The sequence below is a fragment of the Brassica napus genome, chromosome C6 (genome assembly GCF_020379485.1).
Source record: "Brassica napus cultivar Da-Ae chromosome C6, Da-Ae, whole genome shotgun sequence".
Lineage (NCBI taxonomy): Eukaryota > Viridiplantae > Streptophyta > Magnoliopsida > Brassicales > Brassicaceae > Brassica > Brassica napus.
In genome coordinates this window covers 37,107,660-37,179,748 of record NC_063449.1, presented here as the reverse complement: position 1 = coordinate 37,179,748, position 72,089 = coordinate 37,107,660, and the positions used below count along the sequence as shown (strand labels likewise).

At 32.8% G+C, this 72,089-nt stretch overlaps 3 protein-coding genes, 1 long non-coding RNA gene and 1 other non-coding gene across 6 annotated transcripts; 3 read left to right on the top strand and 2 right to left on the bottom strand.

The window, feature by feature from the left end:
* The first annotated feature begins 20,250 nt into the window (after positions 1 to 20,250).
* On the top strand, positions 20,251 to 22,165 carry LOC106387091 (transcription factor bHLH30-like). The gene is made up of 2 exons (XM_013826900.3): positions 20,251 to 20,995; positions 21,524 to 22,165. The coding sequence occupies exons 1-2, from the start codon at positions 20,414 to 20,416 to the stop codon at positions 22,004 to 22,006; spliced, it is 1,065 nt and encodes a 354-aa protein (XP_013682354.1). The 5' UTR covers positions 20,251 to 20,413; the 3' UTR covers positions 22,007 to 22,165.
* A 9,362-nt stretch (positions 22,166 to 31,527) lies between these two features.
* Positions 31,528 to 32,751, top strand: LOC111206795. 2 transcript variants are annotated; one of them, XR_002659088.2, is made up of 2 exons: positions 31,528 to 31,781; positions 32,359 to 32,751. It is a non-coding gene; the product is annotated as an uncharacterized LOC111206795 (long non-coding RNA). The 2 variants fall into 2 exon arrangements; XR_002659089.2 differs by having other exon boundaries at positions 31,528 to 31,813.
* A 20,756-nt stretch (positions 32,752 to 53,507) lies between these two features.
* On the top strand, positions 53,508 to 53,614 carry LOC125589386. The gene has a single exon (XR_007325579.1). It is a non-coding gene; the product is annotated as a small nucleolar RNA R71 (small nucleolar RNA).
* Positions 53,615 to 61,318: 7,704 nt separating this feature from the next.
* Positions 61,319 to 62,812, bottom strand: LOC106357093 (peroxidase 11-like). The gene is made up of 4 exons (XM_013796779.3): positions 62,594 to 62,812; positions 62,187 to 62,378; positions 61,921 to 62,086; positions 61,319 to 61,800 (listed from the first exon to the last, which is right to left on the bottom strand). Exons 1-4 carry the CDS (start codon positions 62,810 to 62,812, stop codon positions 61,370 to 61,372), a joined length of 1,008 nt encoding a protein of 335 aa, XP_013652233.2. The 3' UTR covers positions 61,319 to 61,369.
* Positions 62,813 to 68,243: 5,431 nt separating this feature from the next.
* LOC125588615 (glutathione S-transferase T3-like) lies at positions 68,244 to 71,788 on the bottom strand. The gene is made up of 2 exons (XM_048760134.1): positions 71,305 to 71,788; positions 68,244 to 71,064 (listed from the first exon to the last, which is right to left on the bottom strand). The coding sequence occupies exon 2, from the start codon at positions 70,508 to 70,510 to the stop codon at positions 69,887 to 69,889; it is 624 nt and encodes a 207-aa protein (XP_048616091.1). The 5' UTR covers positions 70,511 to 71,064; positions 71,305 to 71,788; the 3' UTR covers positions 68,244 to 69,886.
* Between the last annotated feature and the right edge of the window lie 301 nt (positions 71,789 to 72,089).

The following is a 72,089-nucleotide window of genomic DNA, read 5'->3' as shown; positions in this document are numbered from 1 at the left end:
ATATTTTTTAAAAAAAATATAAATCTTCTAATCTATTAAAACAGGAGTACAAATTTGAATCTTATATTTTAAAATAGAAGTCATGACTTCTTTCATGTGTGATTTTTAGAAATTTCATTAAATGTAATTTACTAAAATTAATAATATATAGAATCTTTGAACTACTTTAATCATAATATCTTTTGATATCTTTTTTTTTAAATATAAATCTTCTAATCTATTAAAACAAGAGTACAAATTTGAATTAACCCTGACTTTTCTTAAATATTTACAAGCTAATGCCACTGTAATTAAATTTAACTAAAAATTCTTGAAAAATATTTGAAATATCATACACGATTTTCCTAATTAATTAAAAACCAGAATTTCCTAAAACTAAAACACGACACTAACTAAACCTTACTTCCCCTATTAATGCTCATATCTCACAATATATACTTAAAAGACAAACATCAAAACAAATTAATACATGCTTCAAACCGTAAGTTGATATTACTTATAACTAATATATGCCTATAATATTCTCAACTATTGATGTTATTATTAATATACAACTATATATATGCATAATATAATCAATATATAAATATGAACATTCTCATTTTGGTATTGATATTAGACATCTATCAAAAAAATAATAGCATGTTTTGATATAGTCATACTAATTAGAAAAAAATCACTAAAAAGTGTGGGAAATAGATATTAAATATATTTTTGAAACTGTAGATTTTTTTTTATAGATATTGTAATTTTTTTTATAGATATTACATATATATATTTTGAAACTGTAGAAAAATTTATATAGATATTGTACTTTCAAAAGATTTGATTCCACACTAGATAATATTTGACGGAAAATATGAGAAAATTGTAAAGTTAATGATTATCAATTATTATAATAATATTATATATTCTGCCACGTAAAATTAATTTGAAATTAATACTTATCAATTATTCTGAAAATTATATATTCTATATTACTTTATTGACCATACATACACATATGACCCAGATATAAATATAACATAATACACATTATATATTAAGTGTATTCAAATAAAATTTAAAAATGAGTTACAGAGACCAATCAATATATTAAATTTACATTTTTATTTGTTCCCAAGAAAAAGAAATCAAATTCGAATTTTATAAATTAGGTGTTTCATAAGTAAAAAATATCATACCGCCAAAAAAATTTAATATTGAGAAATAGTTATATAAAAATTTATAATATTATTGAAAATTGATTCAATATAGTAAATAAAAATCAGAGATAATATAAAATACATCATGAAATACATCTATATTTCTTTTCATACAAATTTAAAATAGTAATAATGATTCATAAACTAAAATATAATATAAAATTTATTGAGTATAAAATAAAATATTTACAAAAGAATCAAATTCCGCGCTTTAAGCGCAGCTCAAAATCTAGTATATATTAAAATAGAAGTCATGACTTCTTTCATGTGTGATTTTTTTAATTTGGATCATTATTTAGAAATTTCATTAAATGTACTTTACTAAAATTAATAATATATAGAATCTTTGAACTACTTTAATCATAATATCTTTTGATAACTTTTTATTTTAAATATAAATAAATTTATTTAAAAAATTCAAACAAATCTGTTTTAAAAGATTTTCACAAGATCTTCATTTTCAAAAATTTTATTTAAATTTTGAAATATTATTATACATTAATATATTCAACTATCATTTTTAAAATGAAAAATAAAAAATTATATCATATTTTTATCTATTGTATAATCATAATCAATAATATTAAAAAAACAATTATTATACTGAGCTAAATATAATAAAATTGTATTAAATTTATAAAATGTATTTTCATAAGCATAAAATATTTATGTTAAAAATAAATATATAATAAGTTGGTAAGACGAGTTAGCATTAGCAAACTATATAATACACCTACAAAAATTAACATGTATTTCATTAAAACTAATAATATAAAAAAATTGTAACTACTTTATTCATGATATCTTTTCATTTTAAATATAAATAAATATATATTTGTTTATTATGGTTTAAAAATTCTAATTAATCTGTTTAAAAATATTTTAGCGATATCCTAATTTTCAAAAATTTATGTAAATATTTTTACTAATTTTGTAATTAGCAATGAACTATTATTATGCATTAATATATATTAAGTTTTTGTTTATACAATGAAAAATTAAAATTCTATCATATTTTTATCTATTTTATCATCATAATCATCAAGTTATAATACAATTATTATACTGAACTAAATATGATAAAACTATATTAAATTGATAAATTTTATTTTCGCAAATATAAACTATTTATGTTAAAAATATATATACTATTTATGACATAACAGCTTAAAATTTGCAAACTATATAATCTATGTCTAAATATTAACATATCTTAGATGTATATATAATAATATATTATATAAATTAATAAGCATACAAAATATTGGTAAAACAAATTCAGGTTTGAATAACAGGCCAAAATTTAGCATAAACTAAATACAAAATAATTTTTAAATATGTTTTCTCATGAATATATTAATTGTTTAATAATTAAATGTAAATATAATAAAATAAATATTTAATAAGAAGTGACATATAAATACTGTTTTGAAAAATTGATTAATTATAAGAAGTAAATTATAAAGTTATTGTATATAAATAGTTGTATAAACAGTCAAGTATATGATTAACATTAATAATATAGACCACTAATGATCTACAACAAATATGAATATATATATAAAAATGAAAACAAACACTCCTGCGGTTGCGCGAATCAAGATCTAGTGTTAATATTATTAGAAATGATTAGTCTATTGAATTTTCTAATAAGTAATATATGCGATACTATTTGGACAACCTAAATAGAAGTGATTTTGATCCCAAAAACAAATAAAAATAGAAGTAATTATATCACTTACGTTGTTTTAGTGGAATCGTTCCCTGATATCATTTAGCAAATGGAAACCACTAGTCTGTTATAATTTTCATTTTCTTTTCTCAAAAGAAAAAAAACTTAATTTTCTTGATAAAGTATGTTAATATTATTACTATTTAATTAAAACTACATATAATGCCTGAATATTTTAGTGTGTGATACACATGTATTAGACTAAACTAAATGGTTTATTCATGCTATTTTATAAAAATGACAAATGGTATTTTATATGTGTTAGAAATAATTAAAAAAAAATCCATGATCTGTTATAGAGTATTATTAATGTGCTTATAAATGGTATATACACACATGAGACCTACGGAAACGTGATCATAGGGCAAACGTGACGCAATATTCCTTAGTGAAAATCGTGAATTACTGGTGATTGATGTGCAAATTGTGTGATGGTGCAATCTGTCATTTTTTTTTTATCAAAGGTGCAATCTGTCATTTGAATATGTTATTTCATTCTAATTTCCCTAGAATATATTATATAAGATGAAGAAGAAAAAGTGTAAATATATGGGCATATAGACTTTTTTTCCCCAAAAAGACTAATATATTGAGAATGTACGCAAGAAGAAAAGAAGTAGGGGACCAGTAGACCCATGCGTGTGACCAGAAACTGACCCTTTGTTCTTTATTTTTCTTAGTGGAAGAAAACTAAATGATGCACCAAAAATTAGTAAAGTGAATGAGTCAACCTTTATAAATTTAAATAGAACACCATTTTGATGTAATTCATTACACAAAAGGAATATAATTTTAAGTGTTGAACTAGAGAAATTTTGTGCGAAAACAATAAAATAATGTTTTAGTTTTGAGTAGGTGGGCCTTAGAGGCTCCCACGATGAATCAATAGTTCGATCAGACATCTGAAATTCTTGGGATTCTTGTGACTCCATCATTTCATTTCATATAGTTGATATATATACATCACAACTAAAATCTTTAAATATGGTATATGTAATAGTAATGAAAAAAAAAGTGGAAAACATAAGGATAAAAAAAAGAAGATGAAATTCAAATTTATTGATCAATCAAAAAGATACATTAATTACAAAGAACAAAGAATATGAGTTTTGGTTAAAGAATAGAATTCGCATACCTATAGAGAAAGATTTGTAAAAACAATATATGATCTTCCATCCTTAGCCAAACACTTCAAACCATTTTTTTAGAAGTCCATTGAATTTTTGATCCACCTTATATCCAAAGAGATGCGACAACCTTGTTTATTGTACTTATTATTTGTGCAGTCCTCTGATAATTTATACCCAAAGGATAGTTTATCAACTAGCGATACTGAATTTCACAATTAAGAATATAGCTATAGCGAGTTGAAAATGAAATAACTAACAATAATGTACTGTTTAACATACTTATGGGTATAAGAAATCTAAGAAGAAGAGAATTCACATTGCATATTGAGTTGGAAGCGCTACACTCAGCAATGAAAATGTTGAATCATTCAACTGTCAGTATTTTGGGACGAACTGCAAAGACTTGATAGCAATTCTAGGAGGATCTTAGGCATGTCCGATTTCTTGACAGAGGTTGAAGAGGTACAAAAATTAAAGAATTTTTTTTAAGATTTCAGGATATGCTACATTCCTCAGAAACAAAATGAAACTGTAGATTTATTAGCTAAACCTTCTCACTCTTTTTATAAGACCATTTATTTTGTTGATTGTTATATTCCGGTCTAGTTACCCAGACTGTAACTTCAAAGCGTGAATAATATAATGAAATTTTGACTTCATATAAAACAAAAATATCCATCACTATGCTGCAACATATCTTCTTTTTATGTTCAGAAAACAATATTGTATATCCTATGTCACTATTATTTTTGTTACATTTTCTTTGTTATCATTTACATTTTTAACATGTAGCTTACTAGCAAGAACGTTTTCAATTCTAATTTTAAAGAGACTAAGAAATTCAAAAATGACATATTAACTAAGAAAGTTCTTCTGATAGAGTTTCAAAACTAAAGTAATTTTCTGATAAATTGGAAGCCAAAGGTATGAGAAGAAAGGAAGTTCTAATTTTTAATGTGTCATTAGGTATATATGTAACATAATATAGTGTTATATATAACAACATTTACATTTCTTAAAAAAGATGATATTATGGTATGAACTTGTCGTCTATATAAAAATGGGATATTATTTGTTTATATATAATTCTTAATTCGAATCTATTTATCTATTTTTAAGAGGTATATATCATTTTTACAAAATCAAATATTGATACATGAAAAATAATGCAACAACAACCTAAAAACAGAAATCATTGACAAGAATAATAATTCTATCAAATTCTCGTAGAGTACCTGTATGAGAGGTATATCTATACTATTAAAGCAGGATCCAATTTTCATTTTTACCTTAGTCTGCCATTTCTTTACTAACATTGGATGTTTCATTAAGGGCAATCAAATAATATTAATAATACATCTATATTGGGCCATTTTTCGGATCCAGCCCACTGTCCATATCAGATCTCTCTTGGGCCATTTGGGCCGATTAAGAAATCAGATCCAATTCTCACATTTTTTTCCTTTGGGCCATTGAGTCCAAGTTCAAATAATTTTTTTCAACCATTCTTAATTATTTTTTTTTTCTTTTCTGAATATAATTTAAGCATTCATAAAAAAAATTGATTTTTTCATTGAAAAGTATAAATCTTTATTAAAAGTATATAATTATTTTTATTAAAAATATTAACCACATAATAAAATTAATTTATCAGAGTTATACCAACTTAATTCATTAAAAAAATAAAGTTTAATTTTTTAAATATAAATAGTCATTTAAAATGAAACACGATAAAGAAAGATAAAAAGTTTAAGTCTTTCATAAAATAAAACAAAGATATATGAAATATGACACTAAATATTTGTCAATTGAAAAAAAAGGAAAATAAACTCGCGCTTTGAAAGCGCTTTGAAAGCGCGGGTTTTCAATATATCTATACTATTAAAGCAGGATCCTATTGTCCTTTTTACCTTAACCTGCCTTTTTCTTTACTAACATTGCATGTTTCATTAAGGGCAATCAAGAAATATTAATAACACATCTATATTGGGTCATTTTTTCGGATCCAGCCCACTGTCCACCTCAGATCTCTCTTGGGCCATTTGGGCCGATTAAAAAATCAGATCCAATTCTCACATTTTTTCTCCTTTGGGCCATTGAGTCCAAGTTCAAATAATTTTTTTTCAACTATTCTTAATTTTTTTTTCCTTAATATAATTTAAGCATTCATAAAAAATTAAATTTTTTTCATTGAAAAGTATAAATCTTTATTAAAAGTATATAATTTTTTTATTAAAAATATTAACCACATAATAAAATTAATTTATCAGAGTTATACCAACTTAATTCATTAAAGAAATACAGTTTAATTTTTTAAACACAAATAGTCATTTAAAATGAAACACGATAAAGAAAGATAAAAAGTTTAAGTCTTTTATAAAATAAAACACAAATATATGAAATATGACGTTTACTAAATATTTGTCAATTGAAAAAAAGGAAAATAAACCTGCGCCATTGAGTCCAAGTTCAAATAATTTTTTTTCAACCATTCTTAATTATTTGTTTTCTTTTCTTAATATAATTTAAACATTCATAAAAAAAAAATTGATTTTTTTTCATTAAAAATATAAATCATTATTAAAATTATATAATTTTTTTAAAAAAAATATTAACCACATAATAAAATTAATTTATCAGAGTTATACCAACTTAATTCATTAAAGAAATACAGTTTAATTTTTTAAACATAAATAGTCATTTAAAATGAAACACGATAAAGAAAGATAAAAAGTTTAAGTCTTTTATAAAATAAAACACAAATATATGAAATATGACATTTAATAAATATTTGTCAATTGAAAAAAAAAATAAAAATAAATCCGCACTTTGAAAGCGTGGATCAAAATCTAGTGACACAGTTAAATTTATAACAACAACGTGTTGGATAGCTAATAAAATAAAACGAACAGTCATACTTGATATAATTGACACGATAATACTTGACACACATTATTCTGTCAATGTTAATTCATGCATGTATGTTTGGTTGTGAGTAACATTGAAACTACTGATAATAGGTTCAAATGTTGATGTTGTTATATACATGGTGAATGGAAAATATATACTTAAATATTTTTTTTTTCAATAAATCATATGAAAAAGTGTTGTTTGAACTAAGAGAAAATTAAAATATTCATAAACCATCTTTTCAAGTTTAAGATATACAGAATTTATATTACTCTATAGATAGTCTTTAAACTTTTTTTCTACACGATGATATAGAATAGGAATATACATTTTTATTAAGAAAAAATTATATATTTACTGAGAAATTTATGTAGTTTAATTTATTTTTTCAAAACCTGGCATATGTAATAAAATGATTTATAACCTAATTATGTGACTGAATTATATTGATAAAAATATACATATCAAATGAAATTTAGGGGAAAAAATAAGAAAGAGAAAGATGAAAAATAAAAAATAAACGGTTGTGGTTGATTAAAATAGTTATTATAATATTATATAAAATATATAAATATTCTAGCCATATTTTTATATGGTTATGTATTAAATTATAGTTTCTTATAGTAATGCAATGCAATCACTTAAACATAAACAGATTTTTTGTTACATATTGTTTTTATTTTTAACACTTTTGTTTAACAAGTATAAAACAGATTTTCAGTATAAACAATATCTCTACAAAACTTAAAAACGTTGAGGTAAAACATCTATACTGTTAAAAGGGAAGAATTCTTAAAAAATCTATCTATGAAAGGTTTTTGCATTATCTTTTGGTCTTACTTTTATTTTCTCTAACAATCAAAACAATACATACATGATATACTTTTTGGAATATTGTTGGTTTATTTTCAATATTATATTTTCTGCCATTATCATTTATTTATTCATCTAAAAATTATTAAATGTATTTTGGTATAGTAATCTCAGTGAAATATATGTATCTAATTAATAACACGTAAAATATGCAATATTCAAAGCATATTATTCAATTTATGTTCCTTATAAATCAATTTTTATTAAATCCAAATATTGTAATAACATATCAGCTGGTAGAACCTCTGATAGAATGCTACATGGAGAATATATGCCAATCGAGATTATATATGGCTATCGGGTTTATCAGTTCGACCACGGGTCAAGATCGGATAAAAACACTGCTTACATCTTAATTCGTCTATAAACCACATATGTACCCTCCCCTCCCCACTAAAAGGAGTTAAGCAATTTGTAAAAATAGAATACTTTTTGCACTATTTAAATGTAGATAGACTGTTAGTCTTTAGCATTCGGTTTTGGTTTGAATATTTTGAGTTTAGTTGTTTTGGTTCTCGAAATTTAGGACAGTAATTTACGAAGTTTGGTTTGGTTTGATTTTAGTTGGGCTGTTTTTTTTTTTTTTATTTGGTTCATTAGCAAAGTTGAGAATCGCCTAATATGCAAAAAATAAACTGGGTCCAATTAAGTTATGGTTCGATTCTGGTTTTTCAGATAATTACGAATTTATAGATAAAAATATTGGATAATTTGGGATTGTCAGTTTAAATATTATATAATTTCGGTTGTTCAGATAAAAATATCAGATAATTTGAATAATTTAAAGAAATTTTTTTGGGTAATTCGGTTTATGGAGTAGTATTTTAAAAATATTTGGTTATTTAGAAATTAAATGTAATTTATATTAGAAAGTATAGAATTTGTATTTTAAAAATTCACTTACCTTTACTTATGAAATTTATTTTATTTTTAGTTTCAGAATTTTCAGTTTGGTACAATTTAGTTCGTGGTTCCGAATATATGTGATCAAATCTATACAATATATTATATAGAAATACATTTAAAATAATTTTTTTAATTTCAAAAATAAATCCACGCTTTCCAAACGCTGGTCTAGTACTTTCCAAGCGCAGGTCTATTACTGAGTGTATACACTGTAATACGCCAATACCTAGTAGATTAAGAAAAACGTATTGCTTGATTTTTGATACTCTCCAATAATTAAGGAGTAAAACAAAACAAAATTCACCAAAATGTTTGTATCAAAATGGTAAAAAGAAAGGAGCCTGCGTCAATGAAATGGTGAAAGTAGGAGGCAGAAATGAAAGTTAAGTTAGGTCTCATGATTTGGCCTCTTTTTTACTTTTGTCAACCAGACTTCTTACGAAGACTACGTTTTTGTCTGCACTTTGCCAGTCAACCTCGCTATTTCAGTTTTTAATTCATTAATCATCTTAGCTTCAATAAAACCAATTAAAGAACAAAATTCAACTAAAACTTCTCTTAAAATGACCAATAGAAAACTCAAGTACTCAACTGATCATTAATGACAACCATAGTGAAGAATCCAACAAGATTTTCCTTAATAAACATGTTTGATCCTAGCATAATTCTCAAGACAAAAAGAATACTAGCTCTCTAAGAAAATGCAAACATCATCATGTAAGTCGATTATAAAAAAGTTATCTAATATTTATTCAAACCCTGATTTTAGCTTTCACCATTGCAAATGGTTTGGATATACCTTCAGACTTTAATTTCTACTCACGCCATTTTTTATATAAATAAACGATCTCAAAATTATAATGGTGGAATTTATAATGAGTTTTACTTTTCAATTGGTGCACTTTTAGGTAATATTTCTATCCTTCTTCATTTGAATGGAAAGATAGAATTTTTGTGCTCATTGTGAGGAGTTCCTTTTCTCTATATTCTCAAAGAGCTTACTTTTGTTTTGACGACAATACGAAGAGAGTAAAGAAAACTATCCAAATTGAAAATTCGGTCTAAATGGACAATATGTGACGCTTGACTCCTTGCCTCTTTTTTAAATAATTTGTCGGTAATGGTGTTTGTCGTTCGAGGGTTATGTGAGATTGTGAAAACATTTAAATATTTTATACATCTTTAGAACTCCTCAATGTAGACTATAAAAACTAGCCAATCCATTGATGTCGACACTGTCTTTACCAGTTACATACTGTCTGTTTGGAAAGCTACTTCTATTTGCCTAAAAATAATCATGCACTTCATTTTCCAAATTCGAGCCTCAAAATCTGCATGTAAGGAAGTTAACCTCTTTCGTATATTCTCTGCTCCCAGCAGTCCATCAAAACCATCTAATTTGCTATGCCATCTTTGACATGATATACTATCCGACTTTTTCCAGGAACCATCAATTTTGCACCATCGTCTAGGCCTTACATCTGTAATTTCTAGTTGTGCGCTCAATGTATTTTGTTGATATCTCTCCCTATCCTTTGTTCGATGAGCGTCCTCCTAGAGTAAGGATTATGTCTTCGTTAGACTTAAGATATCACGAAGATCATTATCAATGTTTCCATACTTCTTATTTCTATCTTTTCAGAGAAACCAATATCACCCGTTTGTGAGGTAGGTAGCCGAGAAAATAAGTAATCCATATTTGTGTATATTGATTATTTTGGGAAAATATATGGATTAGAGGGTATATTCAGAAGTGTCATGTTTGTTTTGACGGCGGTCATTAAAAAAAAAAACATAATTGATAGTTTCATCCTTTATTCCACAACGTGCACAAATCCCATCACAATGTATCCTTGTGCCTTAAGGTTATAAGCTATTGACATACATCCTGAAAAATTGCCAAATTAAATGTTTCATTTTTAGTGGACACTTAAGTTTCTAAACAAACAAAATCATCATCTCACCGTCACTTTGTTCCCTCGGCTCTGGTGGCGGAGGCATTGGCGGTCAAGGCTGCTGTGAAGGCAGCCATCTCTTCTCATGTCAGCAGCTTAAATGTCTTCTCTGACTCAAAGGCTCTCATCTTTCTCTTGAAATCTCAGGCCCAAGATATTGTCTTGAAAGGTGTTCTTCATGATATCAGTATCTTGGCTACATCTTTTGAATCTATCTCGTTTAATTTCCTACCGCGTTTAGCAAATGTTGTAGCTGATTCCTTAGCGAAATCAGCGTTGTACTCTCTTCAATCCCATGTATCTGCAACTGCATGAACACATCTGTTCCTTTGGTAATTTAAGTTTGTGTTTGATCAAAAAAAAAAAGATCTGTGGAGGGCCCTAGTGTCCCATATTTAGAGCCATTTCTGTGAATCTCGTGCGACTTGGTATCCTGATTTAGATGTGTTCCTGAGTTTGTAAAATGCGTAAATATGGAATCATTTAGAGATAACGTACTAAATATGTATTTTCCTAGTGATTTCTGCATCTGAATCTTCAATAATGAATCTCGTGCGACTTGGTGTCCTTGTTTTTGTATGTCAATTGATAAATTGATCTACTGTGAGAGTGGGACAGATTTGTAGTTTTGGAATGATGCTGGTCTCGGTCGGTGGACTGGAAGCCAGAGATCGTTCCATATGTAGATCGATTTATCCGTTCTAAACTTTTTGATTAGTCATATAGATATAGAAAAGGCGATACTTCACTATCCATAAAATGGTGAATATGATCGGATAAAGTTTAAAAGAGTTGTTTTCATGAAATATTTACCTTCGAAGATCTTAGTAAACAGAGAATCAAGAATTCACTTTTTGTTCTTTTTATGAGAGCTTACTAATTTATTAATTTCAAATACACTTTTTGTCTTTTTAAGGGAGGTTTTGCTTTCTCGTTCTTTGGTTTCTAAAGAAGGATTTGCCATTCTTCTTACTCACAACTTGTGTTTCTTCATTTTTATTCAATAACTTTGTTCGTGACAAAAAAAAAATATTCAACAACTTTGTAAAATCCCCTTTGATTTTCATCTGTATTTTTGGAATACAAAAATATATTTATAGTCTGGTTGAGATAATTTGTTTCAATAGATAAAGTAAGTATCTGAAAAATTCATTCCACTAGCCAACGATCCCAAAATTTAATTTTAATTTATATATAAATCTTTAAGTTATTTAAATTTATGCAAAATAAAATAATAATGATCTTGTTAACTGCCAATTTATCAAAACTACATGATTTTAGTTGTAATATTTTATATGGTTATTTTGGTTGGTTCATATTTTTATTATTTGCTGACAGAATTAAGTGCTTAGTGTAACAACTTCACAATTAACCAATGGCTCGTTTAGTCTATATACTGTCACACAAAAAATGTACGAAACTTGCAAAAAAAAAAAAAAAAAAAAATGTACGAAACAACACTCTCGTGTTATTTATTCAAAAAAATAGATACTTAACGACGACTGAAATCGTAGTTAATTTGTTGTAAATAGACTTTTACGATGAAATAACCTCGAAAGTCATTTCGTCATTAATCGTTCGTCGTAAAGCATATAAATCGTCGTAAAGTTACGAGGAAACTATTTCATCGTAAAAAGGACGTTTATTATTCGTCGTAAAATACACACAATCTAACGACATCACCTTCCTCATAAAACAAACGCAAGTAGTCGTCGTAAAGTACACGTAAAATTCACTACGAATTTGCATGTGTTTCGTAGTAAATTCGTCGTAAAGTTTTAGGTTGATATAACGAATATTTCCTCGTTAAATAGTTGTAAACTTAGATACGAATTTACTTCGATCCATGTTTTTTCTATATTAAAAAATTAGTATTAAATTAATGAATAAAAATGATTAGAAAATATAAAAAATTTAAATAATAGAAAATTCCAAAAATATTTTATAAATATTTAAGTTTCAAATTTATAATACAAATAAAAGAATAAAAAAATTAGCTAGGGGTTGTGGAACTCTGGGAAGAAGTCGTGATTCCTTCTCTCCATCTGAAAAAAAAATTAGATTATTAATCAAGTAACTTTATAAATTTCTCATCCTATAATCTACAAATTCCATAAACTTATCTACAAATTCCCTACACTAACCACCTAATAAAACCTTAATTATCCTAAACTAGCCATCTAAACTAAAAAAAAAAGAGGAAGTAGAGAGGATACCTTGCTTGGAGATTGAGAGGCAAACACTATGAAATGAACATCGAGTTGGTTCATGTATATATAGGGAATTAAATTTCCTCTTAATATTACGAGTAACCAACCAGATTCCGCGTTTTCATTTTAGATTTCATCATAAAATCCGCGTAATATTATGAGGAATAAACCAGGTCCCGCATTTTTCATTTTACGAACAATAAACCAGGTTCCGTGTTTTCAATTTACGAGGAATTTACGATAAAATCTTTTACGTGGAATAAACCAGGTCTCGCGTTTTCAGTTTACGAGGACTTTACGACGAAATCTTTTACGTGGAATAAACCAGGTCTCACGTTTTCAATTTACGAGGATTTTACAACAAAATCTTTTACTTGGAATAAACCAGGTCCATATTTTTCTATTTACGAGGATTTTACGACGAAACCTTTTTATATTACGAGTATTTTACGACAAAATATATTACGAGTAATCAACCAGATCCCTTGTTTCTCTCTTACGACAAATTAACGACGACTCAATTTGAATCCCTAAAACTCGAAACCCCAAACTCCTCAACTTATAAACTATATACTCTCTAAACCGTAAACCTAAATCCATAAATCCTTTAACATTTTGCCTAACTCCAAAATCAGTTTATAAATTTAATTTTCATTATTAAACAAACAGAACACATGTATTAAGTCTGAAATTCATCATTATGAAACAAATGAATTATATTACGAGTCATCACTAGAAACATCATTATTTTCATCAAACTCGTCTTCAACAGCTTTGTATGTGGTATCGTTAGGAAGATCTTCGTATTCACGATTATGCGGATCAATGAGAAGGATGTCATCAGTTTGTTGGTCAGGTTCCTCGACTTCATTGATGTGTTCTTCTTGCAAAGAGGGTTCTTCTCCACCGATTTTTCGTCCACGAGGTATAACTTTGATAATTGCTAACCAATTGATTCTAGAGTCTTTCAGCCGAGGGTATGGAATGCAGCTAACTTGGTCTTCTTGCAAAGCTAGTATGAAAGGCTCAAATATTTTGTACCTTTGTTAAACCGAATGCCTTTGTTGACGACGGGGTCGAACCAATCACATTTGAAGAGAACGCATTTCAGCTTCAATAACCCTAGGAATTCCACTTCAATTCTCTCCAGCAAGATCCCGTAGAAATATGTTTCTCCTTTCACACATATTCCATAATTACTTGTCGTCCACCGTCTACCATACTCATATCCATGACGTCAAAAAATGATGGAGGAAATATCTTCTCCAAGTTGCACAATAAGATGAGAATGTTCTCATGAAGTTGTGGAAGGACATCCTCTTTTAAAATGTGTGCGATCAGATCCCTGAAAATGCTCCAATGGCTTGTATATTCCAAAAACAATTAAACACTTTAATAGTCATATTATTTTTTTGTGCTTAAATAAAGAAATTAATTCCTAATATATTACATGCAAGTGCTTAATGTACTTTTGTTGGAAGTAGCTCCGCAAATACAAAGGCAAGTAGATATACTAGAGACTTCGTCGTTAAAGAGACGTAAAATATTTCGTCGTAAAACAGAAGGTAATTTTACGGCTACGTTACAACGAAACATAATTTCCTCGTAAAACTACTTCGATTTTACGACGAAATAAATTTCTCGTTACTTTGCGACGAAATTACGTGGAATGGTATACTCCTCGTAAAGTCGTTGTAAAGTAGGCGTAAATTTATGAGTCTTCTTTTTCCTCGTAAAGTTTCCTAGTTACACAAAGGTTTTCTTGTAATGATTGTTGTATATTATAACGTTTTGGCACTTATTTGTAATATAAAGTAAAAACTATATAAATTAATAATGTTGGAACTATGGTAATTTCTAAATTTATAGAGTTATTAATTTACAAAAAAAAATATTTTTCAGATTTCTTTATTTAAAATATATGTTTTTATAAATTAATAAAAATAATTGATTTTAGTGTATATACATTAATTAAAAAAATTGAAATTTGACATTCATATTATTTTTATTATATTATTTGGTGTATACAAAATATGTTTCATGGAATTTAAATGTGGTTTTAGATATAATTTTACTAAATCCCATCAAAGATATTAAGTGTTAAGAAAATAAAGATATATAATTTTAAGAAAATATAAAAATAATTCATTGTTAATATAAAACAAATAATATAATAATTTTTTATACTAATGTAAATGTATATAAATATAAATTATTAATTTATAATTTTAATAGAACAATATATTTATATAGAATTTTCTATATTGTTATTATCTTATCGGTTTGTGACACATTTTGAACCAGTCCACCTTCAGACCGGAAAAAAATATTAGTTTATGGTATTTGTTAATTTATCAAATTTATAGAGTTTCTACTATACAATCAAGCCTCTTGGCTCTACAATTTATACTCCTAGTTATGTTAGCTATGTTAAAGCTTGGTTGCATAGGTGCAGAAAGCCATGTAAGCCTTGGCTTGCATTTACATGTATAGAGAAGAGGAAGAGAGGAGTACGTTCCAAGACAAAATGATGAAAAAGTCTTAAAGGAAGCCATAAAGGATTAGCGTGGGAAATGAAACTCAAGAGAAAGAGCACTGATTTTTTTATATGAACAAAATTGACCCTACTTTCCAACTTTATTTGTCAGTTTTTTTTTCGTAGAATGTGGTTTAAACAGAGTCTCTGATATAAGTGATGTCTCACATTATTTATAGGCTTTGGTCAAAAAATACTAACAGTATATTTAATAAAATTAAAAAGTAATTTTAAAAATTAAGAGCTATTTCTATTTATGTCTCATATTTATTTTGAAATTATAAGCTCTAAATTTAATAGTATATCTAATTTTTTAAAATTTACACCATAGTTTATATATTTATAATCTAAATTTTGTTTTAACTCAGGACTATATGTTGGAAACCACTTCGCCTGCATATGCTATTAGACGCTCTACTAATGTTTAAACCACAGTCGGTCAAACTTTAAACCCTACCAAATTGAAAGAAACATTCAAAGAGATGTGCCAAGCTTTTTGCAATCTTCCTTTCTTTATTTTTAAAGAAATTCATTACAATATAAAAACCGTACAAAAATCTGAAGTTAATGTGAACCGTGTTTTTACCAATGATTGTCTCGGGCATGCCGCATGCGTTACGTTCAAAAGTAGAGAAAAAGTAGAAAAAATTTCTAGAACTTTTCTCATTAATAAAACTGAAAAACTATATATATATATATATTTATAAAAACGCACACGTGCATGTATTTCTGTGTTTCATGCCAATTTGCCAAGAGAAACTCGGTGTTGTATATTAGAGTTTATGTTAACAAATAATATTTTCAGTAAGGAACAAGTTTTAAAAGTCGACAGGACTAAAATATATGTAACCGAAATTTCTTTATTAATACTAGCTTTTTGCAATGAAATGAAAGTGCGAAGAAAAGCAAAAGGGATTTTTGATTGCAAGCTTGAGACTAAGGTAATGATGATACGGCCAGCTTTTCTTGAGTCTTTGGTCGGTCCGACAATCTGTGTGTCTTGTGTTCACTCTGTGTTTGTTTTTGTTTTTATTTATTAACAGTGAAAATTCTGAGCTTAAGTCCATAATTTTTCCTAGATCCGGAATTAAGTTTAAAATATTTCGATTTAGAGAATAACTCTCCGTACCAAAGGTAGTTTGAATCCAGAGCACAGGAAAACCAATCTTTTTGTGTTACCAATATGCCACCACCATCTTATAAGAAAATCTCCAAAAATACACTATATTTTGAAATTTGCGAAACTTTATATTTGAAGTTTAAAATTGTCAGTTTCCAAAATCAAAATTTCAAATTTAACTTCAAAAATATTTGTATTTTATATTATAGTCTTTATATTTATCAAATTAACTTAAATTCATAAAAGTTTTATAAATATCACATATATAAAAATAGGGCAAATCTCCAAAATAGCACATTTCTAAGTTTATATAACAAAAATAGCACTCAAAAAGTAAAATGACCAAAATAGCACCTTTATAAGTTTATCCTTTGAAAATTTTAATTTTTTTTATTTTTCAAAATTTGAAATCTTATCCCCAAAACCTCAATTCTCAACTCTAAACCCTAAACCCTAAACTGTAAACCCTAAACCCTAAACCGTAAACCCTAAACCCTAAACCGTAAACCCTAAACCCTAAACTCTAAACCCTAAACCCTAAACTCTAAACCCTAAACCCTAAAATCTAAACCCTAAACCCTAAAATCTAAACCCTAAACCCTAAACTCTAAACCCTATACCCTAAACCCTAAATCCTAAACCCCACCCTTTAACTGTAAACCATAAGTTTGTGACTTTTGATAAAACATTAAGTGATATTTTTGTGACTTTTGACCTTGAGTGCTAGTTTGGGAACATAAACTTGATTTAGTGCTATTTTTGTCTTTTTCTCATAAAAATATTACAATAATATTAATCAATAAAAGTTACACTAAAATATAAAATTTACATAAAATACATAATTAAATATTAAACTACAAACAAAATACTATATTATTCCATAAAATTGTTTCCTTAAGGCTTCTATATATGATTAACTATTGCATTACAAAGTAAAAATGACATTCTTTATTTTTAATTTGTAGATTACAAGATAAAAATTGTTGAAATCGGATATTTTCATTTCCGCCATTTCAACTATTGCTTCTGCCACTGATCTTGTATCCCTATTGACGAAAAAAACAATCAAGAATAAAAACAACAACAATTATATGTTAAACTAAATCTGTTTGAACAATATTTTGGGTATTTTGAAGGTTGCAAATCAAAATTTTTTTTTTTTTGATGACTCTGGTGTCCGGATGACCCGTAGGACTCCGACTAGCGCCCAAAGACCGTCCGGTGAACCCCCGTAGGAGCCGCCGGAGCCCGCCGAGGATCATCCAGAGGTGCTGGCCAGCCACATGTAATTGGACCAGTGGCCGCGCTCGTGTGAAGTGTCCGTATTGGGCCCGAAGACCCTCAAGAGCAACATCTGCCAGCGGTGGCCCTCGAACCCTTGACCTCCCGAAGAAGGGGCAGAGAGCGAGAAAGTTCAACCACCACTGGACCACTAAAGCGCGGTTATCAAAAATTTTTTTAACTATTAGTATTGTTGTAATATTTAAATTTGTGTACTAATTATGTATCCATGTACTTTTAAAAAACTTTTTTTGATAAGTTTCTTTCGTGATATTATTATTTTCTAAATTTAGTTTTATTTTTTTAAATGTTATTTAATTTTATGTGTAAAACATAAATTTATATAAACAAATTTAAAATAATTACGATATATAAAATTTGTAAAGATTAAAACGATATACGACAAATTATTTAAGAATCATAAATATTATAAATAGTTGTAATGACCAAATTGCAAATAAAAAGATGAAATTTTGAAAATTCTTTTTAGAGAGCAAAATACTTCATCTTTAAAGTTACAAAGTGTTTTTGGAGATATTCTTAGTATCATGTGTGTGTGTTTTTAATTCATTTTTATTTTGTATTTTTCGGTTATAGTAGTATTCATCTAGCTTCCAATACCCTATAAGGGAATGTAAAGTAAAATCTGGACTGAAATAAGACAATATTAGTTTTAATTTTCTTTTTTCTCTGATAGCTACACTCCTTAGTTTAGCTTTCCGTAAGTTGAAAGCAAAGACGACTTGCAGAGTTACTTTCCAAGTTGCACACTGTCCATATACATAATCGAATAAATTATTCCGTTTAGAAAAACCGAGACGTTGTAAATTAAAGCTTTATCCCTGTATCAGGACATATATTTATATGCATCTCTAGGTTTATAGATCCATGTATATAATAAAACCCATAATAAATTAAGTTATGCCATGCGAGAACAAATTTGTGTTCTTATCTTAAGATGAATTTATCATTGGCAGTAGACACTGGTATTTCTAAATATATGATATTCAATATATTTTCATAATTATGTGTATGTGAGGTCTAGTTAACTTGAATCGATCTCGGCTGGAGATTATAAACGCATTCTCATGGTAAATATTTTTTTTCATGATTAACAAAGTGTGTATAATCATAAATAGCTAAAAAGAAAAACTGATTCTTACGAATTCAGGTGCCGAGATAGCATATTTTCTTGCCAAAATCTTTTCAATAATGTACAAGATGATGATCGGTATTAATTCAACTCCCTCGCTCACTCAAATCATGAGTTCCTCTCTCAAACTTTCTCACTCTATTCCACATACATGCGCAATGGCTCTATTCTTGCCTTTTAACATGATCATATACGAAAAAAACATTAAAGTATACGGTATAACCAAATGGCACCTCCACCTGTAGACGTCTCTCGCGGATCTCGGACCTCATAAACCACAAGATTCCTCATGATTCTATTTCAATAGTGAAATAACAAACGCACATCGATTTTTTTTTGTGAGCGAAAGACTCTAAAGTCTAAACTGCTCATAGTATTCAAACCTTCTATTTGGTAGAAGCTTAATGTCTTTTTTGCTTAATTTTAAATTTGGTTTATTGTGTATTTTGTAATAATGCTGTTTAAATTGATAGTAAACCGATTGGTAGTTAATTTTTATAACGGTTTCAATCAATGAAAAAAATGAACTATTGATCGGATCATGCAAAAATATGACTTTGTCTGCTAAATTAGAATTCACAACCAAATGTGTTTTTGTTCCAACCACTGTGTAAGTCCCATACAGGAGATAGGCTAGTTCACAATAATATTTATGATCATAATACCAGACGATGTCGTAGATGAGTGGGTTCCGTAAAATCCAAAAATCCAATAGATTAAAGGATGGAACATATATAATCTTCATTATGTTTTTAGTTATTTTAAAAAAATTAATAGTATGTAAATACATTCATTTCCTCTATTATGTGCTCCGCTCTTAATAGAGCAAGTAATAACTAAGTTTAGTGGTCTAATAAGAAACAATACTCTTAATTAATTCCAGCATATTTGTTAAGTTAAAAATGTATGTAAGTAAGAATGTACTAAGCTTTTAGGTTAACAAGAAAAATATCCAAGATAAAGTTTAAAGCTAGTAGAATTTGAATGATGCTTAGCTTTGGACTTTGGGTTTACGGATTTCACCCTATAAAATGTTTATTGTATTCCATTTAATATAAGTTTATAACTCAATATTTATGTACAAATTAGATATCGACAATGATGTATTAAATTTATGAATAATCTAAAGAATCTTAAACCCATTAACCTTTTTGCTTTTCTAATAATTCCACCACAACACAAACACACAAGTTGCAAACTCGATATATAATTGGAGCACTATAACACAAATGCATATAAGTGTTCCTATATAAATCTGCATATGAAAGCAAGCTTTTTCTCTTTTTAACTCTCTCAACTCCTACCTTCCTTTACCAACCTTTACTTTCTTCACACACACACACACACACATATGTATATATAGAGGGAGAGAGAGACCTTTATGACTTCATAGAAGAGAGTGATGTGCTCAAAGAAAAAAGAAGTAGAAAGTTCAGGAGCCATGAACAACATACAAAATTACCCAAATAACCTCTTCTTTCACCAACTTGTCTCCCATCATCATCACCAAGAACCTTCTCAATCCGAAACTTTCAGAGCCCCGGGTTACAACGTCGAATCCGGATTCACTATCTTCTCACACGACTCCGTTTCCCCAATATGGCCTACTTCGACCCAACCACAGTTCGATCCATTTACTCCTCCTACTCCTCAGGCATCTTTCTACGGAAGATTCTTTAATAGAAGCCGAGCTCATCATCAGGGATTACAGTTTGGATACGATGGTTTTGGTGGAGGCACGTCAGCAACGCATCATCATCAAGAACAGCTTCGGATCTTGTCAGAGGCTTTAGGTCCCGTAGTGCAAGCCGGGTCGGGTCCTTTCGGGTTACAAGGTGAGTTAGAGAAGATGACAGCACAAGAGATCATGGATGCTAAAGCTTTGGCTGCTTCAAAGAGTCATAGTGAGGCTGAGAGAAGACGAAGAGAGAGGATCAACAATCATCTTGCTAAGCTCCGTAGCATATTACCCAACACCACCAAAGTAAGTCGCAATACTTCAAGTTTTCACAAAGATTGCACATTCATGATTCATGACAAACCATTAAAATTTTAAATGGAAACTTTAATATAAAAATAATATCACAAACGATGTAGAGTTGAAATAAACATAGCAGCTGGTGACATGAAAGTTCATGTCACATTTTATCTCTTTGTTTTTTATTTACATTTAGGGTTTTATAAAAATAAATAAGCTATTCAAAGGTTTTCTCTTGAATCATGGATCTTCTGTATATTTGTTGAATTCCCGAGGAGAGAATCAGTGAGAAGCAGTTGAATAATAAAAAGTGTGGGAATATGGAACGTCGATGTCGCTTCTTGATTAACTGATGTAATAAAGAGAAACAAACGGCGCTGCTCATAAAGAATAAAAGCAACCAAAAAACTTATTGCTGGACCAAATCATCACTTCGTCGACCACGTCATTTTCTCCTCGATAATAACAAATTTATGTTATGTTTGTGATGATGTTATGTTTGGGATTACGATGTGTTTATCTTTTGGTATGCAGACTGATAAAGCGTCCTTACTAGCGGAAGTGATTCAACACGTGAAAGAGTTGAAGAGAGAGACTTCAGTGATCTCGGAGACAAACTTGGTTCCAACAGAGAGCGACGAGTTAACGGTGGCTTTTACGGAGGAGGAAGAAACCGAAGATGGCAGACTCGTAATTAAAGCGTCGCTTTGTTGCGAAGACAGGTCCGATTTATTGCCGGACATGATCAAAACGTTGAAATCGATGCGTCTCAAAACGCTCAAGGCCGAGATAACCACCGCAGGAGGACGAGTGAGGAACGTGTTGTTTGTCACCGGAGAAGAGAGCTCAGGAGAGGATATGGAAGATTATTGTGTAGGGATGATAGAGGAAGCTTTGAAGGCGGTGATGGGGAAGTGTAACGTTGAAGAATCATCTTCTTCTGTGAATGCTAAGAGACAGAGAATGAGTAGTCACAACACTATTACCATCGTCGAACAACAACAATATCACCATTAAGGTAATCAAGTTCTAATCAATATTGTACGTCACGTTATACTATGGATGTGTGTGCTTGTGTGTGTGTCTGTATAACGGAGATATTTGTATCCATTAAGGGACTTGGTTTGGTTATAAGTACTTTCTTTTGGTTGTTATATATGTTAATTTGGTTATATTTTTTTTGTTTTTCTCTTATGATTTATCTGTCCGCCAAAAGATGGAGGCATGAGTTTTTGCACCATTTTTCCGTGGGACAACTTTTGGGATTTTTTGTTTGCTTACAAATGTTAAAGTGAAACCAAAAAGAGAGAATGAAGAAGTACAGGAAACGTACCAAAGATGATGTGTGCCATTAATGATTTTAGTCGGGTTCGGTTTGGAGAAAACAAGAAGAGACGAGTTTTTTTTTTTTTTTTTTTTGAATGAATGTTAAATTTTTATTCACCAAAAAAACCTTGTTACATCTTGTGTAAACTTCTTTAAAAACATGAAATACAAAACCTTAAACACTTCTAAACACCATTTTAGCATCTTGTTTGAAACCAAAATTGAAGAGCAGTCTCCATGCCTCTCCCCTTCCTTGTACTCATCAAGCTTAACTTGTTCCTAATCCCCTTTTCGGTAAGCTTTTGTAAGATGAAAATAGATACCATTTTTTCTCCATGACGAATACGGTTTCTCTCCCTCCAAATTGTATAGATTGCAGCCTGGAAAGCATATCTAATGTAGAACATTTCCTTTCTATCCAAGCTTCTACCCGTAACTATCCTCACCAAAGAAGACCAGTTGATGGAGTACGAGCTTAGCAAAATACCTTTAACGAGATACTCCCATAGCTGTGAGGCATAAGAGCATTCGAAAAACAGATGGTTGCGAGTCTCAATAGCAGACTTACACAACACACGCTCAGCATCAACTCCTTGGTTCCATTTCATAATCCTGTCCATTGTGGATAATCTATCCCTCATAGCCAGCCAGGTTATAAAAGCAAATTTGGGAGTTGCCTTGGCTGATGACAAGGGACTAAGGTACAAGTTTGGATTCTGAGCTTTGTACGTTGATGCGCCTTTGACTCTTTTGCCTTGTGTATTTACGTGTCTCTAGTGCAATCTTTTTTTCGTGCAAAAGATTTTACATATATCCATTTCTCGTAAACAACCAGCATTGAGGAGTTAGACCTTAAAGGACCAAAACACAAGAAAACTAACCGCACAGGAGTTTCTCAACTCTAGGATCAAAGGGGTTAATTAGTTACATTAGTACTGGTTTTATTTCAGTATTTAACTGACTGGCCACTTGATCATTTAGGTTTCGGTCCACACGGTTGATGTCTCGAGTTTTAACCTGATTATCTAACTGCAAGTGCACAGTAAAGTACGCAGTAGTAATGCGGGATCGAATCCACAGGGACCGATGATCACACGTAGAGTTGCAGACAAGTTAATAGCTACAGCGAACGAAGATATATTTTTGATGGTTTTTATTTAATTTTCTTAGGTGTCACAAAACATAAACAAGCATGTAAAAAGATGATTTAAATGATTTGAAAACTATTTTAAAACAAACGTTGGGCATTGGGAATTCTCAGAGATTTCTTTTTAATCAAGATACAATTAATGGAAGACACAGGGATATATTAAGAACCGTCTAGAACTCAAACACGATATTAGAATTAACCTACCTCCGTAGCGCTAATTCTCTATGCTATAGAAATCTCTACACTAACTTCCGCTGAGTTTCAATTTCTAAACAAGCATTAAGAACAGGTTCAATATGTTCACAAAGCGCAATAACATCAACTTCCGAGGGTTAAGGACACTTTGCTCATCTAAAGTATTTTCGGAAGTTCAAACAATCACTTTCGGTGCATCAAACAATCTGAAATCATGAACTAAGTGATCAATTCAGTTCAAGCAGTAAGAAATCCATTAGATGAAGAACCAAAACGTAATCCCTTAGTCTACACACGTTTTATGGATCAAAACATCAAGAAATCCCCTATGAGAACCCCTAAACCCAACTAGATGACTACTCACACATAACTAAGCAAGAACAAAACGATTTTGATGAAGAAAACATGATAAGATTGTATTAAAACAGAGTAAAGGTTCAGAAGATCTTCTCCAAATGGTTTTGAGATGAACTCCTTTACAAATCTTCACAAATCACACAAAACAAGTACAAAACTCTCAAATCTCTCTCAAGAACTTGTAAATCTCCTTCTTGTTCGCCCCTGGTCTTTTTCTGAGTCCCAAAGGTCGAGTCCTTTTCCAAATTATTGAGGGGAGTGGGTAAAAAGGAGTGAAAAGCTCGTTTGTGCGTGTGGAGCCCGTAGATCCTTAGATCGGTCGATCCATATATACCAGATCGGTCGATCTAGTGCATGAAAGCATAAGATCGGTCGATCCACATTGACCGGATCGGTCGATCCCACGTCCTGTGCGATCAATACTTCATTCGGTCCATTGTTCGGTCTATCTTGCTTCTGAATAAATCCCGAATGCGTTCTTTTCTTTCAAGCTATCTAGTAACCTGCATATTACACTTAAGAACACCAAAACGCATCAAATAGACCAAAACATTAATTAAAACCGACCATTTAATTGCTCCAAAACGAGTTTAAAACCGTTAAAAACACGGAATATCAACGGTTTATCAATGCAGGAAGGCATGACTTGCCCAACTCCAAAACCAGTCAAAACCCATATACAAAGAACCAAAGAAACATCACAATATTAAAAAAAATGATTTGTATAAATTGCTTCACAAAAAATATAGTACTTAACAAGAAATAGCGATCTCTTATAAGTAGCTTAGTGCATATTTTGAAAACAAGAAAATAAAAATAGAGGTGAGGGATGGTATTTTGGCATATAAACTTTCTTTGAATTGTGAGAAAGACATCTAGTGTTTATTGATTTAACAAAATATAATTATAAAACTAAAATACTGATATTTTTTTTATTTTTTGAGAGACTTGTGTGGTTTCTCATGGACGCTGCTGATGCATGATCGACAGACGATTGTGATTAGTCATGCGATCAGTCATGACGAGGAGATTACGTAATTAACGTCGTATTTGTGTAAGATTGCATCACTATGTGAAGTACGTAAGACCTTATTAATTACTCCCTCTGTTTTTAAAAGATACATATTCTAACTTTTCACATATATCAAGAAAACTCATTAAATATACATTATTTTTTGTGAATAACGATTTTTCATAATTTTTAGCCAATAGAAATTCAATAAACACCATTAATTTTTTTGAAACTTACAATTTTCATAAAATCATACATTGAAAAAGTAAAAAATATATCTTTTTGAAACAATTTTTTTTCCAGAACATACATCTTTTAGGAACGGAGGGAGTATGATGTTTGGTGTACTGTCGTACCCTAACTGTCATTTAATTTGTCGTTGATAAATTTCACATAAGTGACAGCCACATTACTGTCTAGCAATGACTTCTGTTTTGACTGTTTTTTGACATGACTGAATTTTATTTTGTATCTTCATAATTCCTACTATAATTTTTTAAGTTAAGAAGACATGGTGTCTTGGGGGACGGTCTCGGGTGGCTGTTGAGGACAGCATCGATCTGTCCAGGTTACTGCTTATTGCTAATTAGGCCTGTTGCGGTGGAGGGTCTTATGCTTGGTTGTAGTTTTCTTTGTTTTTATTGCGGTTACCGGTGTCTTAGCTGTGTCAATGTTGTGTTTGTAAGTCGCTTTGTTGTGGGTTCTAATTGCCGTTTTCTATAGGTTTTTGGTTTTGGGGCTATTTCGTTTTGCCGCCGGCTTATGTTTGAATTCTAGTATATACTAGTGAATGAATTTCAATTTGGGAAAAACATTATGTAAAACCAGACTTTTGTTTTAGCTTTTGATCCTCTCGTATTTTAAGAAAAAGGATATTGGGAAATCTCAAAGCCCAGCCCAAGCCCAACCGCTAAAATGAAGCTAGAAATTTCCACCGGTTGATGTTATGCACTTGCATATCATATGAAAGCAAAGATATTACGAAGATTGTGAAATTAAATTATTTTCAACGCGATCGAAAAGACGGAGCTAATTGGTTGGGCTGTTACTTTGAAAAATTTAGGGGCAAAATTTGTTTTGGTTTCGCCGTGATTTATAAATGTAGGGCCGGCTCTGTTAATTACTATTTCTACAAAAAAAAAAATTCTTTAGCGAAAAAAGAATTGTGTTGTTAGTGTATGTAGCTGTATATTTGACTCCCAGGTGGGTGGGTGGGGGAGAGAGGCAGCAGTGGGGAAGCAGTGGGAAATCTTGGACAATGTATATTTGACTCCCAGGTGGGTGGGTGGGGGAGAGAGGCAGCAGTGGGGAAGCAGTGGGGAATCTTGGACAATGGGCGCAAGCCTATCCAGCACTTAAATAGATCTTTTATAGAATTTTTTTGTCTAATTATAGTTACTGTGGCTAAAAACTATTAGCTGTACTTTTCTAAAATTAAACATGATTGGATACAATGTGTTGTATCTGTAAAACTTTTTTATGTTATTAAATTATAGGAGTTATCCGAAATAAAAAAAACCTTCTAAAATTAGATTACCAAAAAAAAGAAAGAAAAAACCTTCTAAAATTATTAGTTTATGATCAAAGATCTTTATCGTTGATTTTAATTTATATGATCAAGGATCTTTATCGTTGGGGAGAGGCATCGTTGGGGAAAGGCAGCAGTGGGGAATCTTGGACAATGGGCGCAAGTCTGATCCAGCACTAAAATAGATTTTTTAGAGAAAATTTTTGTCTAATTATAGTTATTGTGGCTAAAAACTATTATCCGTATTTTTCTAAAATGAAACATGATTGGATAAAATGTGTTGTATCTGTAAAACTTTTTTATGTTATTAAAAATAATAATTTATAAGAGTTATCCGAAATAAAAAAAATCTTCTAAAATTAGATTACCAAAAAAAAAAACCTTCTAAAATTATTAGTTTATGATCAAGGATCTTTATCGTTGATTTGAATATACTAAATATTTGACTACATATATACAACTGATTTTTATTCATTAACATGCATCTAATTTATGCATATATTAGATGATTTTTTTATTATTATTCAAGTGGCTTAATAATTACGTACCTCATATATTGATGAAAAAGAAGATGTGCCTTTCTTTTATTTCCATATTTTTTATAATTTAATCATTTCTATTTTTAATTATGAGTTTTTTTTCCAATCCAAATAATAAGGATTAAGACTTTTGTCTAAAACAAATAGAATTTTTTTAATCTTTTTCATGTATCTTGGAAAAATAAAATTACACTTTGATTGGTAAACGTGTATTTTGAAAAGTAAAGCTAAGATTGTTGACAAAAAAAAAGCTACAATATGATTTGCAAGGATTAGTAATTTAATAAAATAAAACTAAAATCTAACCAACCTTCACCGATGTTTATTTTTTCTCTTGTGACGAGGTTTTCTTTGCTGGATGCTGTAGAGTTAGAGTTTTGCCATTTTATCATCAATAGTTTTTTTTCAAACTTTTTTTTTTATCATCAATAGTTTCTGGTAGTATTAGTCAACGATCTCCAACTCTACTTTTCTGTTGGATAATTTATTTTTCCGCTAAAACTGTTGGAAACTTGTAGATCACATATGTAGATCTTATTTTTAAGAAAAAAATAACAGCTTTATTCTGGAAATTACAGAAACCATCATGGAAATGAGAAAAACTCAAGAATGCATCGTACTACAAGATGCAATTTCGTGACTGGATCTATGGCACGACAAACTTGGAAAAATGCTAAATACCCTAAGTTTTAAACCTTCTAGGCTGCTACTTGGACCATTTCCAACCATAACATCAAATTTGGTGTTTAAATTATATCAAATTTGATGTTTAGGTGTCATAATTTTTTTGTTATCTCCAACGATGACATCAAATATTACACCAAAAATAATATTATATATTATTTAATGTCTTCAGTTTTAATAATTTTTATATTTTATTATTTGTAATTGATATATCATTATTTTACCACATTTTATCACGTTTGTTATTTTTTTTGTAATTTTATGTTTATAAATTTACTTACATTTGTATTTTTGGTTTAAGAATATTATACTTTTTTATGTATTTGTATTATATAAAATATCATATTAAAATTACTAATTATTAATTATGAAAAGCATATAACAAAACAATATTTTTATTTTATTTCTTGAGTGTTTATTTCAAATTTAATATGCATTTTAATCATATGCAACTTATATCATTAATTTTTATATTTTATAAAAATACTAATTAAAATTTATATTATTAAAAAATAAAATATAAAAGTTCTATGATATTTTTTTCACTGTATAAAGGATCATTTAGTGATTTCTTACTTAAAAATAAAATAAAAATAATTAGTTATTTAAAAATAATTAAAAAACAAATTATACAGTATATTTATGTTTAGTTACAAATTTGAACTAATTAATAATAATAATTGAACTATATTATTACATGAAACACAATAAAAATATGTAAATTAAATATTTGGTACGATGAATAGTATTACACCAAATTTAGTGAAATAGTAAAAAATTTAGTGTTCCATTGAAACTAAGATTATACCAAATTTGGTGTTTTAGTGTCCGATTGGAGTTGGCCTTAGATAGACAGCGCTTTTATGTGAGCATAGGATATTTTATATAGTTTCTCTTGTTTTTCAGGACTAGTCAAGTCTTTGTGCCTCCAAAACTACGGCATTTTCTATGGCAGTTGGTGACAGGTTGTATAGCAGTGACAAAGAATCTAAAATCTAGAGGAATACAAGGAGATACAGTTTGTGCACGGTGTGGAGACGCAGAGGAATCAATAAATCATGTCTTCTTTGAGTGTCCTCCGGCACGGCAAGTGTGGGCACTATCTAAGATTCCATCAAATCCAAATTTTTTTCCAACTGGTTCTCTTTTTACTAATATGGATCATTTATTTTGGAGAGTTAACCCAAAAATGGAGGATCATCAGTTTGCATGGATACTATGGTATATTTGGAAGGGCCGGAATAATAAAGTTTTCAGTAATATTGATATTGAACCGAGAGAGACGCTAAACTTAGCAGAATTGGAGTCAAGACTTTGGGCTGAGGCACAAAATATCAATAATCCAAGGGTCGTACCTGAAGTACAGCTTAGATTGCCCTTAGTGACCACAGGAAGATGGTGTTTCACGGATGGGTCTTGGAAAGATAAAGATGTTTTTTCAGGACAAGGTTGGCTCAGTACCCTTCCAGGGTTTGAGGGTTTGTTAGGGGCAAGGAATGTAAGGGCAAGTTTATCACCTCTTCATGCGGAGATAGAGGCATTGACTTGGGCAATGGAATGTATGAAAAACTTAAGACAATATCAGGTCACATTTGCAACGGATTGTTCTCAACTGGTGAAGATGGTTTCAGAACCAGAGGAATGGCCAGCATTTGGAAGTTACCTGGAGGATATCAAGCTTTTGAGAAGAAGCTTCATCAACTCAGAAATTGTTCATGTTTCGAGGACGGACAATAAAATGGCGGATCGTTTGGCACGCAGTGCTCGGATACAACCGTCGTTCGTCATACACATGGATGCAGAGTTGCCACTATGGTTTACGGAGTCTATATGAGTCTGTAAATGTTCTTGCTGTCAAAAAAAAAAAAAAAAAAGTCAAGTCTTTGTGCCTAAATGCCCTGATTATAAAAAGAAACTAGATTTTGACCTCCACACCCAATATGGACGTTTCTTTTCGATTTGCATTGTTGGATATTTATTATTGTTGATCTATTTGTTTTTATTTGTATAAGTGTGACGTGTTAATAGTATGTTCTATGCTGATTAAAAATTAAAACTAAAAATTACATTAGTTATTTCTTATTGTAATATTAGGTTGGAATTATAATAATAGAATAACAGTTTTGAAAATTAATTTTCTTGTAATTTATATATTTATTTAATTCGGTACTTACATGTATATTTATATTCTAAATTATTAACTCAACATAGTAAATCAATTATGTTGAAATTTATTTTATTTTATTAATTTGTTAAAATAAGTATGTACACTAATGGATAGTTTTTTGGTTCTGTAAAATATATCTTAAATTTGTGAGGGAGAAGTTGCTATAACATGGTATACTAAAATTATATTGAAATTTGGACAAATACCTTCATATAAGATTTTATTTTGAAAACTATACCATTATATAATATTTTGGAAAACTACACTTAGTCATGCGTCAAATTACCAAACTATCCAATTAAAATCTTTATAATTATTTTAGTATCTAAATTATTTTTAAAATAAAAACACAAATAAATGCAGAATCATATGCATTTGAAAAATCATATTGTAAACTCGTTCGTTGGTTGCCGAGCAAAACGCCCTTCAGTTTTTTCGAGAAAATTCCCCGTATTTTCTTAAGATTTAAAGAAAAACAAAAACCAACTAGTCAATAACACAAAGGTGTTTAGCAATAACTAAATAATCACTTGTTCCGATTGAAAGACTTTTTTGTTTTGATGTACGATTAGACACATGAAACAAACCCAGATAAAATAAGAAGTAAATGGTGCATTGGTGTATCTTTTCTATTTTTACTACAATTTATTCCTTACAGTATTTTAGACTAACATACAATAATTCTAAGGAAGAAATGATAATCTAGAGCACGGAAGAACTCTTGAAGTTGCAGATAATGACCCTATTCGTTTACCTATCGCGCGAACTATGACCTGCGACATGCGACCTGCGACTGATCGCCGGTCGAAAGTTGTTGTTCGTTTTGCTGTCGCGTAACATGCGACCTGCGATTGGTCGCATGTCGCAAGTCGCAGGTTGTTGTTCGTTTTGATGTCGCGCGACTGATCTCACGACCAATCGCGGTTTCCCATTCAAGTCGCCGGAAAAAACAGCGACTAAAAATTAAGAAAATTTTGATCGCGCGACTGGTCGTAGATCGCAGGTCACGCGACACGTAAACGAACATAGTTTTAGTCGCATGTCGCAGGTTTAGTCGCAGGTCGCAAGTCGCACGACACGTAAACGAATGTAATCTTAGTCGCAAGTCGCAGGTCGCAGGTCGCGCGACACGTAAACGAATATGGCCAATTTATAACATACTTTTTCACGGTTCTTACGAATGTTTATGATTCAATCCATTCATCATTTTATTAAAGATATTAAGAATCAACAACATGAACATATTTTTTTTTTATCTCAATACGTTTATTTACCACAAAACAGATAATAATAATATTTTTAAAGTTAGTTATATACTTTCTGAATTAATTAATTATTAAAAAAGACAAAAGTGTTTTATTACATGCAGTAAAGTCTAATTTTCAAAAAAGAAAAAATGAAGTGTATTTTTCAAATTTCAAATCCCAAATATGGTATTTCTCAAATTATCCCTATTTTCTAACATGTGCTGGATTAAAAAAATTGTAAAATGTTAATATAGCTTTATCAACCATACGGGTCACGTTTACTTTAAATGATATAACTTATAAGAATCAGTTGAAATTATACAGGGCCCCAATTATAATTTGGTCATAAAAATATAACATGTTGAAAAGTCCATTAATTTTCTGTTACGATTTAGTGCGGGAAAAAAATCACACATGTTTTGTTTCTTGAAAACCTAACTATATGTTGACCCAAAAAATATTATTTTCAAGCTTTCTAATTTTTCCTAGGTTTCACCTCTTTGTCTCTCTCCTCTGTCTCTAGCTCCTCTGTATTCTCCACCGACGTTTCATAAGGCAATTAGAAACAGAGAAAATGTTTCCATGGCGTAAGTCAAATACAAATATTATTATCTAAAGGGTAGGAGTTTAATTGGTTTAGATTATTTGATTTCTGATTTTAAACAACTGTGGGTTGCATGTTTGTTTCATCTGTATTGATTAACTATCTGTGTAATATTTTACTCGTAGATCAAAAACGAATTGTTAGATACAATCACAAATCTAAGAAATATGTTTTTTGTTGTTAAATTAATGAACGATTTGAATTGCATGTTGAAGATCAGATGAATTAAAAAAACTTGAGCTCTTGCTATCTATGTGACATCTGATTAGCTATTTCACATCGTCATAGATCATCGACCATTGTTAGATAGAAACTCCAAATATAGGATGAGAGATTTTACAGTTTTAATTAGAGAAGTCGGATGGACTTGATTGTAGAAGCTCTGTTCAAATGCTAGATTTATAAATACTTGCGGTTAGAGTCTACGGATTCGACACAGAATGTTAAGTTCATGTGGTTTAAAATATTAGATTAATACTATTTTGATTAAGGGTAATATTTCTGATATCTTATTTGATTTTGAAAAACGAATTAATTATCCTTCTCTTTCTGGAAAACAGAGGGACATGAGACAGAATTGAGTTCTGCAAAAGCTCAGACACACGGAGAAATGAGAAGCAGTTGTAAGACCATCTCTAATATTAGAGGTTCTTGGGTTTTTAATGTATGTATTACGTATATATATAAATAATTGTGAGTCCATAATTATTATGTAAACCCATAAATAAGGGTTTTTAGGAATTCGTAAAACCTTTCTTTAAGAATCTTTGCCAGTGAGGTTCCACAAAAATTATGGATCTCACAATTACTTATACATATATAACATATACATATATATATATATACATACATAACATATATTCCCTCCGTTTCATAATAGATGATGTTTTAGAAGATTTTTGTTGTTTCAAAATAGATGATGTTTTGATATTTTTATGTTATTTTTAACTTTATTGAAAACTGTGTAACCAATTAGATGTTGTAGTCATTTTTTGTAATTGGTTGGATGACTTTTAAATTATATTTTTAAAACTACTTTTTAGAGAAAATAAATTTTTTAATCTCTGTGCACTAAAAGGAATAACATCATCTATTGTGAAACAGAGGAAGTATTTAGAACTCCCGTTGAAGGTGTTCTAGCATCATAGACTGCAGAACACTAATCAGTTAGGAGAGAGAAGCGGGTTACTTTATTTTAAAATTGGTGACATGTTTACGGATAAGAGCTTCTCCATCGATAGTACTCCCTCCGTTTCATAATACTTGATGTTTTGTAATAGTACACAAAGATTAAGAAAATTACATTTCACTAGAAAAATATTTTAAAGATATAATTTTAAAATCAGTTAACCAATTATAAAAAAAAGACTGTAAAATCTAATTGGTTGAACAGTTTCCAATAAAGTTAAAGTTAATCTTAAAATCTCAAAACTTCCTTAAAATCTCAAAACTTCATGTAAATTGAAACAAAACAAATTTTCTAAAACATCATCTATATTAAAACGGATGAGTATTAGAGTAGTATCTAATCAATAAAGAAAAATGAAATTAAATGAAAATAAGAGAGAGAAACACCAAAAGTTCTAAAACAACTTACAATTAGAATCTCTATTGAAACTTTGAGTACAGGCGTCCCTATTTCAAGAACAAAATTTGGGTTCACTCCTATGGTAAATTCTTAAATTCACCTCTTTTATTAACCAATTAAATTGTCATGTAGAATTAGGAGAAAATGAAATATTAAAACAACAAAAAAGGAAAATAGCTTTAAATAAATAAAAGACTTTGCCGTTAATCAAATTTCAGTAGAATTCTCAAAACCTAATTGATGAAACAAAGATCACGTTTTTTTGGTTGACGGCAACGTATTTTATTTATTTAAAGCTATTTTCTTTTTTTTTAGTTTTAATATTCCCTTTTCTCCTAATCCTACATAGCAATTTGATTGGTGTTAATAAGAGAGATGAATTTGAGAGTTCACTATAGAGGTGAACCCAAGTTTTGTTCATATTTTTTATGTTCTTGAAGTAAAGTTTTTTTAGAGTATTCACGTATATTATAAATATAATGAATGTTCAAAATTAAATTTATTGTTATTTTATTATACATCTTTCAATAACAATCAATTAATAGTATTAACCAATTCAATTTTTTTTTTAGAAGTATACAATTTATCAATATTAACTACCACAAATACTTTAAAATTCTAGAAAATCTATCATTTTGGAATAAAAAATAAATCTAAAAAATCCTATTTCAGCAAAGGAGGGAGTAATTAACATTAGGAAGTCATATCTTACCGCTATATCACAGTTAACATTAAAGATTGAAGTTAATTAAATAATTAGATACACAATTAACCATGTAAAGCTAGGTGTGGTTTGATGTGGTTTACGCGCTGTTGTCATTGGTTACAGCCCCTGTTCAAAAACGCGGGTGCCTAGCCGTAGAATCGGCCACCTAGGCGTTCGCGGGTGAGTGCCGCGGCGATTAAGACCTAATCGGGTCAATAAATCGGCCACCGCACAATTAACCGCCTAACTCAATTAATCGGATCTTTACCAATTATTGACCGACTAATTTTAACTTTTGACATGACTTGGGCTTTCTTAAAGCAAAGCCCACGATGCAATTTCAAAGTTAGAAGAGATAGATGTATTTGTAGACACTCAAACTTCTCACATGCGCTTTGTTTACCGATGTGAGAGAAAATAGTTCTGGAATTTTTGTATTTTTTCTTTAATTTTATTTCTGTTTGACTTTTTTTAGACAAATTAAACTCGTCTTCTATCTGTCAAAACAAGGTGTATTTGTTCACCATTTTTGTGCATGACTAAACTAATGCCATTTATCAACCAAAAGCTACATTATAGTTTTATTATTATCTCTTTTGTGGGATCGACTTTGTTTTAAGAGGCTCTTGTTTTAAAGTATCAGTTTATTATAAACCTCCATTGGTTGAATTTCACTGGTAATCAAATTGTGGTGGGTCATAATATTTGATCTTGGAAATCTTGTAATGATAATTTAAGCATCATTTATATCAAAACCGATAGACTTGATGAGAATACTTGGTACATCGTGTATTAGTGTATATACGAGTTGATGAACCAAAGCTATAATATCAATGCAAAACATCAAATATATTAACATTGGAAGTAACAAAATTTGTTACATAAACATGTACTAACTTGTATTATATGTATAAATAAGGTATTATACATGTTAAAATACATAAAATTCCTTTCCGCGTACTCCCCGATTTTTTTCCGCTTTTTCAATAAATCGCTAGGAGTTGGTGCGCAGCACGCGTAGCGCCTAGCGAGTTCCCCAACATGGGTTAATTACAGCGAAGTCGTCGAACATGGAGAGTGGAGCTGCACGTGAGGCTCTCGTGACTCACAAAATGCCTTTAGCTTTTGGTCGTCTAAAAGAACAAGGTTTACAATCAACCTCTTGTTTTTGATTTTAATCTATGGTTTATTATGTGGTTAGTTGTCGTCCTTTTATCAACCAACTTTTTCTTCACCCTCGTGGTTGTAACCAATTTTAAAAATTCATTCTCCGGTATCCGTATACGTACGTAGTTAATATAAAAGTTACGTACTTGTGAGAGAGATCATTCTTTCTACTTTTAGATTCAGCAAAACAACTATTTTCCCCTTTTACCTAAGAGCATGTGGCCTAGTACTTTGCTAGAGCATTCAACATCATGTAGGTCAAGACTCAGGTGCAAAGATATATAACCAGAAAACTAAAATTTCATTAAAATGAATTTATATTCGCTTTCAAATGCTAGTATAAAAATAGTATTCTCTAACCTACTTTTTTTTCTTACTTTAAAATAGAGAAACCATTTTCTTCTATATTTAGATAAAAAAATCATTCACCTATATTTAAAGTAAAACCTAGCATTTCTATATTTTGGAAGAACATAGTAGATTAAAATGTTACAAAAAAAAAAAAAAGTAGAGTAAAATGCAACTCTATTTAGTAATCCCTTACTTTGGATAAAAAACTACTATACCCAACTTAATTTGTTTACATCTCTACAGAAATTTTGTTTAGCTAAGATTATCCACTATTCAATAATTTGACTATCATGCTATATGCCATGTCTTTCAAACGCAGGGCCGACTCTGAAATAATTAAAGTAGAATTACAGGCTTGTGTTTAGTTTGGTTAAAGTTTTACAATGATTAACACTCGTAGTTTATATTCAAAATACAAACCTCTTAGTTTATATTCAAAATAAAAATTCTTTACTAAATTCATAAATTTTGGATATGTTAAAGATCTTTTTAAAAGTTGGAAGAATTAGTAGAGGTTTTCTTCCAAACAAATTTTATAAATTTAGGAAACAAACTCTATGTTTTAGTGGGTTTAGTCCATGGCCACGGGCAGCTCAAACAGTATATATGACCAAAGAAATAGGGTTTTTTTGCAAGATTTACTCAAAACTCAAAGTCAAACCTAAAACTAATCCATGTTTTTTTGGATGTTTTTTTGTCCTATTCACCCCACAAGTTCATGATATTCACGAAAATGCCATCACATTTTTTTTATTTTTTTTTCCGAAAATGACATTTTTACTCTCTCACCCTCATCATCTTCAAGTAATTACAAGATTGTCATTGTCATCAATACCCCAACCACCATGAACAACCAATTTGAAGCTTTTAATGCACCTAAAATCGATTTACACTCTATCTTTCTCACTTGTTATGAACTAAAAACAACATCTCTTTCACTTTGCCTCCATATTCATCCAAAAAACTCAAGCTTTTGATTCAAATTTTTTTTATGGTTTATAGAGCCATTCAAGCATACTATTCTTGGTGGGTTACTTTCGTTTGAGATTGTAGGTGGTTGGAGAAGACTCTGTGTGCTAAGGAAGTCATCTCACTAGTTTAAGGTATGAAACTGAAATTTTTTTCAGATCTATTTGTGTAGAAAACTTACCCGTAAGTAGTCTGGCTGTAGAAGACTTACCCGTAAGTCTTCTGGTCAAACGGACGACTTACTTTTAAGTCGTCATCTTTGTTTGTTAAAAAAAAATCTAGAGACTACCCTAGACGACTTACTGATAAGTCGTCTAGGATAAATTGGTTAGTTTTGCATTTGACCGAATTGTGTCAATTGGTGCAAAAGGATTATAGCCTGGATAAAGCTTTCTGTTTGAAATGATCACTCTGGCCGTCCTGTTTGCCGTATAAGGAGATTTCTGTGATCGGGCAAGTTTCCTTGTTCGCAACATCCCTCTTTTCTAGATATCTAGCATCCTCCTTCTGTAAATTTGAAACAGTGGATTGATTTTTGTCCAATAGAACAAGGCTCGGTTCTGGAGCTTTATCTTCCGAGGAACTAGCATCTGCGGGCACAGCTGCGGGCACATCTGCGGGCACATCTGGACCTTTATCTTCCGCCAAGCTCTTCCTTTCCGCGTTCGTCCCATTGACACTTTCACTCTGCAATATACAAGATGGGTTTATACAATAATAACCAATGAGTGTCTTCAAACATGAAACAAAATACATATATAAAATCCAAGGATTTGTTACTAACCCCGGGTTCGAGCGTCGGTTTAGGTGGAGATGTACTGTTTTGAGATGATGTCCCTTTCCGTTTTGTGGTAATACCAACCTTCTTCTCCACAACTTCCACCCTTTCCGACAGATACTTGATCTCCTTAAGGCACGTCCCAAACTCTTCCCTCGTGGCATCAGCTATGTCCTTGAACATGGTTTTAATATCCTCTTTGGTCAAACCACCAACAGTCGTAGTCACCTCTTCACTAGCCTCTGCAGCTGCCTCTTCACTAGCCTCTGCAGCTTCCTCTTCACTAGCTTCAGCAGGTGCCTCTTTACGAGCTTTCTTCCGAGGTCTTGGACTGTCTTCCTTCACTACCTTTTTCTTCGCTGGACTCACAACGCCGACTTTGTATTGACCCAAGTACCGGTGACTTCCCAGCAATCCATGGTCCACTTCCACGGTTTCTTCACAAGCATGAGTTTAGTTATGTTCTCCGCGAGCGGGTCCTCAACATCAAACTCCCATTTTGGAAACATTTCACCAGTGTTCTTTTGAACAAAGTTGATCACCCTAGTCTGCAGTAAATAGAAGATATGAACTTAGATATTTGACAGATTAAGAAAGATGGAAAGAAAAGACTTCACAGACGACTTATAATTAAGTCGTCTGGAAAGTCTTCCAGCTGGATGACTTAGTAGAAGCCTTATAATTAAGTCGTCTGGGAAGACTATCCAGACTACTTAATTATAAGTCTTCTACTAAGTCTTCCAGCTGGAAGACTTTACAGACGACTTAATTATAAGTCGTCTACTAAGTCATCCAGCTGGAAGACTTTCCAGACGACTTAATTATAAGTCTTCTACTAAGTCGTCTAATTGGAAGACTTATCAGACGACTTAATTATAAGTTTTCTGCAAAGTCGTCCAGATTGAAGTAAATACCTGACTGAGGATAGCCTCTTTAAACTGTCTGCGTCCTTTGCGATCCTTGTAAGCCAGTATCGGGGGAGGCGGATTGTTTGGGAGAGAATTACCAAAAGTAGCACCCAATTCCGGAAGAGCTGTGTACACCCAGACCTGGAGAGCTTGCGCAAACCCATTAATAGTGTAACAACCCGAAATATCTCTGCCCTTCACAGAGTTCATCAGCACCTTAAACGCGACTCTCCCCCATGGATAATTCTCAAACCGTTCTAGCTCCATCACTAGCCTTGCCAGACTAACCCGAGTAGGGGTTGAATAATTTCTCCCTTCAATGTATCCAGTGAAGATGGCAAGGTACGCGAGCCGCTTGCGATCATCCGGAGACCACCCTTCGCATCTCTCAAGTGCTGCTATTATCTCCTGAGTAGATGGCCCTGCTTCTACATGAACTCCCAGCATCTCCCAAAAAGAAGTCAACTCCTTTGTAACAACAGAGTGAGGTCTCTCAATGTCCTCGGTGTACTCGCAGTTTAGACCAGTGAGGTGTTCAAACTCTAACAGTGAAAACCTCACAGGTTCTGGACCAACGAGACTCCACAGCTCATACTTCTTCTTTATGTGCAGCTGGAAACCGAGCATGTAGTGAACCAGCCTTGAACCCCAATCAAATCCCAGCTCTTGGAACTTGATGAAGACTCCCAACTTCGACTCCTTCAGCTCTTCATATTCGTCATCATGAAGAGCTTTCTTTAAAGCAACATGCAACGTCCAACAAGTATGATACAAAATCCTATGCACTGCGGGGGGCTCTTCCCCTAATGTATATATCCTACGGGGGAGTTCTGGCATCTCCATTTTTTTTTGCCTGCAAAACAATCAAAGACAACCATCTCAAACAATCAAAGACTTATAATTAAGTCGTCTGGCAAGTTTTCCAGCTGAAAGACTTATAATTAAGTCGTCTGGAAAGTCTTCCAGCTGGAAGACTTCCCAGACGACTTAATTATAAGTCTTCCAAGACTTCCAGTTTTATGTTCATCTTTTCCTCAATCAATCACACGACAGTAAGAGATATAACTTACCAGCGGCGGAGTTCAACGAGACGCCTCTGAGAGAATGCGCGCTAGGGTTTCCTCTCGGATCTTAAATAGAGGAAGCGGCTGTGAGAACGGTGGTGAGAACGACGGTGATAACGGCGGAGAGATAACCGGCGGTGAGAACGATGAGAACGATGAGAACGATGGATTAGAGAGAATCGACGGAAATCACCTTCGAAATCGCCTTTGAGAGAAATGGCTTCTGATTTTTGATAAACAGTGAAAAAAAAACACCTTATATATGGCCGGTAAATAATCCGGTTAGGTTTAAAAGTACATTGTAAAATTAAAGGTTTGGTCCGGTTTGGACGACTTAGTAGTAAGTCGTCTGTTGAATACTGTACATCAGACGACTTACTAGTAACTAACCACGTTATAAACCCGTAGTTATACTTAAATAGTGTTTACTATACACATAATTAAAAACACTTAGGTAAATTTTAAAGTTTTCAAAAACACATTTATGCATTCCAAAATCTAACCCTAAGAACACATACAATACTACAACATATGTTGGCAAAACCTAAACCAAAGAATATCATGACTCACTACTTTCACTCATCTATGTTGAAAACAATTAACTTTTATTATATCTTAATTTATATCTCTTAAAACATATGTTAATTACATGATTTCAATTTTTCGCTTATCAAAATATTTTTTACAAAATTTTTAAATTATTTCTAAGTAAAACTAGTCCAGATAAGTCGTCTGGACGACTTCCTGGAAAGTCGTCTGGACGACTTACTGGAAAGTCGTCTGAGCAGACGACTTACGGGGGTTAGAAACGTAAAAAAAATTCGGTTTTTTTGTTTGTTCACAAGGGGTTGGTTGTAATTTCAATAGCCTTTTAGGTTACTTTTGCATTTGATTCAAGTTTGGGTTAACCTTTGTGATTGAAATCAAGTTGTGAGTGATATTTGGCAATTTTCCCAAGAAATATCGTAGATGCTGTACTGGGGCTGATATAAGAGCATCTTTATCCAAAGATACTAGAGGGGTTTTTAGCGTGTGGGTCCCGCATATTTTTTTTAAGAAACCGGTTACCAAAACTATCAAATAGTAGTCGGTCTTTAAAGGTTTTTTAATCTGTTTTCGGGCTCTACTGACACGTGACGGTCCGCGATTGGTTCGTTTTTAATTTTTTTTTCTAAATTCGAAAAAAAAAAAAAATTAAGAAACTCTAAATGAGATTTCTGGGATAATGATGCTCTTGGTCCATCGAAAAGAAACATCTAAAACCCCTAACAGGATATTTAAGCTCTCTGTAAAGAAAGCTCGAGTGAGAGAAACGACTCCAGCTTTTATGGCGTAAGAAAATATTTTGGCTTAAGATTTTAAAATAAACAAGTACTTACCTCCAGAGCCAACAAGCTTAATCGCTTGCCCAGAGAGTCCAGAGACATCCCTGACTCTTCGTGCAGAGCCCATGGTTTATCAGGTCCAAAACTCAAAGGGGTAACGTGCTGTTCAAGACACCTCCCTTCTCCTAATATTTTTGTAATTGATGGTTTCACGAACTCCTATGATAGGCGGACCCACGGGCATAGAAGGGGTGTCAACCGAGACACCTTAGATATAAGAAATAGCTTTGTTACGCTTAAAAAATAGAAATTTATCAGTTTTGATGGTTCTTTTTCCTATGACTGATACCCCTTAACCTGGGTTCTAATTCTCTTTACACCCTATTTTTACTTCCGTTTATTTTCTCTTTTACTTACACAGTTAAGATCCATTAATTTTGACCCAGGTTTAAATAATTTCTGGGACCGCCACTCTGTGAATAATTATTCACAAGGCTACTGATGCTCCAGAAAGATAGTCAGAGACTACCAAGTGTGAGGATTTACGTGCATTGTTGTCTTTAAGGTTACTTGACTAACAACTAGTAATAATTTAAGAAGAGCATTTCCAATATATCAATACCTCTTGTTTTATTTACAATAATTATTTGGATAAATAAATCAAAACAATCATTTTATTTATTTTATATGATATATAATTAAATTTCAAAGATATTGACAAAAAATATATAATATATTTTAATATAAATATTTCTATTGAGACTTTCTACTCATATGATTTAAACCATTAATCACAAAAATTTTAATGTAAATTTCAAAATTAAAATATTAATGTCTCAATACTTTTTCAATGCAAAATTTTAAATTTACATATTTATGTATTTTTATATGGTATATAGTTTAATTTAAATGATATTAATATATATATATATATATATAATATGAATATCTATTAAATGAGACTTCATATTGATATGATTATGATCATTAGTATATAGTTATTTTTATTCTATGGTTAATGTAATTGTTTAATTTCTTTTAATAATATAAAATTAAATAAAAAGGTGAGAGAATACAAAAATTGTTATTAAATCACTATTATTCATAATCATTAATTATCATATATATGTTAATCATATTAAATAATTTTGCAGTTTTTATTTAAAGAAAGAATTGAGAATATTCTTTTGTACACTACTAATTAGTTTGATAGTTAGTTTAATAAAAAATATAACATGTGTTTAGATCGACCAACCTATTTTTCTATAGACTTTAAGAATCATCGTAATGATGACATGTGGTCATCAAATAATATTGTAATGCTTCTCAACTAATATATAAGGAAAATAATGTAAATTTTGTAAATATTCTATCTTATTCTACAAGTCTGTATTTACTTTAAAGAGAGGGATCTAGGACTTATTTACCAAAATACAAAAAAATCTTATTTATAGACTTCAAAATTCGAAGTTTTAAATTCAAATGTTAATTATATCTGACATCCGATTAAATAAAAATTTAATATTTATCTTGCACTTGTCAAAATCTAATAATAGCTTTTAAAATCTAATAATAGCATTTAAAATCAAATATACTAACTTTGAATGGTGACCAAGGAACGAAAGAGAACACTGAATTCCTTATCATTCCCAAAAAATCACCTTTTACAAGGAATAGTTTTTCCTTCTTGTTCCTCCCCATTCTTTTTTTTTGTAGAGAAATATAAAACAAAAACATTCCTTATTAAACTTGATAAGGAACAAACATTTTTATCATTCCTGCAATTTTATTCCTATATGTTATTTTCCTATTCGTTCCTCGTGTTCCCGAAAAGGTCACCAGTCGGAGCCTACAAATGTACGGAGCCTTGGGGAATCTCATCCATAGTCTCATGATTACGCGTTTAAGCACACACCAATTAACCTAATGTGTCAACAATACCACAATCGAATGGTATGTCATTGTAGCATTTTAGGATCGAATCCACAGAGAACTAAAGACTTATAACACCCAGAATACACAAACCTTCCTAATCTAAGCAAACAAGAAGATAGATGATTTGTAACAAACTAATATCCTAGAAATATAAACAAGGTGATCTCAGATCCAATCAAGAAATAAGTGCAAGAATTCAATCAAATACTAAGGATGGATCCATGGTAAGGATAATTGATATAAAGTGATCAATTTTCAATCTAAAGGTGGTACCTTTCAATCAATCTATCAACCTTAGGATTAGACACAATCCTAAACAAACTCTATCTCTAGATGAATGTTCATTCACTAAGATAACTCAAGCATCAAATCTCTTTGGTTGAATATTATCAAAACAATCATTAAAATCAAGCCTATTAGCCATCTTAACACCTTTAACAACAAATCTCTTTGGTAAAGAGTGTTAAAAGCTTAGGAGAGTTGGTTCAGACATTTCATCAAACACCTTTCGGGTATGAAATGTCTAGAGCTCAATTTTAGAGAGGCCAACTCTAAAATAGCATTAAGATCACTGAACAAGCAAGAAATAAGAAGGATCTACAATAAAACACCATAAATCTACACTTAATCACCCTAATCTACCTTAACCCATGAATCCAAGGAGTGTTTACTCTCTAATCTCCATGAGAAACCTCAAACCCATGATGGATAAGGCTCATCATGTTTATGAGAAGGAGAAACAAGATATAAAATTAAGAACTTCCTTAGAATATGATATAAAGATTCAAGCTTTTTTACAAATGAGGCAATGTTCTTGAGAGAAAAATGAGATTCTCCCCTCAGATTAGGTCTTAAAGGTGTTTATAGATGTCTAAAACTCGAACCGGGTCAACCCGACAAGCCTGAGTTTGACCCGAAAAACAAATGTTTTTCTCTGTAGTGACCAGAAAAGGTCGCTACCAGAGGTCACTACGCCTATAGCGACTTGTCGTGCCCGCTACGTGTGGCCGCTAGGATACTTGGGAAATTTTACGAAGTCTTGAACGCATAGCGACCTCGTGAAGTCGCTATGGCCGGCCGCTGTAGAAGGCCCTTTAAGTCCTAAACGCATAGCGACCTCACGACGTCGCTATGGCTGGCCGCTACAGAAGGCGCTTCAATTCTAGCGGTCTCTCTAACCCGCTACACACTCCCGCTACGATACTTAGGCGCCTCAGCTCTATCTTCTGTAGCGACCAGCTTTTGCCGCTACGCCTGGCCGCTAGGAGCCTTCAACGACTCATCTTCATTATTTTGGCATCAAAACACTCCTTGGGGCACAAAGTTCATCATGAAACTCTCTCCAGCACCCGATAAGGACTAATGCATGGAAATGCAACCTAATCATGCGTCAATGCTATTCCAAAAGACCAATATGCACAAGAAATGATAATTAAAACAATGTAAATATGCAAGATATCAACTCCCCCAAACTTGTTCTTTACTTGTCCTCAAGTAAACATTCAAGATTAATTAAAGAGGTGGGAATTGAAAATGGAAACACATAACCGAAAGAGACACTTTCTAGCCTTCAACCTAACATCCTAAAAGAAACATAGCAAATAGCATGAGCAACTCTCTAGTGCACTCTAGTTTCTCAAGGCCTATTAAGACTCTTTTATCTCTACACAAGGCTCATTGTCATCCAACCAACAAGTTCCTTAGCCAACTCTCACATTCATTCACACACACACACACAAGGTGAATTATTGCAAATGGATATTTGATCTCAATCATTTGGTTTGGTGAGAAAGAGTGGTCTAGTGTGAAGAAAAATGGGTTTCAATTGTATCATTTATAGTGGCTCACACTCAAGAATATGAGCAAGATCATTATGCAAAATTTATCTAAGAAAATGAGCAATTTTTGCATACAATGCTTGTTCTCATCATTCTTCCCTTTTCTTAAGTAGCTTTAAGTTCTACCATTCTTTTCTTTCTTTCCTTTGATTTAACTAACTAGGAACTTGTTTTTTCTTTTTGAATTTAAACTTTTAGACTTTGCTCTTTTTTTTTCTTTTCCCCCACTCAACTATTGTTTCTTTGATTCTCCTTTTTTTTTATTTGGGAGGGGGTTCTATTGATACCTTAGAGCTTTTCCTTTCTAACTTTCTTTGTCCCTAGGGGTTTCTTACCTTAAACACTCTTTTTGGTTCATCTCTTTCGCTCAATCTCTCTCATTCCCAAGATCAAAAGAATTTAAGCTTACAAACCCAAAAACCATCCTACAGGCTAGCTCACAGGAGGTCATAATGCTAGCCAAAGATTAGAACAACCCATTGTCGCTCCTAATACTCTCAAGATTTTGCACATGACATGCTATCAATAAAAGGCCTCACTCAAGCAAATTAATGTTGGCTTCAAAGAATGGTGAGGGTTAATGGGTATGGAGTGCCATTTGGGTTAACAAAGATTGGTACAATGAGAGAAAGATAACCCAAATGTGTATAATATCCATGATCAAGTATGCAAATGCCCATATGCAAGAGAGATTAAGTTCATTAAACCTTAGTTCATTTGGAGTTGGTTTCAAAAACAATGTCAATCATCAAGCAAGCAACATGTTTCAAGAATAGTTTTCAAGGCTCGAAGCTTACAAGCTTTTTAAAGAGATGCTTAAGCTACTTGATATGTTTAGCTAGGATGCCAAATTGAGTTCTAGACATGTGCTCTTTACAAGGTTTCTCCCAATGCACAAATGCAATCTAAAAGCTTTTAGACTCAATCCTAAAGATGCAAATGGATCAAAATATGAATCTAAATGCTTCTTTTGGTGTTTTTTCGATTTTTTTTTATGCAAATAAATATTCACAATGCAATGCATGAGACCAATGACAATAAGACAAAACAAAACAAAATGTGAGATAGTAGACTCTCCCCCAAACTTACTTCACACAGTCTCTTGTGTGGGAGTAAGCTCAAAGAAGAGATCTAAGGGAAAGAGATAAACATGATAACTAAATATTTACAAGGCTGAAGTGACACTTACTTGGAGTATTTGGCTGAATTGGGTGGTAGATGACCCTTGGCCTCAGATTTGTTTCACCAATAAACATGGGCTGAAGCGGAGAAGTGAAGGTTGGTATCTAGACTTACCCTGAAGAAGACCTCAACCATACTTATTAAATAACTTGAAAAGAAAGAAAGGTAAAGAAATATATATACAATGGATAACATGAGATTTCCTCCCAAGCGAGCTTGTTTTAAGTCTCTAGCTTGACTTTGTGTGCTTGTTAATCATAGGTATCAAAAGGTTGAGCCAATGCACCTTTGGTCCTTCTCCTACAAGAACAAGGAACCAAGTATGCAAAGGAGCACATGATAATAGGTTTTTTGCCTATTGCAAATGTTGTAGTATAGTGGGGTGAATGTCGAACCAGTCCTAGTGATGTGAATCAGTGAGAATACAAGTCATTTCTTAAGCTAAGTAGATTCAATAGTGGTGAGTGTGTGACAACTAACAATAGCAAACAGAGCAATACAACAAGGTTTTAATCAATTTAAACAAGTGAATCCATGGGTATTGGGAATTGACTTCAAGTAACTAAGATCCAATCTAGGTGACAAGCTTTCAATCAAAGTAATCTCTTAAGTCTAAACACAATTTTAGACAAGTCCTATGTCTAGGTAAATGTCCATTTGCTTAGAAATCATTAAACATCAAATGTCTTTGGCTTAATTCAATCAAGCAATCTTTAAGTTCAAGTTTAATAACTATCTAGCAATTTTAACATCAAGTGTCCTTGGCTAATCTCACTAGAGCTTAGTTGAGTTGATTCAAACACTTCATCTAATCATGTCTGATGAGAAGTGTTTAGAAATCAGGTTTAGAGTGATCAAGACTAAACAAGCATTAAAAATACTCAACAAGCAAGTTCATACAAGGATCTAATACAATAACACCATAGATCTTCACTAAGTTACTCTAATCTCCCTAACCCATGAATTCTTAAGGAAACTACTCACTAATCTCCATGAAAACACTTAATCTCATAATAGATTGAAGCATATTCAAGTAGATACAACAGAGAATAAAGATAAACAAGGATTAAACAAGCAAATTCAAGAGAATAAGAAGAAAAGAAACTAAAGATTCAAGCTTTCTCTCTCAAGAGTTCTTGTGTTCTTCATAAAAAAGTAGATAGATCCCCAATTATTGTCTGAAAAGTAGTTATATATCTCTAAAACTCGAGCTGGGGTTGACCCATAAAAACAGATATTTTTCTCCGTAGTGACCATAAAAGGTCGCTACAAGAGGTCACTACGCCTGTAGCGACCTGAAATGCCCGCTACGGGTGGCCGCTAGGACACTTAGACGATTTTTTCGCATTCTTGAACTCATAGCGACCTCATTATGCCGCTACGGAAGACCGCTACAGAAAGCGCTTCAACTATAGCGGTCTCTCTAACCCGCTACACACTCCCGCTACGGTACTTAGGCGCCTCAGCTCTATCTTCTGTAGCGACCATCTTTTGCCGCTACGCCTGGCCGCTAGGAATGTCATATTGATATGTGTGTAGTATTTTGATCATAAATCCCTCAATACAGCTCCAAACGACTTGAAACCACCTCCATTGTAAAGCTAACTCAATTTCCAGTGTCTCCACAAATTTTAGCTTCAGAAGAGATCTTTAAGGCCTTCATCCGTGTTCATCTTTCACTCTTTGGACTCAAAATCCCTCCAATGGTCTTCTAACTCATCCATGGTGCTCTCCAACACCTGATATGTACAAATGCAATGATATGCAACCTAAATGTGCCTAAATGATACTCTAGATGACCAAACCATGCAAGAATAAGAAGTTAAAAACATGTAAATTCACAAGATATCAACTCCCCCACACTAGTCCTTTACTTGTCCTCAAGTAAACTTTCAAGTCCTAAGAAGGAAAAAGTTTGAAAAAGGGAGCTCATAGCCAAAAGACACACATCCTAGCTCTTCTACAACATTCCAAATGATCATAGCAAACAATCATTGGTCATTCTTTTATCAGTCTAGCTTCTCAATGCCTATCAAACTCTTTTTATTTCTTTATACAAAGTGCAATGCTCATCAATCAACAAGTAACTTCAACCAATTCTCACATTCATTCACACACACACACACAAGGTGGATTCTCACAAATGGGCACATGATCTCAATCACTTGGCTTGGTAGATTAATGGTCTTTTATGAATGAAAAGAAAGGTTCAAATACAATCTTTTTAATGGTGGTAATCACTCAAGAACAAGGAGCATGATCATTATGCAAAATTTATCTAAGACTAGGAGCAATTCATGCATACATAGCTCATTCACATCATTCTACTCTTCTTCCTAAGTGATTACAAATTCTACCCATCTTTTATATTTCAAAACCCAAGTATATACACTTCACTCACATTTCTCACCAAGTGAACTCTCTTTTTTTTTTTTTTTTTTTTACATGATCAACCAACTAAGAACTTGACACTCTTTTTCTTTCCCCATTATGATCTTTCATTCATTTTTTTTTTTTTTTTTTTTTACTTTGGGGAATTCTAATTGACACACTTAAGAGTTTTTCTTCTTTTATTTTCTTGGTTCCTATTGGTTTTCTTTTCTTATTGACACTCTTTGATCTTTTTCTCTTCTCTCAAACCCAAGATATAACAACTTAAAAACACACAAACTCACTCACCATCCTAGATGCTAGTTCAAATGAGGATCTTATGCTAGCAATAGATGAGAACAAACATATGTCGCTCCCAATACTCTCAAGATTTTGCACATGACAAGCTATCAATAAGAGACCTCACTCAACAAATCAATATTGGTTTCAAAGAATGGCAAGGGTTCAAGGGTAGGGGAGTGCCATTTGGGTTAATCAAAGGATAATACATGGAATAAGATAACCCAAATGTGTATGAAATCCATGATCAAGTATGCAAGTGCCCATATGCAAGAGAGATTAAATTCATTATGCCCAAGTTCAGTTTGTAATTGGTTTCAAGAACAATGTCAATATCATATGAGCAACATGTTTCAAAAAGAGTTTTCAAGGCTCAAGAGATGCTTGTAGATATGTTCTTTTCATGGCAATTTCAATCATGGCTCCCTATGCAATAATTCAAAACTCACAACTCTTTTTAAATTTTTTTTTTTTTTTTTTTTTTTTTTTTTTTTTTTTTTAGAAATCACAAGAAAATCCAAAATGCAAATCATTAAAATCCACACAAATGCAAAGTGCTAGATATGTCAAATGCAAATCATCCAAATAAAAACAAGCAAAATGATCAGTTTTTATAGTACCCCCACCACACTCGAATCACACAGTCTCTTGTGTGACTTTGAATTTGGAGTGGTTTACATGGTAAGTAAAATAAAAATTACTAGAGATGTGGAGAGATTTTAAACCGGATTAGAGTACTTACGTTGTGACTGTAGCGACTTGAGCATGTTACTATGGATATGTCGCTATGAGCATGTCTCCACAGCAGTTGTGTTTCTTTCCTAGCCTCTTTTGAAACCTTTCCTTTTCCTGAGCACATTCCAAACTGAAATCACACACAATTCACACAAACAAACACACAAACAAGGATAGTTCACACAATTTATTAAAAACATTCACACATATATACAAAGGATACTCTTGGGATTTCCTCCCAAGTGAGCTTGTTTTAAGTCTCTAGCTTGACTTTGCCTCCTTTAGGTTAGACTGTGGTTGGATCGGAAAGTGGAACTGAAGTTCCCAGGTCTTCCGATTTGGTTCCCAAGTAAAGCTTAGCCCTTTGTCCATTGATGGTGAACTCTCTTCCATCAGAACTCCACAAAACTATTGCTCCATAAGGTTTAACCTCTTTAACTTTGAAAGGACCAGACCACCTTGACTTGAGCTTGCCTGGAAACAACTTCAGTCTGGAGTTGTAGAGAAGAACTTGATCTCCTTCTTTAAAGTCTCTTTTCAGGATATGTTTGTCATGGAGAGCCTTTGTTTTCTCTTTGTAGATCTTTGAACTTTCAAAAGCTTCAAGTCTTATCTCATCAAGTTCGTTCAGCTGGATCAATCTCTTCTCCTTGGCACTCTTGATGTCAAAGTTCAGCAACTTGACTGCCCATAGTGCCTTGTACTCAAGCTCAACTGGTAGATGGCAAGACTTTCCATAGAGAAGGTTGAAAGGTGTAGTTCCCAAAGGTGTCTTGTAAGCTGTCCTATAAGCCCACAATGCATCATCAAGCTTGATGGACCAATCTTTCCTTGTAACCCCCACAATCTTCTCCAGAATGGACTTGATCTCCCTATTGGAAATCTCAACTTGACCACTTGTTTGGGGGTGGTAAGGAGTTGCAACCTTGTGCTTCACACCATTCTTTTTAAGGAGGTTTGCAAACAGTTTGTTGATGAAGTGAGACCCTCCATCACTGATCACAACTCTTGGAATCCCAAACCTTGGAAAGATTATGCTCTTGAACATTTTTAGAACCACCTTTGCTTCATTGGTTGGACTTGCAATTGCTTCAACCCACTTAGAGACATAATCTACAGCCACCAATATGTACTTGTTGCTATAAGATGAAGGAAAAGGCCCCATGAAGTCAATACCCCAGACATCAAACACTTCAACTTCTAGGATGGGGTTTTGAGGCATTTCATTCCTCTTGGTGATGTTTCCTCTTCTTTGACAAGAGTCACACCTTGAGACAAAGTCTTGGGTGTCTTTAAACATGTGAGGCCACCAAAATCCAGCTTGTAGCACCTTTGCAACTGTCTTAAATGTAGCAAAGTGGCCTCCATAGGATGATCCATGACAATGTGTAAGGATCCCATCAATTTCTTCTTCAGCCACTGCCCTTCTATAGAGTTGATCTCTACAAAGTATGTAGAGGTAAGGCTCATCCCAATAATATCTCTTCACATCCTTATAGAATTTCTTCTTGGCATAACCTTCAAGGTTCAATGGCTCTTTTCCACTAGCTAAGTAGTTGACTATATCAGCATACCAAGGACCCTTCTCATCAGCCGCCTTCACCTCTTCAAGTTTTTTTCCTGTCTCACAAACAGCTACCACTGCATGAATAGCCATCATTTGCTCTTCTGGAAGTCTGTCATCAATAGGGATTCCACACTCCACCTTCAACCTGGACAGGTGATCAGCTACTCCATTCTCAACTCCAGGCCTGTCCTTGATCTCAAGATCAAACTCTTGTAGCAGCAGAATCCACCTCAATAGTCTTGGTTTTGCATCTTTCTTGGCTAAGAGGTGTCTCAATGCAGCATGATCAGTGTAGACAGTCACCTTTGACCCAACCAAGTAGCTTCTGAACTTCTCAAATGCAAAGACAATGGCCAATAGCTCCTTCTCAGTTGTAGAGTATTTAGCTTGAGCTTCATCAAGGGTTCTACTTGCATAGTAGATCACATGTGACTTCTTGTCTCTCTTCTGGCCTAGGACTGCTCCTACAGCAAAGTCACTTGCATCACACATGATCTCAAAGGGGAGATCCCAATCTGGCGGTTGAACTATGGGTGCACTGATGAGTGCATTCTTCAGGTTTTTGAAAGCTTCCATACATTCCCCATCGAAGTGAAATGAAGCTTCTTTGCATAACAGCCTGGTCAATGGTCTAGCTATCTTAGAGAAATCCATGATGAATCTTCTATAGAAACCGGCATGACCCAGAAAGCTTCTTATATCCTTCACTGTTCTTGGTGGAGCTAGACCAACCATGACATCTATCTTGGCTTTGTCCACTTCAATTCCTTTCTCAGAAACTTTGTGTCCAAGAACAATCCCTTCCTTGACCATGAAGTGACACTTCTCCCAATTGAGCACCAGGTTAGTGTCCTCACATCTCTGTAATACCCTTACACCATGGGGAAGAGGTTTAAGCTCCACTTTTGGTGCCTTGAGCTCACTCCAATCAGCTTGATGGAGGTTCTCTTGAATGTCTGCTGAGGCAGCATGTTGAGTCATTTGTGGCAACTCCATGAACTCATCTTCTCCATCCTCCTCAAGGTGAACATCTAGCCTTCTTACTAGCTCATCACTCTCTTTGTTTTCAATCATTTGGGTCTCTCTTTCAATGGTCAGGGCCTGTTGAAGAGAGTCCTCAATCGCTAACTCTTCAAGGAAATCATCAGCCAAGGCATCCATCTCATCAATGTAGAATATTTCTCCTTGAGTTGTGGGCTTCTTCATCATCTCCTTGATATCAAAATGGAGAATGTGATCTTTTCCAAGGTTGAGATCAATTGTGCCATCTCTCACATTCACCATTGCTCCAGCAGTCGCCAAGAAAGGTCTCCCAAAGATCAAAGGATCTCTAGGCTCTTCATCCATCTCAAGCACTACAAAGTCAGTAGGCACTTCACAATTTCCTATCTTTACAGGAAGATCTTCTAGGATGCCAATGGGGAGCTTGACAGATCGATCAGCTAGCACCAAAGAGATCTTGCACTTTTTATATTGTGTAAACCCAAGCTTCTTGGCAATGGATAGTGGCATGAGGCTGACACTTGCTCCCAAATCACATAGACATTTCTCAAATGTCAAAGGTCCAATGGCGCATGGCAGGGTGAAACTACCAGGGTCTTCTAGCTTCCTTGGGACAGTCAGTCTCTGAATAATGGCACTGCACTCATGAGTAAGAATCACCATCCCTTCCATCTCTTTCTTCTTTTGTTCTACAGCATCTTTCAAGAACTTGCTGTATTGTGGAACCAGCATAAATGCATCAATTATGGGCATGGTGAGCTGAACTTCACTCATTTGCTTGTCAAACAAGGTTTTGTACTTCTCTAGGAGTTGCTTCTTGAATCTTCCAGGAAAGGGAAGCTTTGGTTCATAGGGAGGAGGAGTGAACAATTTCTCCTTTGTTGATGTAGCAGCCTCATTTTTGTTCTCAACTTTCTCCTCTCCAATCTTTCTCTTGCCCTTAGCTTCAACTATCTTCTCCAAGATTTCCTCATTAGTCTTCTCATCCACAATCACCACATCATCATCTACATTGATGACCACCTCCCCACCTTGTTTCTCATTATCCTTAATGAGAACTTTAGGAGGCAACTCTCTTCCACTCCTTAGGGTTATTGCCTTCATTGTCTCCTTTGGGTTTTGTTCAGGCTTTCCAGGTAGTGTACCTTGTTGGCGACTTGAGCTGGCTGTCATAGAGACAAACTGGTTCTCCAAGTTTTTGAACTTGTTGTTTAGATCATGGTAATTCCCATCAATCTTGTTGTGTAGATTTTTCAGCTCATACCCTAATTGTTTCTCACTTCTTGTTTGTCCCTCCAATAATTGTTTCAGCATAGCTTCAGTACTACTCTCTTGTGGAGGTTGTGTTGATGATCCAGTTTGGTCTTGTGCAGGTTGACTCGGTTTTGGTGAGAATCCAGGAGGGAAGTTCTGTTTGGGTTGGTAACCACCTTGGTTGTTGTTGTACAATGGCTTAGGTTGATTGTTGTAGAATGGTCTTGGCTGGTAGTTGTTGAATGGCTTCTGTTGGTTGTTGTAGAAGGGTTTCTGTTGGTAGTTATTCTGGTATTGATAGTCAGGCTCCTTCTTGTACCATGTACCCTGAGCATTGACATAGTACATATCTTCTTGGCATTCTACTCCATCAACTTCAGCAACCATATGTAACTCCTCTTTCTTGGTCTTTTCTGATAGTAGCATGTCAATCTTGTCTTGAAGTGCTTTTAGCTCTCTCTTTGTGGTCATATCTTCTCCTCCACCACCTCTGTCTCTTCTATCATATTCATCATTGTATACAGAGTCACTCTGTGCCATGTTCTCCAAGAGTTCTAAAGCATCTTCGACAGTCCTCCCCAAGTAGTTTCCATTGCTTGCAGTGTCAAGCTGGCTTTTGAATTTAGGCAAGACTCCTCTGTAGAATGTGCTTAGCAAGCTCTCATTGTTGAAGCCATGGTGGGGGCATTGAGATAAGTAGGTTCTGAATCTCTCCCATGCCTCTGAAAATCCTTCAAGTCCTTTTTGTTGAAAACCAGAGATCTGATTTCGAAGGTTTGCAGTCCTTGTAGCAGAGAAGAACTTGTTGAGGAAGGCCTTCTTGCATTCATCCCAAGTTGTGATAGTATCACTTGAGATGTTTTTCTCCCAAGTGTGAGCCTTGTCTCCCAAAGAGAAGGGAAACAATCTGAGCTTGAAAGCATCCTCTGAAACTCCATTTGTTTTTGACAAGCCACAGTATTTATCAAATCTGTCAAGGTGATCTAGTGGGTCTTCCAAGGCAAGTCCATGGTACTTGTTGTTTTCAATCATGTTGATGAGGCTGGACTTGATCTCGAAATTGTTGTTGGCAACTGGCGGTCCCCTAATGCCCAACCTATTCCCATTTATGTTAGGTTGATCATATGTACCGATGGCCCTAGCTTGGCGTTGTGGTTGTCTAGGTCGAAGGTTGGCAGCTCCTTGACCATTGCCCTCTTGAGCAGCTCCAGGAGGAACTTCTTGGACATTTTGTCTATGATCATCAACTTCATAGACACCTTCCGGTTGATTCGGGTTTCTCTCCATCTCAAGCCCCAATCTATGTAAGTGGGCTTGCTTTTCTCTTTCTCTTCTCTGTCTTCCCAACTCTCTTTCTAAGGCTTTGATGTTGTCCACTCTTGGTGCAAGATTTGTTGATCCTTTGCTTCTCAAGTTCATGCACCTGTCATCCAAATATATATGAAGATAGATAATTAGTAACTTAAAAACAAAGTAAAACTCAGTCTCAAGCAAAGACTCAAACGCAATGTCACAATCAGACTAGGATCGGCAACGGCGCCAATTTGATAATAGGTTTTTCTGCCTATTGCAAATGTTGTAGTATAGTGGGGTGAATGTCGAACCAGTCCTAGTGATGTGAATCAGTGAGAATACAAGTCATTTCTTAAGCTAAGTAGATTCAATAGTGGTGAGTGTGTGACAACTAACAATAGCAAACAGAGCAATACAACAAGGTTTTAATCAATTTAAACAAGTGAATCCATGGGTATTGGGAATTGACTTCAAGTAACTAAGATCCAATCTAGGTGACAAGCTTTCAATCAAAGTAATCTCTTAAGTCTAAACACAATTTTAGACAAGTCCTATGTCTAGGTAAATGTCCATTTGCTTAGAAATCATTAAACATCAAATGTCTTTGGCTTAATTCAATCAAGCAATCTTTAAGTTCAAGTTTAATAACTATCTAGCAATTTTAACATCAAGTGTCCTTGGCTAATCTCACTAGAGCTTAGTTGAGTTGATTCAAACACTTCATCTAATCATGTCTGATGAGAAGTGTTTAGAAATCAGGTTTAGAGTGATCAAGACTAAACAAGCATTAAAAATACTCAACAAGCAAGTTCATACAAGGATCTAATACAATAACACCATAGATCTTCACTAAGTTACTCTAATCTCCCTAACCCATGAATTCTTAAGGAAACTACTCACTAATCTCCATGAAAACACTTAATCTCATAATAGATTGAAGCATATTCAAGTAGATACAACAGAGAATAAAGATAAACAAGGATTAAACAAGCAAATTCAAGAGAATAAGAAGAAAAGAAACTAAAGATTCAAGCTTTCTCTCTCAAGAGTTCTTGTGTTCTTCATAAAAAAGTAGATAGATCCCCAATTATTGTCTGAAAAGTAGTTATATATCTCTAAAACTCGAGCTGGGGTTGACCCATAAAAACAGATATTTTTCTCCGTAGTGACCATAAAAGGTCGCTACAAGAGGTCACTACGCCTGTAGCGACCTGAAATGCCCGCTACGGGTGGCCGCTAGGACACTTAGACGATTTTTTCGCATTCTTGAACTCATAGCGACCTCATTATGCCGCTACGGAAGACCGCTACAGAAAGCGCTTCAACTATAGCGGTCTCTCTAACCCGCTACACACTCCCGCTACGGTACTTAGGCGCCTCAGCTCTATCTTCTGTAGCGACCATCTTTTGCCGCTACGCCTGGCCGCTAGGAATGTCATATTGATATGTGTGTAGTATTTTGATCATAAATCCCTCAATACAGCTCCAAACGACTTGAAACCACCTCCATTGTAAAGCTAACTCAATTTCCAGTGTCTCCACAAATTTTTAGCTTCAGAAGAGATCTTTAAGGCCTTCATCCGTGTTCATCTTTCACTCTTTGGACTCAAAATCCCTCCAATGGTCTTCTAACTCATCCATGGTGCTCTCCAACACCTGATATGTACAAATGCAATGATATGCAACCTAAATGTGCCTAAATGATACTCTAGATGACCAAACCATGCAAGAATAAGAAGTTAAAAACATGTAAATTCACAAGATATCAGCACACTACTGTCCATAGAAAATAGACAGATTTTTCCTCAAAGAGCTTCACTAAAGATATGACATGAGTTATGAAATGCTCCTTGAGGTTCAGATGATCATGAGAATGAAAAGCATTAGGTGGAAACAAAAAATCAACAACAGGTTCAAACGAGGTTTTAACAAAGTAGTCAACTCTATCTCCATCAATCAAATAATACACAATGTTCACATTCTCATGATAGTTTTCAGCATGGGGGTTTTCTATCTCAAGCAAGAGCTTATCCACATCATGTTCATCCCCTAAATCAACAAGTTCAAGAAGAGGTATAGGTTCATTAAGAATGAAAAACTCAGATTCAAGATCAAATGAAGCACATAGATAGCTCTTGTTAAAACAAACTTCAATATGATCTCTAACAAACTTTTCTATTCTCAACTCATCTAGTTTCTTAGTTTCACATATCAGATCAAGACATTGATTGATGAGCACAAAATAATTAAGATCAGAGACATTATTCTTACCACAAGGCAAGCATATTTCCTCAAGTTGAAGTTTTAAAGTGGAAATTTCTATACCTTCCAGCTGGAGTGGTGGAGCCCAATACATTACCTCATTAAGGACACAAGCAGCATCTAACTCATACTGGGTAACCTCCCTTTCTTCAAACTCTGTTCGATCCCTAATGAGGTGTATCCGGATAAGTTGTGCTAGGTTTCTCTTTGTCTTGTCCCGATTCTCTTTCATTCTCTGAAGCCGATGCAACTCATCCCTTTGGTCTGGTGTGAGTATGCGTATATCAAAGGGTGGTGGCTCCACAAACACATAGGGCTCATCTTCAATGTGATCTTCAAATGTGTATTCCTCTTCTTGTGGCTTCTCAAAGTAGCTTGAAGCCATCGCTACAAAAGAGAAAATCTAGAATAAAAGGTTAGTAACTTTACAAAAGCAAAACAAAGCAAGAAAATAAAGCTTAGTCTCAAGAAAGATTGAAATCCTAATGATAAATCTACTAGTTCCCCGGCAACGGCGCCAAATTGATTACGCGTTTAAGCACACACCAATTAACCTAATGTGCCAACAATACCACAATCGAATGGTATGTCATTGTAGCATTTTAGGATCGAATCCACAGAGAACTAAAGACTTATAACACCCAGAATACACAAACCTTCCTAATCTAAGCAAACAAGAAGATAGATGATTTGTAACAAACTAATATCCTAGAAATATAAACAAGGTGATCTCAGATCCAATCAAGAAATAAGTGCAAGAATTCAATCAAATACTAAGGATGGATCCATGGTCAGGATAATTGATATAAAGTGATCAAGTTTCAATCTAAAGGTGGTACCTTTCAATCAATCTATCAACCTTAGGCTTAGACACAATCCTTAACAAACTCTATCTCTAGATGGATGTTCATTCACTAAGATAACTCAAACATCAAATCTCTTTGGTTGAATATTATCAAAACAATCATTAAAATCAAGCCTATTAGCCATCTTAACACCTTTAACAACAAATCTCTTTGGTAAAGAGTGTTAAAAGCTTAGGAGAGTTGGTTCAGACATTTCATCAAACACCTTTCGGGTATGAAATGTCTAGAACTCAATTTTAGAGAGGCCAACTCTAAAATAACATTAAGATCACTGAACAAGCAAGAAATAAGAAGGATCTACAATAAAACACCCTAAATCTACACTTAATCACCCTAATCTACCTTAACCCATGAATCCAAGGAGTGTTTACTCTCTAATCTCCATGAGAAACCTCAAACCCATGATGGATTCAAGGCTCATCATGTTTATGAGAAGGAGAAACAAGATATAAAATTAAGAACTTCCTTAGAATATGATATAAAGATTCAAGCTTTTTTACAAATGAGGCAATGTTCTTGAGAGAAAAATGAGATTCTCCCCTCAGATTAGGTCTTAAAGGTGTTTATAGATGTCTAAAACTCGAACCGGGTCAACCCGACAAGCCTGGGTTTGACCCGAAAAACAAATGTTTTTCTCCGTAGTGACCAGAAAAGGTCGCTACCAGAGGTCACTACGCCTATAGCGACTTGTCGTGCCCGCTACGTGTGGCCGCTAGGATACTTGGGAAATTTTACGAAGTCTTGAACGCATAGCGACCTCGTGAAGTCGTTATGGCCGACCGCTGTAGAAGGCGCTTGAAGTCCTGAACGCATAGCGACCTCACGAAGTCGCTATGGCTGGCCGCTACTGAAGGCGCTTCAATTCTAGCGGTCTCTCTAACCCGCTACACACTCCCGCTACGATACTTAGGCGCCTCAGCTCTATCTTCTGTAGCGACCAGCTTTTGCCGCTACGCCTGGCCGCTAGGAGCCTTCAACGACTCATCTTCATTATTTTGGCATCAAAACACTCCTTGGGGCACAGAGTTCATCATGAAACTCTCTCCAGCACCTGATAAGGACTAGCTGTTTTCAATTTCACTGGAAGCCTAATTAAGTGCTGATGCAAAAGTGTTTCTTAGCGCATTCGCCTTCTATCTCCTATCTCCTAAACATTATTTACAAATTGATTTGATACATATTCTCTTTATAATAAATTTCACTAAATAAATAAGACATATCATATTAGAATTGATTGACATGATTTACGTCTAAATGTGATATGAAAAATTACATTTAATGCTTATTTATATTTTTGATAAACATTTTAGAATATGATAATAAATTATATTTCATCAATAAAGTAGATCTATTCAAATATGACATTAAATAACATGATAATAAAAAATATAATAAAATTTTACAAATTTTGAAATAATATTTATTTCTATTTTTTATAATTATACAATTTTATTACTAATTTTCTTAAAGTAAATTTTAAATCATATTATTAGCTTCTTTATATATCTACAAATTTTAGAAATACTGTTTAAATGTTATTTTTGATAATTATACAGCTTTTATATGAAATATTTTTATTAATTTATGCTAATTGATTTAATATATTTTATCCAAAAGAAATAGATAAAAATCTATCTCGGATTATAATTTTAAATATATACATATCTATTTTTAAATATAATTTAAAATAATTTTTTTTTTTATTTTATCTCAATTTTATGTTCAATTAAATCAAAATTTATATTAAAATATTGAATAATAATAATAAAATATAAAAATAATAAAATTTTAATTTTTTCATATAATCTTAATTTTTTTTAGCACCGCACATGGTGCATGAAAACACCTAGTGTAATACAGAAGAGAAACAAACAGATATCAAAGTTAGGCAATTTCTACACATAATAACACTTGACTAAGTTGTCAGACGGGTTGACCCGCGTCCACCTGGACAAACCCGTGGTGGTTCCGTCAGCGCATCAGACCGTGCGGGTTGGCCCGCGGCGGGTTGCGGCCAGAGAAGTCTTGTCCAAGCCCGTCCCGCCTAGTTTATTTTGTTTGCGGGTTGACCCGCGGGTTACCTGCAAAGAGGAGAGAGACACGAGCTCAACTGCTAAAGACTCGTTTAAAATTGTGATAATGTCTCAACTCTCAAGACTCGTTTACAGGCAACAAGACGTCTACTAATGATGTCTCAAAATACAATCTTTAATGTTTACAAGCAACACATTCTTGGACCATCATGTATCACTACTACCAACAAAACGTTTACTAATAATAATGTCTGAAACACACATTAAACACAAGCAACAAAGTATATGTTTTGTCAATCGGTAAGAAGCGCACATGTTTATTCAACTCATAAGAAAAAAGCGCAAGTGTTTATTCTCCTTGTGGCTTATGTTAAGAAAAAAGCAAAAACAGAACTGAAACCGAGTGATAGTTACCTTTCGACGGTTCTGGCGAGAATGTATTAAGTTTATGAAGCAAGCATACAGAAACAGACACAAATTTTGTAAGAGATTTAGAGACAAAGTATCAATTTCAACAACAGTTATCAAAAACGAGTATTAGCACTAGACAGATCACAAAATCAAACACACGTAATGAGAGTTTTCTCCAAAAATACACAAAGACTTTCTTTCACCTGTTCTTTCATTCCACCCCTTGTAGAGATTCTTAAACTCCAAATATTTTTCTTTGAATCTCTTAAAAATACGCAAGCGTTGATGACGCGACAATTAACAGAACCCCATCAGAATTCTCCACTGGCCACTTTTTGCATATATCTTTCTCTCTCCATTGAAGAACATAACGTCTTCATCCCTTTTCTCTACTCAAGAATGCACATGCAAGAGCTCACATCAAAAAAACAATGGAAGGCGATTTCAGATAGGAATCGATGAGAAACACTGAATGAAAGTTGATAGTTGATAGAAGAGAAGGGATGGTTCACTTGACTTGAGGTATTCAACGCAACAAACTCTGAGCTCTTGAAGCTGCGTTATGTGAATCCGCCATCTTCTTCTATCCTAGATTTTGCCGTTAACTGAATGACCCAATTTGCAGCTTCGCTGTAGTCTTGCTGTGTAGCTCTGAAGTACTGCATCCTCAAGTTTTGCATGAAGGATAAGTAACGCAAGCATGCAGTCCCTCTTGTCTATCGAGATACGGGTGAACAAGAACAGCCTTTGCGATCATGTAACTCCATGTGCAAAATAATAGATTTTTTAAATAATATTTTTCTGCTTCAAAGTAAAAATTGATAATATTATTTTTAATATTTTAACTTTTTCGGTTGGGGAAGATACTAATAAAAAAAATACTCCATCCGTTTTTTTTTAACTGACGTTTTACAATTTTTGTTTTGTCTCCATTTACTTGTGGTTTCCAAAAACCAAAGCAAAATATAACATAAAGTGACTTGTTTTATCCTTATACTTGTGAGTTATCGTAATAATGATTTCGATTTAGTTCATATATAAAAAGGCTAGAATAGGTATTTGGTTAACTGCCTAAATATGTGCGAAAAGTTGTAAAGCGTCATTTAAATTAGAACAGAGGGAATACTATTTATTTAAGCTTCATGGATTAATAGTTTTAGTTACAATTTCAAAATTTTAACTATCCATGAAATTTTTTTTTTTTTGACAACTATCCATGAAATCTTAATTTGACAAATATTGGCAATTTTGTGTTTCTTAAGACACACTTATACTAATATATAGTTTGCTTTAAGTGATATATATGAGTTGTTAATATATTTCAAATAATTTACCAAAATATAAAGCTATATAATTTTTTGATGTAACAAATCATGTCATGCCACATTTCTAAAAATTATGTTATTTTTTTAGAAAATGAATATGGCAATGATACATTAACAAAAAAAATTTTTATAAAAGAACCGTTATCAAATTATGAGCAAGGATGCTTGAGAATCGCTCAGGCCTCAAAAAGCCACCGGGTTCATTTTGTGGCATTATCGCCATTAAGTCATATTCAAGCTCCAAATCACAAGAAAATTATTAAAAAAAAAGGAGAAAAAGGAAATCGATTTTTCAATTTAAAATAATAAATTATAGGAAAATAGTTTTGTTAATGAATATCTTCATGTATTAACGAATCTGCAACTTCTTCGAACTTCTCCATCAACGAAACTCTCAGAATTCAAAATGTTCCCCATCTTCACCATCGACTTGGAGAATTGCTCAAAGAAATTAAAGCCACCTGATCCTCCGTACTTGCTCACTATCCGCCGTGTCTGTATCCCGAACATGCTCGTGTACATCTCTTGGTCAGAATTCAGCAACCCTTCTCCTCTCATCAGCGTGTGGTAGATCGAGTTGTCAAAGAGATCCGGCGTCACATTGTCCATCGCCGTCACGTTGCTGCCACCTTCTCCGCTGCTCGCAGGACATATCTCTCTGAGGCTCGCTAGGTACGTCTCCGACACAGGATTTAGCGCTGACGTCAAATGAAAATCTCCATATATACGGGATCGGAAGTTCCGACACTGTGCCTTCCCGATCGTGTGGGCTCCTACATAGGTTTGGTCAAATGTTAGGGTTTAGTGTTCGGGTCTTATGTTACAATAATCCGGTCTACAACGATATCAATAATCAATCCCGGTTTAGCTTGGTTTAGAGGATTGATTTATACCAGAAAGAGCGACCATGTCTTCAACAGAGAGACCCTGATTATGGAATTTAGAGATGATGCTGATCAGACCCTCTTCGGGAGTTGGAATGTTCGATGTGGCAAACTCGTAGCCTGCTGTCTTTGAATCTTTTCTTCCCACAGGAACGTCCCAGTAAGGCCCACCAACCTTAAACCAAAACCAATATGAATATGTCGTTTAGGTTTCATAATTCATAATATGATTTTTTTTTTGTGATAAACCCACATGAGAGACTAATAATATGTACCAGCATTGTAGCATCTCTAGCAGAAATTGTAAGAAGATCAGCGCAAGAAACGACTACAGGACATTCGGATTCAATTATGTTCTTGATTCTGTCTACGATTTTGTATCCTTTCAGTGAGTTTATGTTGGGAGAGGCTTTCTTCTCTCCCTGAAATGTCTCTGTTTCATCTAGTAACACCGATCCATCGCATCCCTGAAATACAATTTAAACCCTTTTAGTTTAATTCAGCTAAACTCTGTATATGTTTCATTAATAATCTAAAAATAGTTGGTAATAGTAGATGCTTTATGAGTTTCCTTTACATGAAGAAGAAGTGTCATGAGGCTGAATGAATGAGGATAGAGAGGTAGGAAAGATCCCTTGTGCCTCAAGCAAAGGTGTGTATTTACTATTTAATTTGTACTTACTTGGACAAAGCAGTCGTGGAAGTGTAAACGGATAAGTATGGCTGCATTCCTTGGATCTTCCTTCACCATGCATTCCATTTCTTTCTTGACTACGTCAAATACGGTTGGGCAAGTAGACTTGTAATAATCTAGGGTTAAGGGAAGATCCTTTCCTGGTACGTCAAAGGAAAAGCATGGGATACAGATGGCATGAACGATAAATATCACAAGGAGTTTCATAGTTCTTATCTTGAAACCCTTTTCGGTTCAAATTTTTGGGGACATGTAAAAGTGTTTATCGGAGGTGATGAGTTATATAGAAAGATGATGGGACTTCAAACAGATATATAAGTTTGAGAAAAGAGGGTATAGTAGGGTTTTAGTTTTCTTGTGTCACAAGGGTCTTGAGAATTGGTGAAGTGAGATTGCAACTAATATTGTGAGATAGTTGTTGGGTTTTCCTATGACCCAGATGGAAGTTTATTTGAATAGTACGTAGTACATAGGATTACCAAACCAAAATATTATATTACCATGAAGTTAATTTACAATCTCCACATCTGTATTAGGTTTTTCTGAAGAGGCAGATCTTTTTGTATGTTTCCAAAAGTTCAACCATGCTCACTCAAACTTATTCTTGAAACAATTAATCTATAAGTCTCATTGTTTTGTGTTTAATTTTTTCATCTGATTTTATTTTATTTGGTGACAAACTAAGTGACCTTTTTGTTTGAAGTTTCATATTTTGAGATATGATTTGAACGCCGGTTGTGATACGACAGCGACACTATATAATATCAAATCTTACTTTGTGAAAAACAAATAATTGTGGTGACTTTGGAACTATAACCGCCTTATTTTCATAATAATGTCATGAGTAATTGGTGAGATATGTAGGTCGCCAATAGGCTACATGATAGAGAGTATTGGAATCGAATGAGTATATTGCATTGGGTTGCTCTGTTCTTATATGTACGGAGATATATACAGGAAAGGTAAGACAAAATTCTAGGAGATACAAAAAACTAATTACAGGATATGTAGCTGTTGATAGACGACTGTGATTATGTTCTTTCCATTCTCTTACAGATGAATCCTTTTTTGCAATGTTTTTAAACCCGACCCGGACACTGAACCAGATGACTTACTGGGTTGCTGGGTCACTGGGTCGACCGCGGGTGAACTCCAGGTTAATAAATAAATTAATTTTATTATATAATAATATATCAGCTATGTAAATAAAAATATAGAAACTAAAGTTTAATATTTTGTAAATATTTTTTAAGAAAGTAAAATAATAGTTTGGATATGTATATATTTTTATGTTTAAAAACATTTAGAAAATACTTAACTTTAGTTTCTATATTTTTATTTTTATATTATTATATAATAAAAATAGTTTAAACTATTTAAAATTTTCTCTAACAAGGTAAGATGTATGAGATCTAAAAAAATCAAGACATAAAATTTATAAATATTTAAATGTGTAATGTGAATAATAAATTAAACTTCAAATACAAAATAAACCAAAAGTAAAAGATCATTGTAATAAATTGTCAATGACGAAAATAAACTTACACCAAATCACATCAACTAATTTTGGTTCTCTCTACCATCGTTTATTTCATTTTCTTCAGGTGGCATAGTGAAATCTTCATCAAAATCTAAAAATTACAAATATAAAATTGAAAATGGAAAACCTAACCTTTTTTTTAATCATCACCTAATTTCTTAATTGGAAATTTATAATATAAAACATAATTTATAATATAAAACATAATCTAAAAACATAATTAAAAACTAAAAAAAGAAGTTAAAGTTATTTATTGGTTCAACCGGTATCGGGTTCCGGGTTTTACTGGGGTTTTACGGGTTTTTGCGGGTTTCTAAATATTGGGTTTTTCACAAAACCCAAACCGAATTTTTTCTGGGTCACCGGGTTTCCCGGTTCAACCGCGGATCCGGGTCGGGTTTCAAAACACTGCTTTTTCGTCAATATTTGAGTTTCTCTTAAGTCTCAATGCAAGAATGTTAAGAATTGGCGTCTTTTTGTCTATGATTAACATTCCAAACCGGAGCTTTAAAGGGCTTCACGGCTGTTAGTTTCGCCACTTGGATTCGAATCCCGGCCACTAGAGATTTAACATGCGGAACCCCAGCGCCCGAGACCGAAGACCGTTCATGGTGACCCACATGGTGATCAGCTTGCTGGTCCTTGCTCGCTTAGATCTCTAGTCTGGATCACCTCGGTGGAGCCAGAACACTCAGTTATAAAAAAAAAATGATTAACATTCCATACTCTTACAGGATATGCAGCTGTTGATAGACAATTGTGATGTCTCTTTTTATTTTGGTACGAATGTTAAGAATTGGCGTCTTTTTGTCTTGATTAATTTTAACTAAGCTCAAAAACTTTTAAATAACAACATTGTAGTGAATGATTAATTTGGCTTTATTTCAATTATTTAATTTTATTTATTTTTAACTTATCAAAGCTAACCAATTATGATATAGTTTTATTTTAAAAATTCAAACATACATGAAAATTCTACAAATGTATACCAATCATGATGTAGTTGTTTCTAAAAAATACAAAATAAAAAAATGTTTAATGTATATTTGGTAAAAGGCCTACCTCTCTGTTATTTAAAATAGGATCTGTAAAAAAAACTCATCCATAATATAAAATATATTTCAAAACTCCTAGATAAAGTTTATTAATTTTAAGAGTATGATATTTTCAAATTTTAAGTATTATTTTTATTTATTTTTGACTACTTTTATAAACTATTAAGTTTTTCCAATAACATAAATACTATATACATATGACACTAAATGCTAGTAAAATTTCCTAACATATTTTTTATTTAATATAAAGTAGAAAATTTATTCTATATATATATCATATATCTTATATGTTTTATTTTAAAATAATTTTACCCAAAATTTCTATCTACAGCCAATATATTTACAACAAAATTTACTGCAAAAGAATCTACAAATTTATATCTACAAGACTACAACCAATTCATCTACAATATAAATTTTACAGCTAATTTTTTTTATAGTCCAACCAATTATCCATATAATCCAAAGATTTATATTTGTTTAATTGTAACTTATTATTATTTTAATTAGTTCTTGAAAACTATTAAAAACAAAGTTGTATATGGCAGGGATGCATTAGTCTTAGTCGGGAGAAACTCGTGTTAGGTGGTTTTGGTAAAACGATAGGAGATTTGATGACGTCTTAGAGTTGATCAGTTGAATCTCACTTATAACTTAATGCATTTAAATTGACGGTGAAAAGATTAACATTTTAACTAAGACCATCAACGATGGGCATGTTGAATCATTTATTCAACCGTTGGAACCAATATAAGATGGGTGTTAAATTGAGAAAACACACACGTAGATTCACAAGGGTTGAATATTTTCAACTAGTTGAAAGTGAATAAATTGGGGTCTAGTCTGACACATGTTTTACTATTATTGGTTATCTAATTTTTTTTATCCAATAATTTAAACTTAATTATTTTATAGTAAAATACTTTTATAAAAAATAAAAATTATACCAAAATTTATCTTTTATAATGATCTATAAATAGAGACTAGTTTCATTTCATTTGGATATAGAATAAAAAATACATGTTTTATAGTTTTTTTTTGTTTTTTGTTAATATTATTTTATCAACTCAATTAAAAATATGTCATTTTTAATTATTAAAAATATGTCATTATTAATTATTGAGTTTAATTACAATTAATTTTTAAATTAATATATTGCTATTTGGCATAGAAATAAAAATATAAATTAGGGTGTTGAATTTGATTAAATATAACCATTGTAGGGATAAAATTTGTGTATGTATCGAATTAATAGGTGAAAGAAAGAGAAGATGATGTAGATTGTGAAAAAGTGTAAATTAGGGTGTTGAATCTAAATGACCATTGTACATAGTCTAATGACGATTAGATATTCTCGTAATATATAAACTAGAGACACATTAATCACCAAACACTAGGGATCATCATAGCCCTATTAGAACATCTCCATCCAAAATATCTTGGCCAATATCTAAAAATAAAAAACATATAAATTTTTTATAATATTATTTGAAAAATTACTTTATATATTTTTTTTTGCATTATTTATCAGAATGATCAATAAGAATATAATTAAAATATTATGCATAATGCAAAAAGTTATTTTTAGTTTAATTTTAATTAATATTACGTGACTCTTCTGTTTTCATGCACGAATATAAATATTTATAAAATATATAAATTATAATAATTTTTGTTTTAAATTTTATGTTTTAAATCTTTCATAGTTTAAATTTATAAAAATGAAATAAGACTTTTTTTAGAAATTAGAATTGCTTATAAACAGTATGAACGGTCCCCTAGACGTCGATTGGCTGAATTTTCTTGTTTTCCTAATGAAATTATGGTTTAAGTTACTGTGAGTAGGCGTGTGCATTTTACCCAATACCCGAACCCGAATCCGATTCGAAAAAGCCGAACCAAAATCCAAACCGAAGTAAAAAGATATCCGAACGGGTATTGAATTAGGAGAGATTGGATATCCGAACCCGAACGGGTAATATCCGAATCCGAATGGATATCCGAAGATAACCGAACATATGTATTACTAACCTTATATTTCTAGTTTATATCTCTCATTTTATTTAAAATATTTATATTGATACTACACATACTTAAATTCATATAATATACATATAATTATGGAGAAAATGATTTGTTAATCACTTAAAATACATGTCAAGTTTTTTGTTTCAAGAATTAACAAAAGTTACATCCCAAATATAAAAACAATAACTAAATTAGTGTCTTTTCAGTTTTAAAATGTTATGTACAAATCTATTAATCATTCAATCTATTAAAAAGGAAAAGAAAATAGTTAAGTGAAATTTATATTTTTAAATACAAGAAACTTGAAAAATGAAATTTTAATTTTAATTTTAATTTTTTTTCTTTCAAAATCTAAATATCCGAACCCGAATCGAAATAACCAAATCCAAACTAAAAATACCCGAATCCGACCCGAATAATAGAAATATCCGAACGGATTCTACACCTCTATATTGAAATACCCGAAAATCCGAAATACCCGAGCCGAATCCGAATTGGTACCCGAACGCCCACCCCTCTGTGAGGATAAAAAAGGCTATACAATCTAACATAGAGTCTGCTACTTAAACGTATATATATATCTCATATTTTTTTTATTGAAGACGAGTACAGACGAGTACATAATCATATGACTCACGATGCTGTAGTTTGAAATCTCACATTCTGGGAGTACCAAAAACGTAAACCACAAAACCCAACCCCTGTGGATTTGAGAGTCCTATGTTAGAAGATATGGATAAACTGTGACAGAGTCATCTACCTCGCTTAGCTTGACAAAAAAAGTAGGAGGAAGACAAAGCCTCCTATCAAATACCAAGACATGGAATATTAAAACACTTTAATGGAGAAGAAAATGTGGTCGTCGCGCCATCATTCTTATCACTTGCTATATTGTCTTTCATTGTTTGTTGTTTATTCTATTCTTTTCCTTTGTTGTTTCATACGTTGGAATTCAAAATATGCATGAAACCTGTTCATGCAAACATTATCCAACTATAAGGTTTATCATCATATCATGTAATAGTTTATGTTTTTAATTTGAAAACTTTAAATCAAGAAAAAAACTTAAATTTCAGTGGCTTAGCTTAAATGGTGGTCTTGTGAGACCCACATTAATATTGTTTTAGAAAACCAAACACATTAGACCATCTCCAACAATAGATATGGTCTTAGAGTTCTAAATCATTTTTTAATTGAAAATAATCAAATTAAAAATTTTAGATACTTGTTTAGTTTTAACCCCTCCAATGATAGAACCAATTAAAGGTTCTAAGTTTCAAAAATTTGAAAACTAGTAATAATAGATTACTTGCATCACACTCTATAATTAAAAAAAACTTATAATTATTGAATTACATAAAATTTAAATTAACTTGACATAAAAACATTTATCATAGATTGAGAAATCATAAACAAAATTACAATTCTAAAGACAACCGAATGCAAAGCTAAAGTAACATGAATACAATTCCCATGTCAATTACATCCTCTCTCCATTAGCTTAACTAGATTCTTCTTGAGTATACACCATCAGTTGTTCATCATCCCCTGTTTTCAACACATAGTCAAACATCAAAGTAGGGTAAGGCCACTTTGAATAAGACTGCCACCAAGCTTTGAGAACCGAGGTGGGGTCTTCTGGTACCACAAATTGAACTCAGGCAGGTAACAAATGTTATATAAATATATCCAGAAGTCAGATGAATATATTCATTACTACGACCAATGTATCGTTCAACCAAACTATATCTCAAAATAAAATCATCTGTCCAACCATGATAAACTATAAACCGTGAAACTATAAACTAAAAGACAAGACAAAATTAAATAATGGAAAATAAAATAAAAATATGGTGAGAAGGAAGGAGAAGTTAAGTTACCATGAAGTGGTCAAGCTCCTTATCATCACCGGAAGCTGTGCGTCGATCCTTGGAAGTTAAGTTGCCACCACGCTCTGCGACTGGGCAAGCTGTGCGTCGATCCTCGGAAGCTGATCCACTTGCCATACTTGTTCAGCATCTCTTAATGGTCAAGCTCACACACACTCCACGTCTCTCCTCCGTCTAGAGTTACGTCCACTCGTTACCTTCTTCCCTCCTCCTGTTTTCTTTTAATTATTATTTAGACATCTTAATTAACCAATATTTTTAGTTAGAGATTAAAAACACATGGTAGACAAAACCAAAGCTTCTCATGATTCAGTTTTAAACCATTACTAAAACAAGTTCATAGATAGTGAAAATACATCATTCATCCGACTTTTAAAACATAAGACATAATCAAAACATAGACAAGCAAACTGATTCAATAAACAACAACAAACTGACCCCATAAACAAATACATAAGCAGAAGCAGAAGCAGACTGACTCTATAGACATCATAGATGCTTATGACAACATATCACTTATTAGTTTGTTCTTCAAAGCCAATTCAATCTCACTAAACATATGTTACTTATTAAGCTTCTCCTTCATTTCAAAGTCCTGCTTCTTCAATTCATGATCCTGGTTCCTTATCTCAAACATCTCTTGCAACTTCTCCACAGACTTGCTGCTGGTCGCTTCCATCTCTTGGGCACTCCTTTGAGCCTTCAACCTTGCCTTTGCCTTCTTAACACCTTCAGGACGAGCCTCTTCTTGATTTCCATGGCTTGATGACTAGACAGAAGCTTGAGAACCAGCTTCACCCTTCCTTCTTTTTGACTTGCTGTTATCTGTCCCAAAAGTTGCCAGCCATTTCTGTTCATTTTTGAGCTCTCTCCAACAATGCTCAAGTGTGAACTTGGCACCATAATCATGGTGATAGATTTCATTAGCAAGCTTCATTACATCATTATCATTCTGCCCACTTGACTGCTGACTTGTTGCAGCACGTAACGAGCCAACAAACTTGGAGACTTGGTCGCTGATATTGGACCACCTTTGCTTACAGTTACCAACCTCTCTATCTGGCATACCAACAAGATGAGGACTTGCATTGAAGTAAGCTCCAACTCTTTTCCAAAAGGAGCCAGCCTTTTGCTCATTCCCTGTGACCGGATCTTTGCTTGTGTTAAGCCAAGCACTTATGAGCACCACATCTTCCTTTTGTGACCAATTCCTTTTGCCTCTTCTGTCTTCAGTTGTCTCTTCAGCTTGAGTTGGAGCATTAGTCCACTGGGAACTAAAAAGAGGAACTTCTGAAGATCCAAGAGCTATGCTTTGTGAGACAGGATCACACTGTTGGCTACTTAACAGATCCAGAAAACCTGAAGACTGAGTAAATGGATTTGAAGAATCCATTCCTACTTTCTGGTGGAGAAAGGAGAAGGAAAGAGTGAAGTAGTTTTTCAGAAAAATGAGAAAAGGAGAAAAACAAAAAAAATGGTAAAGGACACAGCAAAGGATAAAGAAAGAGATAGAAAATGAAAGAGCAATGGAGAAACAAAGAGATGAACAAGGACGAGCTGTGTTTAAGTGTGTTGAAGTGTTTAAAGTGTAAGTGTGTTGCTTTCATTTATCAGAAGTGTGAGTGTGTTTAAGTGTTTCAAGTGTGTGGTGTTAGCAATAAAGTCTTACCTAATCTAAAAACAACCAAGCATTGATCACATTAAGTAACTAGACTCTACCAAGCATTGATCACTTGAGTAACTACCAAGATACTAGACTCTACCAAGCATTGATCACTTAAGTAAATTTGATGTAGACTGAACAAGCTGCCCTAGTTAACATCTAACAACCAATTTCAAAAGAGAACTGAAGTTACCTGTTTGGGATCTCTTTCAAAATTAGTAAAGGACGAGACCATCTTTGTTAGTTAGGTTTTGTTCTCTGGCTTCATGATACGAAAAGTTCACCTGCAAATATTGGTGAGATAAATCAGACACACAAACATCAGAACAGTAATTGAGAAAAATCCTTAAAATAGACCTTTGAAAGAAAAAAAGCAATCTTTAAAAGGTACGAGGAAACATATAAATAAGTCTCCAGGAGATGAGAATATACAAAAATAAAACCCAAGAAACCATTTTTAATCAAAAAAAAAACGGAAGCGAAAGTTTAAACAAGAAACAACATATATCAATCGAAATACATACCTCTCTGTACATGCAAGCAGATCGCAGATGGCTGGAACAAAGGACGAAAGTTTTTAATCTCCACGGTCGGAGCTCCAATTGGAGACCGGAAGAGCCGTCGGAGCAAGAATCAAAGTAGCCGGAGCTCATATAGTTTTGCCGGTGGAAGTCGTGAGTTCTCCCGATCCCTTCTCTTGCCTCCACCGTTCTCCACCGTCGCTCTTCTCGTTACCGCTATCTTCCTTCTTCCTGTTCAATCCATCTCCTTCCTCTACCGTCTTCTCCATCAAACTCCATCCTTGGTAATTCACCAATTAGGGTTCCAAATTGAAACGAAGCGTAGGATTGGAATGAGGAAGCGTTGTGGCCTTGTGGGTTTTTTTTTAGAAAAAAACACTAACAAATGAGAAATTGACACGTTGCAACTTAGATATGGTTCCAAAAATTCCATTTTTAGAACCATATCTATCTATTTTTACTCTTTTTGATTTAATTTTCAGCATACAATGAGATAGAACCATGACATAGATACCTCTTAGAGCATCATTATCCCAGTTTTTAAGGGTGTATCTTAGCTTAATTGAAATTAAATATAAAATAAAAAATACATTAATAAGAAGATACGACTCTAAATCAAGGAAAGCAAGGGACGTCTCTTGTGGACAGGTGTCCAAAAATGAGTGGGGGGGAGAGGTTTGGTGTTTCAAAGCTTTCGGTTCCTTTCTCGCCCGATTCCTCTCCTCTTTCGGCCGTTGATTCCCAGAAGAAGAACCGGATTCAAGTTTCCAACACCAAGAAACCACTGT

What these genes read in the sequence shown, in the direction of transcription:
- LOC106387091 (XM_013826900.3), top strand. Translation starts at nt 20,414, where the DNA reads ATGTGCTCAAAGAAAAAAGAAGTAGAAAGTTCAGGAGCCATGAACAAC. An exon ending in TATTACCCAACACCACCAAA is followed by an intron (nt 20,996 to 21,523) that starts GTAAGTCGCAAT and finishes TTTGGTATGCAG; the next exon opens with ACTGATAAAGCGTCCTTACT.
- LOC106357093 (XM_013796779.3), bottom strand. Translation starts at nt 62,812, where the DNA reads ATGAAACTCCTTGTGATATTTATCGTTCATGCCATCTGTATCCCATGC. An exon ending in TCCACGACTGCTTTGTCCAA is followed by an intron (nt 62,379 to 62,593) that starts GTAAGTACAAAT and finishes ATTGTATTTCAG; the next exon opens with GGATGCGATGGATCGGTGTT. An exon ending in CTAGAGATGCTACAATGCTG is followed by an intron (nt 62,087 to 62,186) that starts GTACATATTATT and finishes TTTTGGTTTAAG; the next exon opens with GTTGGTGGGCCTTACTGGGA.
- LOC125588615 (XM_048760134.1), bottom strand. Translation starts at nt 70,510, where the DNA reads ATGGATTCTTCAAATCCATTTACTCAGTCTTCAGGTTTTCTGGATCTG.